The sequence below is a fragment of the Pantherophis guttatus genome, chromosome 5 (assembly GCF_059756535.1).
Source record: "Pantherophis guttatus breed Tessera chromosome 5, ASM5975653v1, whole genome shotgun sequence".
Lineage (NCBI taxonomy): Eukaryota > Metazoa > Chordata > Lepidosauria > Squamata > Colubridae > Pantherophis > Pantherophis guttatus.
The window spans coordinates 36644267-36716355 of NC_142067.1; the positions used below are offsets into that span (position 1 = coordinate 36644267).

The 72089-nt window shown below is 37.0% G+C and overlaps 2 long non-coding RNA genes across 4 annotated transcripts; one reads left to right on the top strand and one right to left on the bottom strand.

Annotated features, from left to right (window-relative positions):
* Positions 1 to 18585: 18585 nt before the first annotated feature.
* On the bottom strand, positions 18586 to 43092 carry LOC148113325 (uncharacterized). Its single transcript, XR_015734425.1, has 4 exons — positions 38012 to 43092; positions 21751 to 23637; positions 19483 to 19623; positions 18586 to 18817 (listed from the first exon to the last, which is right to left on the bottom strand). It is a non-coding gene; the product is annotated as an uncharacterized LOC148113325 (long non-coding RNA).
* LOC148113326 (uncharacterized) lies at positions 19919 to 50682 on the top strand. 3 transcript variants are annotated; one of them, XR_015734424.1, is made up of 5 exons: positions 19919 to 20119; positions 22300 to 22482; positions 44946 to 45169; positions 48545 to 48668; positions 50263 to 50682. It is a non-coding gene; the product is annotated as an uncharacterized LOC148113326 (long non-coding RNA). The 3 variants fall into 3 exon arrangements; XR_015734422.1 differs by lacking the exon at positions 22300 to 22482; XR_015734423.1 differs by lacking the exons at positions 22300 to 22482; positions 44946 to 45169 and having other exon boundaries at positions 19923 to 20119.
* Positions 50683 to 72089: the final 21407 nt, after the last annotated feature.

Below are 72089 nucleotides of genomic sequence, written 5' to 3' on the forward strand. Positions count from 1 at the left end.
TAATCTTGCCTATAGTCTGTTGATAATCTTCCAGGGTTCAGGTAGGAATGCTGTTAGAGTTTGCAGCAATTCAACCAGCACACAAGTAAAGAGTTCAGCAGGATTCATATTTACTGTATATAAGAAACTTCTTTATATACAGTACCATACAGCAGAAGCCAGAACCAGAACTCAGAATCCAGAAGTGCAGAATCAATAATCACAGAAGCTATAGAATCACAGAAGCACTCATATATATACAGATCAGTGAACCTAAGCCACACCTAGGATCCGAGCCGTCTGGGTTATCTAACAGTCCCCATTAGCTGACCTGTTACCATGTCTATTCAAATTCATGAACTCTCACACACTGACAAATGCCATTCAGTTAACAATTTATTAGATCAGTTTTTCTCAACCTTGAAGTCCATTTTGTGTGGACTTCATCTGGGACAACTAGGAATTCTGGAAGTTTAAGTCCACAAATATTTGAAACTTGCCAAGGTTGTGGAACACAGCACTAGTAATCAGTTTGAAATAATGTAAAGGACCATAACGTTGTTAATTGTTATTAAATATATTACATGTATCTGTAATTACATGTATATATTATATGTATATATTGATATGCTGGATGCTATTCTGTATGTTTTTACCATTTTTAATCAGTTTGAAGGAGAAGAAATGGTAAATTCAGTGATTTTTTTTTTCAAATAATTTTTATTAAGAATTATCAATGGAATGAATAAAAATAAATTTTTTATTTTTTACAAACTAAAAAGTAAAAATACAGAAAAGAAAAAAAGGCATGTGGAAAAAGAAAGGAAAAAGAGGAGGAAAAATTAATTCTGTGCATTTCTAATGAATGACATATGGGCTTCTTGGTTCTAAGCAAGTTCTAAGCAAGCGCGAAAGTTTTGCTTCTCATTCTTCAATCATTCCCCACTGCCTTGCAGCATCTGTGCTTTCCCACATTTCAATTAATTTTCAAAATAAGATGGATAAAGAAACTTGTCCTATTGGCCTTTTTAAATTTAGAAGCAGGCTCAGCCTGGCACGTAGTAATGGAAAGAGGTGGAGCAAAAACAACAGCAATAGCAAAGTTCTACACCATCATCAATAAAATAAATTGAAAAACAAGTGAGTAGAGCAGGTATTCTCTATCTGGAGAATAAAATGGAAAAACAGAAGCTTTGTTTTCAAAGAAATGAATTTGGGGTAGGCAATTTTGTTTTTGTTGTTGTTGTTCTGTGGTTTTTCTGCTTCAGGTGGCAAAATAACATGGCTAATCTTGGGCATTGGAGACCCTGATATTTTTTAGTGGGAGGGAGAGAGAGGTCAGAATATTATTTATTGTTCTGACACTAGAAGCAACATATGGCCCAACATATTCAATTCATGCGAGTAATGAAGCTTTTCATTTGGGAAATTCCTAATGTTTCTTGTTTCTAGGACATAAATAATTCCTTCCTTGTGAACAATTCCCGACAGTCTTTTCTTCAAGGTAAGTATATTCCACTACTCAGAAGTAAAATTACATTAGTAAATGTTCTATCTTCTTTTATTGCTAATTGGATGGTCTTTAAGGAAGCATCTCCAGATTTATTCTTGTCTAAAAGCAACAATTTTCTCACTTTTTTTTCTTACACAGAACATTCTGCACTCTTTTAGTAATCCCATCTTTACTTCATTGTCTTCTGAAGGCACTGTAAGACTGTGGTAGCCAAAAAAAATAAAGTCTGGTAGGAGCTTTAAAGGTTCATGAAAGCATATGTATTTTAATACAATGTGTTAGCCAGAAAAGGTACTATCAGACTCTTTCTGATTTTTGGAATGATATTCCAGAAGGCATTGAAAACTTGGTTATTCTCCCATTATTCTTAGTTACTCTTGGTGATGGTCCCCGGTAAGATTTGATTTTATTTGGTATGGGTTTTTTTTTTTTTTTTGTATGTACATCTCTTTGACCTTTTATTTTATTGTTCTAACTTTTTATAGTTTCAACTACAGTTTTTATACGAGGACAGGAAAGTTTTGCATTTTAAAAAATATTTACATAAATAAATAAAAATTTAAAAATGTTCTCTTTTGGGACCTTATTAGCAGGTCAATCTAAGTACATAAGGAATACATATATATATGAAATGTATACATATCAAAGATGGGACTGTGGATTTGAGCCGATAATTTTTCTATATAAAGAGAAAAAAATTCGGTATTTCTTGGGGTTCAATGTATCTGCATTATATAAGGGATGACACATGTTATTTTTGTTTATGTAATTTGGCAACTTGCTCAGAAAAGAAGATAAGGACCTTATTTTGTGTTCATGGCTTTTGGTTTAGGATCACCAGTAAGAATATGTGATCAAATTTGTCACACTTTCCCCCCTTTTACCTCTATAATAAAGTCAGTATGGACAGTGACAATTTGTTTTTATAAAGATAAGGTTGACAAAGTGGTAGTAAGTGATTTATTGATGACATGACCCACATACCCTTAATTAGATTCATTGCATGTATGCAAGTTTTATTTTTACCATTCCACCCCCCTCAAGTAAAAGCTGTAATCAATCATCTGCTCTTTAGTATGCTTTATTCTTAAAGTATAAAAGGTTTCTATGGTCTCATTATAATTTAGATTACTGTATGAAAGTATCTTAAATTTTGGACGCTTTGCTCTGATAAGGATATATTTCATTTATAAAAAATATTTTATAAAATTTTATTACATTTTTTCTAATTAATAATGTATACAATATAATTGCCTAACGTGACAGCTGCAGAATTGGTAGATTTGCAAGAGGGATCTGAATTTTAATAGGGATGACTTATCATATGTTGAAGTAAGTGAAATACAATGCACTGATAGTTAAAAGAGACATTTTACCTCAGTGAGATCAGAGTCTAAACGTTATCTATTTATTCTAGTGTCTCATTACTCAACTGACACAGTTATGCTTTAATCTCTTGCTGCCTCTACCTTTTCTCTTTGGTGTCTGTTCACTGTTCATAGTGTCTTATACTCTTATTTTTCTGCACGAAAATGTGAGATTAGAGCACAAATCAGCAGAGAATAAATGGCTAATGGAGTGAACATAAATTGATTATTAGGATTACTAGAAGATTCTACTATCCTTTATCATTAATTTTCTGTGATTCATAGAAATCAAGCTTTTACTTTTATGAATGTCATCCTTTTATTATTATTTATTTTATTACTTTTGCCTTTTGTTATTGTTGCAACAGACAGAAATTTCATTGAAATGAAATTCTGGGTGACTTCAAGCTGTTATAGGAGTATTGTTCCAAGATGACTATGACTCATCCTACATATAAAGAGTAAAGATAGGTGGCCTTTCAAGACTGGCTGATTGTGACAGTGAGACACTGTTCAGGACTCTGATTGGGTAATGAGAAAATGTTTGTGCCAATTTCTTGCTGCATTGGAAGAGTGCAAGGACAATAATCCATAGGAATATAGTAAGGATTTTATACTGAGTAAAAGTTTAGATGCACACATATTGTGGCAAATGATTGGCAGTCATTCTGCAGGGTTACACATAGTTTCACTCCCCCCCCATCAGTTATTTTTGAGGAAAGAGAAATTACTTCAGAAAGTGTTTCAAATGGAGTGTGATGTTCTTGTACTTACAGTATAAGGAGGCCACAGGCCATGTGAATTGCTGTTTCTCATTTTACACTCATCTCTTTAGGGGTCTGCTGCTGACATGACTATACAAGAACAGTCAGTGTAACAAAGCATTGTTTCTCACCATCCTTTTCAATCAGGCATCTCTCAGACAATGGGATTACAATTTCTATGATTCCCAACCAACACATTATGTTTTTGTGAAATTTGTATGATACAGTTCTGAAGGTGGCACTTCAGGAGACTGGGCTGAACTATACTTTGACATGCACACAGAGACTCTGGGAAATCATTTAAAAACTTATCATAATAATGGATGGCCAAAGCAGTACACTTTTTAGCAGAACAGTTTCTAAAATTGCTCAGTCATGCAGCTATCCAGATTGTGCTGCTGTCACTGCTTATTATAATAAATTGACCTATTCCCTGGCTGAGAGCTCCTTGTTCCCTCTCTTTAACAGTGGACTTGATCTTCAACTCCCGTCTTCCTCAACCTGATGCCCTCCAGCTAAGTTGCACTACATCTTCCAGAATCCTTGATGAGCATTAGCATTAGCAAAGCTGCGTTCCTCACATTTTAATCCAACACATCTGAAATGCATCAAATTAGGGAGCACTCATCTGTTTTATTCTAAAATGTTCAGTACAGATGCCACACTTAAGAGTGATCTGTGTTGTTATGTCCTTATAAGGACATCCGCCCTGATTGGCTGCCAACCATCGGGCGGGAGATTTGAATCCCTGTCAAGGGGCGGTGCGTCTGCCGGGAGCGAATATAAGGAGAGCTCCGGCAGCGCGCCAGCAGTCTTGACTCGTTACTTTGTAATGAATAAAAGTTGCTTTATGTATCGAGCTGGTCCAGTCTTCTTTTCCCTGCGCCGGATCTAACACTGGCGACGAAGGACTAGAGAGAAGAACCTTCACAAGACTCTTGGCACGATCGCCCACCGAACAAAATCACCACACCACAGCGATCTTCCAGAATGGCCACCCCGCAAGCCCCGATGACCGCGCTGAACCCGTTCGACCCATCCCGGGAGAAGTGGAGGTCATACATGGTCCGATTCCGGCAGTTCCTGCGAGGCAATGGATACCAGAACCTCGATGAGGAGAGAAAAAGAGCCCTCTTCCTGGCTCATTGCGGATCGGACGTTCTGGAGATGGCGATTGACCTCGTGGCACCCAGGGACATCGAGGAGATGTCCTGGAACGACCTGCAGGAAGTCCTACAGGAGCACTATGCACCTACAGGCACCCCCATCGCAAACAGGTTCACCTTCCAGCAAAGAAACCAGCGGGAAGGTGAATCCATCAAGGAATTCGTGGCAGCGCTTCGCCAAATCGCTGCCAACTGCGAGTTCGACAATGTGGACAATGCCATCCGGGACCGCATTGTGTTTGGAATGCGAGATGTGGGGCTGCAGAAGAAGTTCCTCAGCCGGAAGAAGATTCCGCTCAAAGATGTCCTCGACGAGGCAACGGCGGCTGAAACGTCTGAGCAAGCAGCCGCCGCGATGGTAAAAGCAAGGGGGATCCATAAGATCCACAAGTCGGGCCCGACCTCATCAGACGAGGCAACTACTCAATCCGAGTCTGATGAGGAAATGGCCGTCCACAAGGTGTCCCGCCCTCCCAGGCGGGAAAACCCACAGCATGGCGACCGGGGAGAGCGATGCGGCAGCTGCAGAGGCGACCACCCCAGGGCAAACTGCAGATGGAGGGACGCGACCTGCCGCCGATGCCTGAAGAGGGGCCACATCGCAGAGGCCTGCAGAGCCACAGATCCAGCCCCGGAACCACCCAGACCACGATTCAGGGAAAATCGAAAAGATAACCAGAGGACATCCAAACGGTCCTCAAACCAGTCCCGGCGCGGGGAGGAGGAATATCCCCGCAACAGAACAGTGCACCAGACCACCACCATTGCTCACACAAGCGACGAGGGAACCACCAAGTTCCACGTGACACTGCTAGCAGAGGGGTCTCCGTGCAAGATGGAGGTAGACTCCGGATCCGCCTACTCCATCATGGACTGGCAGCACCTACAGCAGCTGAACCCGGCATACAAAAGGACCCAGCTGAAAACCCCGAAGGCGAGACTTGTGGACTTCAACGGGAACCCCATTGAAATCCTAGGCAGAGCCACAATCCGGGTGAAGTACAACGACTTCAACGGAAAACTACCCATCACCATCGTGCAGCACAGCCGACCGAACCTGTTGGGTGTGGAGTGGTTCAAGCCGCTGGGACTTTCACTTCAGGGCATCCACGAGATCCGCAGGGACGAACTCGACTCCATCATCGAAGAGTTCAAAGAAGTCTTCGATGGTAAGCTGGGGAAATTTGTGGGGAGGCCAATCTCCTTTAATCTGGACAAGGGAATCACCCCAATCAGGCTCAAGCCCCGCCGAGTTCCATTTGCCCTGCGGCCTAAAGTAGATGAGCAGCTGGATAAGCTGATCGCCCAGGGCGTCCTGGAACCGATCGATCATGCCTCATGGGAGACCCCCATTGTGACCCCACTGAAGCATGATGGGTCTGTGCGCATCTGTGCTGACTACCGTTGTACCATCAACAAGGCGTTGGCACAGAGCGCATACCCAGTCCCAGTGGTGCAACATCTGCTGCATTCCCTGGGATCTGGATCAATTTTCGCGAAACTGGACCTGGCCCAGGCTTACCAGCAACTGCCAGTGGATGACAAAACGGCGGAGGCTCAAACAATTGTCACGCACAGAGGGGCATTTAAATGCAACCGCCTCCAATTTGGAGTCAGCGCTGCCCCTGGCATCTTCCAATCCATGATGGAACGCCTTCTCCAAGGCGTTCCAGGGGTGGTGCCTTACTTCGATGATGTGCTCATCTCCGGTGACTCAAGAACCCAACTCCTTGAAAGGCTCAGGCTTGTCCTGCAGCGGTTCAAGGCCAAGGGTTTGAGGGTCAGGCGGGACAAGTGCATCATAGGAGTACAGGAAGTCGAGTTCCTGGGCTTCCTCATTGATAGCACAGGCATCCACCCCACCAAATCAAAAGTGGAAGCAATCCATGAAGCTCCAAGCCCAAAAAACAAAACGGAGCTTCAGGCTTTCCTTGGGTTGCTCAACTTTTACGCCATTTTTTTAAAACAGAAAGCCACAGTTGCTGAGCCACTCCACCGCCTGCTGGGAAAATCGGCTTCCTGGAAGTGGGGCCAGGAAGAGGAAGCGGCATTCCGGGCCATCAAAGGACTATTGACGTCCAAAAGCGTACTCATTCAGTACAGCGAGACGCTTCCCATCAGACTGACCTGCGACGCGTCGCCTTACGGGGTGGGGGCAGTCCTCAGCCACGAACTGCCCAATGGCTCGGAAGCCCCAATCGCGTACTTCTCAAAGACTATGTCTGGCGCAGAACGGAACTATAGCCAGCTGGACAAAGAAGCCCTGGCCATCGTGGCTGGAGTGAAGCGCTTCCACGAATACCTCTACGGAAGAAGCTTCACCATAGTCACAGACCACAAGCCTCTCCTGGGACTCCTCGCAGGCGACCAACCAACCCCGACCTTCATGTCCCCGAGAATGACGAGATGGGCAATCTTCTTAGCGGGCTACTCCTATAGGCTCGTGCACCAGCCAGGCACAGCCATAGGAAACGCCGACGCCCTCAGCAGATGCCCGTCGAAGAAGCCGGTCGAAGACCCAGCCCCCACACTCCACCTACTGCACATTGATGACGACGCCAGCTGCCCGGTGTCATCCGCAGATGTGGCCGTCCACACCCAAAAGGACCCCACACTCCGCACAGTGAAATCCTGGATCCTCAGAGGGTGGCCGTCGGGAAAGCCAGAGGAAAGATTCAGCCCGTTCGCCAGGAAACAGGAGGAGCTGTCCACCATGAAGGGCTGTCTGCTATGGGGAGACAGGGTGCTGATTCCAAGCACTCTGCAACGGCGAACGTTGGAGACCTTGCACAAGGGGCACCCGGGCATCGTCCGCATGAAGGCACTGGCACGGAGTTATGTCTGGTGGCCCTCCATGGACAAAGACATTGAACAATGGGTCTCCAGATGTGACCCGTGCCAAGAAGTTCGCCCAGCGCCGCCGCAATCCGAGGTCGCGAAGTGGGAGACCCCCGGCAACCCCTGGTCGAGGGTCCACATTGACTTCGCGGGTCCGATGCAGGGGCGACACCTCCTCATCGTGGTAGATGCCTTCTCCAAATGGCTCGAGGTGGTGCCCATGGCATCTACCACAACGGATGCGACGATCCGAGCCCTGCGCCGTCTCTTCGCCACTCATGGTCTACCGGATGTGCTGGTCTCAGACAACGGCCCCCAGCTCACATCCTTGACCATGGAATCCTTCCTGGCGGGACTGGGCATCCGCCACGCCCTGTCCGCCCCTTACAGGCCGGCCGGAAACGGACAAGCGGAACGCATGGTCCGACTGACCAAAGAGGCCCTCACCAAGATGGGCCCGGGGGACTGGCAAGAGCGCATAGACAATTTCCTCCTCACCCAGCACATCACGCCACACGCCACCACCCACAAGAGCCCGGCCGAACTGTTGATGGGCAGAAGGTTGAGGTCACCCTTGGACCGGCTGCACCCCCAATACAGCCCGGAAGTGACCGCAACCGCCAGCCGCCCGCTTCGCGCCTTCAGCAACGGAGATTCAATTTTCGCGCTGAACTTCAGCGGCTCTCCTAAGTGGCTGAAGGGGAAGATTGCCAGCACAACCGGCCCCAAATCATACATCGTCGAGTTGGAAGATGGACAGTTCGCGAGACGTCACATCGACCAACTCCGAAAAAGGTGGGGGGGAGCGCATGAAAACCAGCCTGACGAGGGAGGCCTACAACACCCCGATGAGGTAGACCTCCAACACCCCAGCGAGGTAGGCCTACCACACCCAGACCCGGTAGGCCTACAACAACCCGGCGAGGTAGGCCTACGACACCCCGACGAGGTAGGCCTACCACACCCCTGCGAGGCAGAGCAGCACCACCCCGTCAAGGTCGGCCCAGCCCACTACCAGATGCTGTCACGCCGGCAGCCCAGCGAGGTAGACCGGGGCCAACCGCACGGAGGATGGCAACAACAACCCAGCCAGGTGGGCACCGGGCACAGCAAGGCCAGGGACCACCAACCCAGCCCGCAGGTAGACCGGGACCTGCCCAGAGGAGGAGCAACGCACCCCACCAGTGACAGCAGCCCATGCCAGCCCAGCCAGGGAGACTGCAGTTCAAGGCGAGTAGACCGGGACCCAGCCAAGACGGGCAACCCACGACCCACGGGCGAGGGTGGCACACTACTCACCGACGTGGGGGACCCCCGCCCATCACAAGAGACAGCCAAGAAACGACACCCCGACCAGGATGGCCCCAGGCACCAACCAACGGTAGACCAGGGACTAGGGGGAAGGGGAAGTCGACAACAACCCGGCCAGGGAGACCTGCACCACCCCGGCAGGGGAGACCTCCGCCGCCCCGCGGAGGTAGCACCGCAACAACACCCCGACCAGGTCGACCACCGCCAGCCAGACAAGGTAGACCGACGCCAGCCCAACCGAGGGGGCCAACGCCACCCCTGCGAGGTCGGACAGCACAACAACAACAACGAGAGCCAGCACCACCCGAACCGAGCGGAACCGCCACCCGAGCGGCAGCAAGCCGGACCGAGACCGCACCACAGCGCCCGGGAGACCAGGGAAGAGCAAGAAATGGACTTACCGAGACTCAGACGCTCTTCCCGGGTCGGAACCGAGCAGCCGAGGCGAGGCGAGAGATCCACAGGACAGGAGGAAGACCACCAGGACCAGCGATCCAAGGTCTGCGGTCCGGCCGGAGGCGCTGGGGGTGGCCCCGCTCACTCGACAGCCGAACCGAGCCCGGTTCCGGAGAGGGAACCAGGAGACGAAAGAGCCCCGTCCTTCCAGGCCGGAGACGGAGGAGAAGTGAGACTGCGCAGGTCAGCTAGGGTGCCGAGGCGTCCGGCGTACCTGCGCGACTACGTAACGTTTGTGAATGAGATTGACATTTCGGACTAAGGGGGGAGGAGTGTTATGTCCTTATAAGGACATCCGCCCTGATTGGCTGCCAACCATCGGGCGGGAGATTTGAATCCCTGTCAAGGGGCGGTGCGTCTGCCGGGAGCGAATATAAGGAGAGCTCCGGCAGCGCGCCAGCAGTCTTGACTCGTTACTTTGTAATGAATAAAAGTTGCTTTATGTATCGAGCTGGTCCAGTCTTCTTTTCCCTGCGCCGGATCTAACATGTGTGAAGCCAAGCTAGATGCAGTTCAAATATAGCAACTAGGATGAATTTAAAAATGCCAATGGATACATTGTAATTACCTTTTAATGCTTCTTTATTATTTTGGTGTTGAGAGTGAAAAATGATAGGAAATTCCCAATACGTATCCTAAAACTCAATATTCATCCACACACTAATGCTGTGCTTTGCTAATGGTCATAGGTGTCATTTAAATCTTGTTTTGATTGTTCATACTGCTTTTTTACATGAGAATATTTCCATTCCATGCTTTGTTTTTAAAACATATACCATGTTTCCCTGAAAATAAGATATGTCCGGATAATAAGCCCAATCGGGCTTTTCAGAGCATGCAATAATATAAGCCCCTCCCCCACAACTACTTGCAAGCATGCACAACTGGTCCCACCATTTCCTGTGGTTGCTTGCCACGCAACCAAAATGAGTTGAGGAGGCAAGACTGGAAGGGGGGAAGGGGGGGACATGCCCTCCCCTCCCTGTTCTTCGCGCCAGCTGAGCGGCCCAGCACATCCCACCCCACCCCAATGGCAACAGCAGCCTGGGTGCTTCCCTTTTCCACCGCCTCTTTATCGAGAGGGGTGGCAGGTGGGGCGGGGGAGAAACAAGACATGTGGAGCAAGATGTGGCTCTCCTTGCTGTCTTTTCTCCCCCCCCACCCATGCTGGGCATGGCAGGGCTCCTCCCCCCCACCCCCTTTAGGGATTGAAATTTGGGGGTGGCAGGTGGGGCAGGCAAGAAGCGGGACGCAGGTCTTACCTTTCGAGCTCCGTCGCTTTCCTCGCTGTTGTGTCCAGGAAAACACGCAGTAAAAGAAAACCTTCTCATGAGTTCGAGAAGTTTGATTGAACTTGCGAGATTTTCATTTACAATGTGTTTCCATGGACACAATGGCGAGGAACGCGATGGAGCTGGAAAGGTAAGATGCACGTCCCACTTCTCACTCGCTCTACCTGCTACCCCCAAATTGCATCACTAAAGGGGGTGGTGGCTAAGAGAGTGGCAAGAGCCCTGTCATGCCTGGCGAGAGGGCAAGAAGAGATGGCAAGGGGAGCCACGTCTCACTCCATGCGTTTCGCTTCTCCCCCACCCCACCTGCCACCCCTCTCGGTAAAGAGATAGCAGGTAAGGGAAGCAGCTGTTGCCATTGGGATGGGATGGGACATGTTGGGCCACTCAGCCGGCACAAAGAACAGGGAGGGGAGGCAAAGGCAGTGATGGGAAATCCAGTCCCACGCTCGCCACTTCACCACCTCCTGCACCCCAAAAATAATAAGAGCCCCGATAATAAGCCCTTTTGGGGGGGTTCAAAAGAAAATAAGTCCCTGTCTTATTTTTGGGGAAACACAGTACTTGCAGAAAAAATCTATGTTGGGAGAGGTTTTATACTTTGTGGCCAAAAGAATTCATGGAGAGTAGCATTCATAATAAACATAACATATAGGACAACTTACAACTACAATGGAGCCCAAAATTTTTGTTGCTAAGAGAGACATTTGTTAAATGAGTTTTGTCCCATTTTACAAGCTTTCTTGTCACTGTTATTAAGTGAGTTGCTGCAGTTGTTACATTAGTAACATGGTTATTAAGTGAATCTGGTTTCCCTATTGACTATGCTTGTTAGGAGATTGCAAAAGGTGATCACATGAGCCCAGGACACCACAACCATCAAAAATACAAGTCAGTTGTCAAGCATTTGAATTTTGATCATGTGACCATGGGATGCTGCAATGGTCATAAGTATGAAAAATGGTCTTAAGTCACTTTTTTCAGTGCCATTGTAACTTTGAACAGTGACTAAATGAACTGTTGTAAATCAAGGACTACATGTACTTTATTTTCAGTAGTTATAATATATGGCAGTATATGTCAAACTTGCGGCATCACGTTGTTGTCACGTGATGTTTCGTGACTTTTTCCCATTTGCAGAGTTGGGATGGGCGTGGCCTGTACATGACACATCTGGCCCGTGACCTGCCATTTTGACAGCCCTGGTATATGGTGAGATCTTACCAGGTGTTTCAATCTGTTACATCAAAATAAAAATTTAAACCCAAGTGCTGCAGCATCACATATCATGAACCGAACCAGATATGATACGTTACCTAATCCCATCTGGAAAGGCTGTTTGCCAGTCCTTGTTGATGATTAATAAAACCATCCACTTGATTTCTTTAACCTCTAGTAACATCAAGGCTTGACTGTGCTAAAAACCAATATTTTGAAGCAAATCCAATTGAAATTGGAGCAAATCCAATTGAAATGGCCACTTTTGAAATGATAGCCTAATAAAAATTTATTTTCGCTGCATTTTTAAAATCATCATCTTAAGTTTTTTAAGATGCAGTACTTTTCGTAAAGTTAGAAATACATGTTTTTGCAAAGATTAACTTGAAACACATAAGCATACAGGCATGTTATGTTACATTTAGGAGGAAAAATTATCAACAATACAGCCTGCTGTTAACACAAACTCATCCAAAAGCAATGAGCAAAATAAACCTGCCGAACAATGAGCCTTTCTGAAAGAACATACAGCTAGCAAAAAACAACAACAACCTTTAAACTTCTTTATGTAAAGGTTTAACTGAAGAGATGCAACTGAATACATACATACATTTATAGTAACTTTAGACATGTGAGCACGTCCTGCAAAGCATGGTCACTTAGGTGCCTAGTAACTGCTCTAGGTATGCATAAAGCATATTTTGCAAGGGTAAACATCAGCCTTTAGTAAAGGGGACATTGATTACATGTCCTAGCCAGAGGCCTTTTTTCAAGGACCATGGAAGCTGATTTATTTGATGTAAAATTGATCTCTGAGCCTACGAAGTGAAAGGTTAGGAGAGAATGCAGATAATGCAGTTCTACTCCCATATTACTGTAGGTTTTACAGATTAAAAAATAAATAAAGATTAAGAATTTCAGATTGGTTCAAAATTTAACATCCTGTTTTTATTTTATTTTTCATTATTTTTTAGAAACTGTGGGGGGTCTCAAGATGACAAAGATTCGGGAATCTTAAAAGTCCATTATTGCTTGATGCATTGTTTATGTGACCAAAAAAAAAAGTTAGCAGATATTCCTGCAACAGAACTAATTAAAAGTTTTTTTGTTGTAGAACTTCTGGATCACAAGACCCTTTGAACCCTTAGCATGGTAGCATTGGAAGTGATCTTACAGGTTTTCTAGGTCAACTCTCTGCCCAATGCAGAAATACTCAGGCCATCCTGGACCAACAACTGTCAACCTTTCTTTGAAAATCTCTGATGATGGAACAGCCATCATCATCAACAGTCCAGGGGAAAAGCTGTTCTTCTGCTTAATAGCACTCATGGATAGGAACTTCCTTCAAGTTTGAGTTTGTATTAATCTGTTTAAGGTTCTGCCCATTGGTTCTTGTCCTACTCTTAGGCACTACAGAGAATAAATCCATATCCTCTTCCCATACAGTCCTTTAAGTATTGGAAGACTCCTATTATGTCTACACCTTTAGCCTTCTCTTTATTAGATTATTTATTTATTTATTTATTTAGATTTAGCATATCTAGTTATTTTAATCATTCTTCAGAGAATCTAAGCTCTTTATCTTTATTACTCCTTTCTATACTCTCCCTCAGCATCCTTCTTGTATTGTGGCAAAAAGTAAGTACAGTAGGTCAACTCTGACCAATGGAGAATAGAGCAGAACTATCACTTCCCAAGATTTATTGATGCTGCCCAGGATCATAATAGCTCTTTTGGCAGCTGCACTATACTGCTGGATCATCTGCATCTGGCATGCAGAACTTTCTTACAAGTACTATTCAAAAGTACAATAAGCCAAGTACTACCCATCATCCACTTGTACATCTGATTTTTCCTATTCAGGTGCAGAAGCTTTCATTTTTCATCACTGAACAGCAATTACATTTCACATGAAGTACCTTTGTTGAAGCAGCAATCTTCATATGTTGCACTGAGGTGCACACTAATCCACTCTTGGTAATATTAAACTTTGAGGCCAAATTGCTTGTTAACTGGAAAAGGCCAACATGTCAAATGGTTACTATTACCAACCACAAGATGTTAACATTATTGCATTGAATTTCATAATAAAATATATTTGCATGTAAAACAAGATGTGTTTTGTTTTATTTTATTTTATTTTGCTAACCCTGTTAACTGGATTAAATAAATGTATACAATTTAATCAAGCAAAATAAGATATTATCCAAATTAGTCTTCCTGTGTCTGATTGGGTTTGAAAAGGACTTAAGAATTAAAGTCTGAAGCAATTAGTTTGTAACTTCAGCATGAGGTGTAAAGGCAGGAGGTTGACAATATATAGAGCAACTTAGAATATTTTACTGAATGGAGTGGTAAAACAACAGGTTGAAGCTTAGAACTTTATGTTGGCCTAGATTTTAAAAAATCTTCAGTTTCACCTCTTTACAATTGAAAACCAACTAAACTTGGATTTTGAATGAAAAAGCCATAGAGCCTTACTATCTTTAAGCAATGGCAATCAAAGACTAAGACGTATACCTATAAAATGATACAATCATAAATAATTTATACAGATAGCCTTTTCCATTGACACTGAGATGGTGATTTTATGCAGCAAATAGTATTAGGAATTAATTATCGTTCCAAATGTCACCAGGAAAATTATTATTATTATTTTTTGTTAACAAGTAGAATCTAAATCCAAACTTGGGTAATCGTATCAAAATACTGCTTTCTTTTTCAACATAGTAAGGCATAGTAAGTCACAAATATATTGAGAAGAAAGAAAACCTATGTACTTGCTTTCAATCCAGTTTACATTCTTAGTCTTTGAGAGTATTTTCTGGATATCGCCCCTCCCTCAAATTTGTTAGGAAATGTGACTACCAAGCCAAGTCCCCAGAGACATCCAGAAATAAACAGACAGGTGGTTCAAGTCAAGCAAACTAGAAAAGTAGGCTTTGACTGTAATAGTCAGACCCTTTGGTGTAAACAGGCAACCTCGGCCTCCTAACCCAAACGATCTGTCTTCCACAGCAAACCATGTGACCATCTCCCACTGAGCCTGGCTGTACTAGTGTTGCCATAAAATTGACAGACAAACTTAACAACAGGCCTCTCAATTTTGAAGGCATATAAATCCAAACGACATTTGAAAAATACAATTAATTGCTCAGACTTGTCTGTTTCAAAGCATATTGTACCATTTCAAAAGGGCTGTTGGGTAGTTTTTGAAAAATATGCTTTGAGGAAAGGCTAATAGCTATTCAAGTTAAGAAGAAAAATATAATGCGAGGAAGATCTTGCTAATCCAACTCTTTCAATAAGCTTATAAATGGAATTTGTTCCCAGCATTTATCCTGACTGAAGCACTTCTTTCAAAAAGGAATAGTAAAGAAGGACACTCATTTGATTCACTTAAATTTAAGTCCCACTGTATCCATGGTTTATTACAGTTTACAGGTCTACTTTAATGTTTCGTCACTATAGATAGATAGATAAATATTATTTATTTCAGTTATTAGCCAGATAAAAAAGAACATATATAAATTCTATAGTAGTCCTTTGGGTTAGAGGAAGACACACTATTGTATAATTCATCTGGGGATAGGGAGTGATTCTGCAATCCAAATCTCGGAATGCAGAATCTAGCATAATGAGGGCACTGGAAGTCCATTGCTGTATCAACTGTGGTTGTTATTCTGTGACACCACAGACAGTTTATATATCTCATTGGGCTTTGAAAATGAGGGACTCAATGCTGGTGGAATGTTGCTGCAGCCTGTGTAATGACATCTTTAAATTGTGTCCCCTTTTCAAAGCAGATCCTACAAGCGGTAAATTAACAGAGTTTTTCATTAAGTATATCTTGGAAACCTTGTACAATGGACATGGTCTGGATCTTGTAATCTGCTGATGTTGAATGATTTTCCAATAATCCTTGGTTATGATGTATAAAGGCTATGTTTAAGTTGGGGACTGACTGGACCAGAGGCTTCTGTAGTGCACTTCATCTTCATCTACAAGTCATCTGCAAATGTAAACGAACTACAGCAAAAATCATCTACTGTACATAATGATCAGAAATTCCTGACAATATATATATTGTGTCTCTAAGTTTTGCTTAGAACCAAATTTATATGCATTACATGTTACTTGTTGACATTGTAGGAAAAAGGGTGTCTACTGTCTTAGTCAATAGTAGCAAAAGAAAATTAGAAAGAACCTGATAACAATTTGGTACAAAATAGCATAAACTTTCAAGAACATCATTGGAGAGATGGAATGGCTAAGTTGGTTTAGAATTTAAGATGGGATGAAAACCTTGCAAAAATCAAATTCAGCAATGATCCATATTTCATATATTTAATAGAATGTTGAAAAGTGACACTACTGTCCTCTTAAAGTAAACTTTACAACAGGCATCTGTCAAATTAAGATGCTTGGAGTTGTTTGTAGTTGGACTCCTGTTATAGGTTCTTTAGGCTGATTTATCCATAAAAATAAAATAATATTTGGCAACAGTTCAGGCAGATTGCTTCCTAATTCACTGGATTATAAAAATAAGAGAAGGGTTAGGGTTTATAACTGGGTAGTTATAAACTTGCAAAATTCTATTGCTATAGCCATTCCCAATGAAACTATTTTTTAGCTTTCATATTTCTCGATCTGGTCTACCTAGTAGAACTGACATCACTTGAGACACAACTGGCTTGGTTGTCTGGGAAGAGTTTGAATTTGCTAGTCCAGAGGAAGTAAACAAGCCACTAAATTCTGTTAAGTGTGGGCCAGCTGTATATTGCAATAGCAATAGCATTTTGACTTATATACTGCTTCATAGTGCTTTACAGCCCTCTCTAAGTGGTTTACAGAGTCAGCATATTGCTCCTAACAATTTGGGTCCTCATTTTTGTCCTGTCTAAAGTTCTTAGGAACTTTAGAGCTTCTCAGCTCTGAGGAACTCAGAGCTTCTTAGCTTCTCAAAGCCCTATAATGTTGCCATTAGGGCTCTGAAGGAAATGGATTATCTGAATTCTTTTCAGTCAAGTTTCACACCAGGAATTATGTCTTCAGGAGGTACATACAGTATTGTTACTGCAGTGTTGAAAGTATTGTTACTACTCAATTCAGCTTCAGAAAATTATGTTTTGGTTTGTACATGTAATCCTAACTCACATAATTTTAATCTAAAATTCTAGTGAAACAAATGGAAGAACCTTTATTGTTTGAGTGTATACTTATTAATTACAAAACAACATACGGTATCAACATTTTCAGTATTTGGCAAGAACTTTAATTTTTATTATACTTTTTACTTTTTAAATAAAGAAGTATACCTTTTGCAGTAAGTAGTAGAATGATAATTAATGGGAAGCCAAGCACTCCCCCAAATTATACCATCTGGTATAATTAGTCAGCTTGAAGGATAGTTAATGAAGTATATTATGCACAATTAAATGTGTGCATATATATATTTACCTGTGAAATATATGCATAGATTGGTCTATAAGAAGCAATGTAATTTTTCTTTCTATTCCCTGTCCTTTCTCTTGAAACATTTTCATCCTCAGCTAGTTTTATGTTTGCTGACATCTTGGAAAACAAATGCACAGAAGAATGAGTTTTCTAAATGTCATGAAGGAGTTTGATAAGTGACATTAGGGAGCATTAAAAACAAGCCATATCAAGCTCCAACTGGATTTGAGGTCTTTCTATGCATGCAAAGCATATACTGGTGGAGGAAAACCCTTATTAAAATTCAGCTATTCAAGTCTATTTGAATGTGGAGGTTCTCAGCCATGCATCAACTATGACAGATGCCACCATTTCCTGAAATTCATTCTTTTACATACACTCATTAGGGGTGTCTGAAGAATTCATCTTAATCTGTTTGTCCACTGAGAGAAATGAACAGCTGTTAACTTTTCCTTGCAGACATTTTTGTAGCTTTCCTCTTAGCCAACTGTCAGGGAAAAAAAACCTTAACATCTAACATATGTAATTTTATAGAAGCTCTAGCTATCATTGCATCAGTATTATTTTGCAATTGTCCCAAAGGAGTTGACTGTTTACAAAGAAAACTTTGAATGCAGCACTCAGCAACCGATTGAAATGCATTTCACCTGGTATACCCCCACCCCCCACAATTTACATATGCTCTTTCAAAACTATTTATTTTAAGCATTTGTGAATTATACTGGCTCCTACTGGGACATCTCTAAACTACCTACTCATATTTTCACCAGACTCTCTTCCCAATTCCTGGGACGAGTCACTTCAGTTATACAGATGCCCTCTTCCACTCTTCCTTGGAGAAATTCTTTTTGTAATTTCTAAAAAAAAAAAAAAAAAGTGGCCATCACTTGTTCTTGACCAGATGCTCAAAATGAAGTTTGTGTTATGTACCTCAAAGTTAGAGAACTAGGAGAATATTGAAAGGCACAAAAGGAAAATCACAATAAAACAAAAGAAATGAATGCTTTCTGATTTCCAGATTTCTTTAATCTGGATTGATTCTTCTCACATAGGCTATAATGAGATTTCTGTGGGTGGCACTCTTCTTTTCTTACTTTGCTTTTGGTCATTTCTATGGGATAGATAAACAATGACAAAAAGCAAAAACAGTAAAACTTTCCCCTTTTTTCCTTAAAAGAAGACTATCATTAAGTGTTGTACCTTATGATTCTTGACAAATGTATCTTTTCTTTTATGTAAACTGAGAGCGTATTGCACCAAGACAAATTTCTTGTGTGTCCAATAACACTTGGCCAATAAAGAATTCTATTCTGTTCTTTAAAAAACTGTATCTGAGATGGGGACTTTCTTGCTCCTTTTTGATTTCTCAGAGTTTTACCCAGGTTTCCTTTCAGTGCGTGTATAGTACCTCTTTGAATGTGATTATGTCAGTGAATTTGTATGGCTTCTTTACTTTCTGGAAATTAAAAGAAAACACAAAAATATGATTGAATTATGCAGCAACTATGAAATTATTCTCTTAGAGTTGTAAAACATGCAACCATAAATTATGCTGTCCTAAAATGGGAAAGGCATTCTATTCCCACCAACATTTTTTCAAAACCAAAAATAGCCGCCAGTAAAATCGAGATAGCATTCCAATTCCTTTTCAAAAGTTAGCCTTCTCAAATGCTTCCTGAAATAACAAGAGGATCATGTGAGGCTGTTGTAATTTTTTCCTAGAATATATAACATACAAATAGAATGGTTCTAATCTCATGGTTGTGGAGCTTTACTGACCGGCAACTTGTCAGTAAACAAGTTTACTTCTCTATCCTGTTGCTTCCCCAGTTTTTTTTTTTCATAACCCAGTTAAAGGTAGTGTTAGACCTTCCAAAAAATTTGCTGTACTTGGAAACTGTCGGCGCACTTGCATATTAGATTTAACTTTTCTTTAGTCTTACTCCCATTCCCAGGAGTTAGTCTGCCTACCAAGGTCTTGATCTTACTCAAATCTTTGGACCCCTATAATGGTTTCCCACCTGACCAGGCTCTGCTCGCTTATCACTCAGGATGTTTTGTCACCCCTGGCAACACATTGACTTTTATAATTGGAGTCAGTTACAGCCACTTGCTGCTTACCTTGACTGCAAGGTATGTGCTGTTAGTCTCTGTTTCTCAGTACGGCCTAGTCACCAGGCAGCTGCTTCTTGACTCTGTCATGGCATATGCTGCTAGATTCTGCTGTTGGTGGTACTTGTCAGGGTGCTGATTAATCCCATCCTGCTTTGGGATAATCGCACCTTGATTAAGAGGAGTGGATCGAGACTTTTCCTTGCCAGCATACTTTAAGAAAACAAAACCCGAAGATATATCTTCTAATAAACTCATTTATTTGTTATAAAGAAAATAAACATCTAAGTGATCTAATTAGTTACATTTTGATAAAGTTCGTGCCGGCTGCTTCTCAACAGCCGGACCTTTCTTGGCAAGAGATGAAAGGAAAGATGTTTGTAGGAATGTGGGTGGATGACATGCGCAGTTTAGCTTACTGATAACAATTCTTGGCAAGCTACGGAAAGTCTGATAGTCCAGAAATGAGAGCTCAGCTGGTAAATAAAAGAACTCAGTGACAGTACTGTCTGTTAAAACTGTTCCTACTATCTGCTTTTGTTTTTCAAGTCTCCAAAATATCCAAGCTTCCAAATCTTCAAGCACAGGGAGAGTTCAGGAAGTCTTTGCAAAGGAGAGGAGAGCACTACGCTGGGCCAACAAGCAGGTAAATGGATCAAGCTGTGCTACAATTATAATTCATCTCGAATAGTATGAGTAGATCCCTCCACCACCTTGTTTATGTGCAAATATAATTGGTCTAGTGATTTTTCTATGGGTAAAAAAAGATTCTGTGGAAAAAAATATAATTCCAGACTAGAAGAAATTTTGCCAAAACAAAAGGTAAAACAATGAAGGCCTACATATTCCTTGTTGGAAAATTGCAGCTCCCCACCCTCTTTGGTGATTAATTCTAATATATCTAAAACTTTTCATATTAGACTAAAAATTCATAATGTCACTTCCATTAGAAACATTTCATTCTAAAGGCTCTGCAGAGACTAATCCTTTGCTTTAAAGCCCAATACTTTATAGCCTTTACCATTTATCACCAGTAAAACTACACTGCAATTTCTTTCTATTTGAAGTGAGCATATTCCATCACAGCATTTGCCATTTCATTTGGGAATACTATGGGGAAAAACTAGCTTCTCTTCAGGGGCATTCAAAATGGCTGTGACATTTCAAGCTTGTACAGAAGATATCTTACCAGTTCCAAATGAAGTGACTCTATGTTTAAAGACCAAAGGTTCTTAAGGGATGCTATCATTTTCATTCACCCATACTTGTTTCTGGCCTTAGCTTTTTCATTATATTGTGGCTTTAGATTAAAAAAAAGAATAGTGTTGGCATTTGTAGGAAATGTAAATGTTATTCTAATTAATTTGATTTCAACACAGAATTTAATACTCAGCTTGGTTTGTACAAGACAAACTTTCCTTTGGTATCTCTGTAGTTTAGCAAATAGTCATAAATAAGATTATTAAATTTAGTTGAAACAATATCCAACTACTGTTAAAATAGCTAATAAAATGTTTTTATCATATTTTTCAATTTATTTCCTTTCCTCTGTTGTAACTCTTTCAGGTATATTTGATATTGAAGATTAGTTTTGGATCAGTAGATACAGATGGAGTGAAACTCGATCCACTACTTCCTCCCATCAATTTTGTACATACAACACATTATAGCAAGCTTCTGTATACTCGGTAAAATTGTATCTCCAAAGCCAGAATGTTAATTATTTCCTCAAATAAAGCCATTAGTCCTGCCATCTCTAGTACATTACAACTGATTTGATGGCCAATCTCATTTTTTCAAACATTGCTCAATGACTGATTTTTCAACTCATAGCACACCGAGCTTACATTTATTTAATTTTTCTTAAATTACAGTAATTATTCTCTATACACATTGTCTTCCATTGCAATTAGAATTAGAATGTACCATTATATTTCTAATGATGTAACTAGAATCTCCACAGACCCCCCTCAATTATCTGGAATTCTAGCTTCAAGATTGACTTAACAGGAAGTACTATAAGAAATTGCTGAATTCCCTTTTACACAGAGTAGAAAGAAAATGAAAACAAATTATGTTATTTATTTGAGGGTGAATTATGTGAGATTTTGGTAAATTTTCACCAATGGGGATGAGCCCTCAAAGCACACTTAGCCATTGGTCAGCCAGAACAAGCAATCATTTACAACTATTTTGGAACTGTAACAAGAAAGACTATTAACTTTTAGTAACCACATACAGTAGATAGAGCTTTTTCCAGGATGATCTGGGTCTTACCTGATCCTTCAGGCTCTTCCACTGGTGGTCATGAATACAGCATCGTAAATAGCAGCATTGATATAGAAAAAAGTAAGGGAACTTGATTAGTGTTATTCAATGATTTAAACCTCTGTTATAAAAATGTTACAAGTGTTGAGAGATTGGTTAAGTTTTTGTTTCAGAGAAAGTTTGAAAATAGATTAAGAATAAGCATTTAAAAAAAAAACTGAAGCAGCACTCAAATCTGAGGATTAGCATTCTTTCATTTCTTCTATTTACTTTTGCTGACTATTTTGTGAGATATTTCATTTCTTGGGATAGAAGCTAGTACATTTTCTTCCTTTGTATTTCTGCTCACAAATATAATGCTTCTCTGTTGCAGAGTGTGTTCCATGTTACTCTGCTAACTTTCCCCTTTTAATTAAATAGTTTTTACAATAATAGCTTTCTCTGTGGATGTTCACATAGAAATAAATAAATTTAATCATTGCACAGGGTTGGCCCATGCATTCCAAGCCAGAGGCTTGCCGGTATTACCCTGTCATTATCTGCAGTTCTTTCTTTCAGAGCAGACATATTGGTGCAATATTTGATCAAGAATAGTGCTGGTCTCCCTGCTGAAAAGCTCTGACATTCCTCTCTCCCTGGATCTCAACAGACCAAGTAGTGCCTTTAATTGTGGACAAGTAAACATTTGTCTGATGGCTTGAGAATTTTGTAACTGAAATGAAACAGAAGCTGTCACCACAGGTGGGTTAACAGCTGCTGCCAAGTATCTCTTCATCTTTCAATCTTATAGAAATGCCACATAGGAAGGAGGATAATTTTCCAAGTCACAGATGCTGGTGAAACAGTGGGGAAAATAAAATGTTTTACATGAAACTAAATTACTAATAATATGCATTAAATGCAGTGGTAAAGTAGTATTTTCCCTCTAAAACACACTTATCTTCCCATCTGCCCCACTAATGGGTACCCACTGCTGCCTTTTCCTATTAAGGAAATGCTTATTAATTATAAAAAAAACACATCAACTTGTAAATCATCTATCTCCCCTCCAAACAAATGCAGATCTTTGCTTCTGCTATTCCATAGACTTGCTCAGACTGAAAGAAAAACAAACAAAAAACATCAGGAAAACAATTAGGAAATTGAGTAAATCTGCCAATGGTTGTTTTGCAGGCTTTGATGTTAGCTTTATTTTTTTTCCAATGCAGTTCATATTTATAGACATTTAAATTTTATTCTCATAATGAATGCATTTCAGTCCATTGCTCTATTTTGCTATTGGCTGTTTGCAAGCTTTTGAAACTGCCCTATGAAAAAACAAATGTAGTCCTTTTTCTGCAGCAATGTGTGCTTTTAATGGTCAGCAATTTTCAAATCAGTGGGAACATCATTACATATATCCCACTTATTTTTAACTAGTTACCAAGAAGTAAAACTTCACATAGGCCACAACTGAGTTATATTTTCCCATTTTAACTGTTACGTTCAAATTATTATCCTCCCATAAACTAATTAAAATGCAATGAAAGTGGACAAAGAGTTTAAATTCTCCTGAACAAGTTGCTGCAACATTGAACAGCTATACATGATAACCAGCTGTCTCAACATTTAATCATACAGTTCGGTTATTGCATTTATTCCTGTAAAGATTGGATATATCCAATTTTAAAAAGTTATTCTGCAAGGTTTTTTTTTCTTATCACACCTATCATTCTCTCAAATCCATGTACCAGGTAATTACTTTTCATGAAAAAGTATTTCTGCTTTATTTTAGTTAATCTCATTTTTAGCTTCTATTTTTACCTGACATGTTCCTCTTGTCTGACCATCTTTAATCTCTGACCCACAGATTCTGATAATTTATATTGATAATTGTGATATGTGCCCATGTATATTCTAGAAAATAGAATAATATTTGTAAATATTATGATTCAAAGAAAAGAAATGTAAAAACATACCCTATTAGGAAGCATGGAAGGGTGTTAAAATTCATTAATGCAAAGCATTCCGTATTCATAATATTCATTTCTTCTCACCCCAGTTGCCCCCCTTTTGCCTGTCTCTTTCAGTCAATCAATCAGCTCATCCCATTTGCCTCTGAAAGTGCTTAAACAGAACATTCCCTTCTTTAAAACATGGTCACCTAATTTTTTTGAGCAAAGGGATGGATATGCCTTTGGGGACAAGGGAACTAATTTGGCCACCAAAGAAAGTAACCTTATCCTGAGCCAAACATGCATGCTTCCAAAGCCTCTTAATCTCAATCATGAATACAATTTCCTTTAAAATCAATGCCAATAAATACCATATGTAACTTTTTGTGCAACCTGTGGTCTTACTGAAGACCAGTGCTTAGAGCATAAAACTGAGGAGCAACATGAAAAGCTTAGGGGGTCTACATGAAGCCCCTAGACTCGTGCCTCAAAAAGTTCTTATTTTTAGCATATTGATTGATTGATTATGTCCTGTTAAACCAATGTTCGCTATTAATGATCATATAGATATTGTCTATGATGATCTGTCCCTATCCTTTTGCTTCACATCTTCCAACAGTGCACCTATTACAGGTAATCCTCAATTTACAACCACAATTGAGCCCAAATTTTCCATTGTTAAGCAAAACAGGTGTTAAGTGAGTTTGGCCCATTTAACAATCTTTCTTGCCACAGTTGTTAAGTGAATCACTGCAGTTGTTAACTTAGTAACATGGTTGTAAAGTGAATCTGGCTTTCCCATTGACTTTCCTTATTAGAAGGTCTCAAAAGGTGAGGTCATAACCCAGAGACACTGCAACCATCATAAATATGAGCCAGTTGCCAAGCCCCTCAATTTCCATCCAGTGACCATGGAGATGCTGCAACAGCTGCTAAGTGTGAAAAACTGTCTTAAGCCACTTTTTCAGTACTCTTATAACTTCGAACAGTCTCTAAACAAAAGGTTGTAAATTGAGGGTTACCTGTATCACTTACTTCTTTTAAATTTAGCATATTCAAGGAGAAATGCTTACCTTCCCTCTTTTTTCCACTAGTTGGAAAATTGGTGTTTAGATAGACTTACTAGTCTGCTTTAAATACAGGAAAAATGACTTTAAAATGGAGTGACCAGAGAGTGAGCTTTACATTTTGTTTGAAATTTGACAGAAAGGAATGAAAAAGGTCAAAGTTGCAAGCCTTTATAATCACAACACCTTACTTTGTTGCTGAGTAGTTATCTAGTTGCTTTATTTTTTATGAATTTGTTTTAGAAAAAGTCATTTTATAGTGATTACATGATGCTGCTGTATTGCACAACCTCCTGAACAGGATAATATATACAGGTATACGCTACAAAAATCTAGTCAACAACTAGTTAGCAGCAAAGAGAAAAGCTCTAATGCCTTGATATTGTCTGATTTTTGAACCCCAGATATAATATTCCCACTTCTAAACAGTGTAAGATCACATGCTAATTATACCCAAAAGAAGGAAGATTGGATTCATGATCCCCATGGATACATAGGCTTTTAGTTAAAACTAAATAAAAGGAAATGAGGATTAGGAGCCACAGAAAATAATGACTTCATCATCATCCTATGACATTCTTCTCAGGATGTGAACACTCCTGATGAAAGAGTCAAAATACACACACAGAAACACCAGTAAACCTGTCCCTTTTTCAAGAGCAACGACTCTGGGAATCCTGGGTTAAAAACTTAGCTCAGCTTTAGATAATACAGTTTTTAAAGCAAAATTCTCTAAATAAAGCCAGCTGATCCAGACAAAGGAAGATTGCAGCTCAGTGACTTAAGAGGGTTATATGATATATTATCAAGGACTTAGATGAGAAAGGATTTTCTCTGATAATGGTGTGGCAGGATGAGCCCCTTTAATTAACATCTCTACTCTGTATGTGTCTGAACCAGTTCATATCCTAAGCTACTCCGAGACAAAAAAGCAAGTGGCAGCATAGTTACAAGGTGGTAGTAACAGTTAACTTGGTATATGTTGCCATTTTGTGGGACCAAGAAAGCATGTCTTCTCTGGCTCAGCCTCTATCCTCTGGACTAGCATTTTCCAGACATTCATATGTAGCCAGAATCTTGAGTCAGTGTTTGTAGCCCTATCAGTAAAATACATCAATTTAAAAGACATCATAAAAGACAATTATTGAATCTAGACAATGCTAGCTGAATTTTGAAACCAGTAGGATTAAATGCTCATGGGATTCACTGCTTTCAATGGTATCTAATTAGAAATAACTTAATCGAGATGCACTATATTATTAAACAGTTAGGAAAAATTTTGGACCTTGTAGATTAGCTTGAAAGTATCATTGAAATTTGACCCATTCCAGAATGAAAGAGACATCCTATTTTCATAGATTAGCAGATGCTTACTGCCCCTTTTTATATGCTACAAACTTGAGAGCGTAAGAGATAGAGATATGAATAACCAGTGGAAGGACTAGTCTCCAAGCTGATGCAACGTCCATGATTTTTTCCAGTATGCAGAAGGGAATCCTCCGAACCTCTAAGCATGAGTCCAATATACAGAATCCAACATATAGTTCATCTATTGAGAACAATATTATACATGACAACTTCGAAAACTAATAAAAAAAACAAGAGGGAAAAAATAGCCATCAGAAATAACAGATAAACTGGCAAAATGATGAGAAACTCTCTGGAATGAGAGAGATACATTTCTATGTTTTTCCTAGGTAATAAATCACAATCCTTCTATTTTGGCTCAGTCAGCTTGAAAACAAATGGCTTGTGGCAAATGCTTGTTCTCAGTGTATGATATTTACTATTTGTTATTTCAAAAAGTCACTGGAGAGGAAAGAACCAATCCTTTGATGACATTCTCTCCAGGCAATTGCCAGGATAAGTCTCAGCAGCCTCCTGTCACCACAAAAATGCTTGGCCTAGATCAAATGAAAGTTGGTGTTAAAGGAAGCCTGTTTACCAGACTTTATTAAGCCACAGGAACAGGCAAACTAATATGTCTATATTATAAGGCAGACAATGCCTTTCAGAATCCAAACAAAGACATTCCTATTAAGAACCCAGACTCAGCTGTTTGCTAGGGAACAGAAGGTCTTAGCTGAGAATTTCAGTGCCTGCAAGGAAACCTATGGTGCCCTTTAAATTTATATCCACCCCCCTCATCACATCATACTAAGTACATACCACCCTTCTTTCTCTCCATCCTCTTAAGGGCTACCACTGTTGGCCTGCTGTGATCCAAGACTGATAAAAACATAGACATGATAAAACTTATGAAAGAATGGGGCTTTTTGCCTCAACATTTAGCAAATCAGCATTTACTAAAAATAACTCTTGCCAACTGGGAAGGCTTCAAAATTGAATACATGAACCCAAGCTGGTGTCCTGGCTATGATTCAAACGTAAAAGGCTTTTTTAAAGCAGCATTATTCCCCGAAGGCCACATCACACACATATAGAGAAAATTCAGCCTTTCATCATTTTTAAAACATTTCATATATCCATAAGTTACAGCAATACAATAGGCCGAAGACCAACTATCCTGATTCTCATTTTGATGGCAGAAAAAAAAAATCGGTAAGATTTCAGAATAGATGAAGCAGAACACTTATTGTATCTGCTAAAAATTAATTGGCTCCTGGCTGACAGTGGGTTCAAATACACTACTATTCCAATGTGAATAACAACCAAAGTTTCTACGTGCATTGGCTTGAGCCAATGTATACATTATTTTATTTGTAAATTTTATTAGCTGTTCATCTTACGGTAATGTTGTGCGTCTTACAATATTGGAAGATAAAACTGTATAAAACCTGATAACATACCGTAAATACAATACTATAACAATCAACCTAGCTAAAAAGATGGGTAGGGAAGGAGTATGATGAGAAAGGGGAGGGGGGTTGTTAATTATAACTGTTTTCTCAGATCATTCATCTAAATCATTGATAAACAGATTGGATATCAAATGTCCATAATAGGCATAGGTTCTATGGCATTCCACTCAGTGGTAGGATTCTACCAGTTCGCACTGGTTCGGTAGAACCTGTTGTTAAGTAGTTAAGAAGTTTGGAGAACCAGTTGTTAGAAGAAATCTCCTTTTGTTTTTTTTCCCCCATTACAGGGTTAATCCTGTAAGGAATTACAACTTTCTGATGTTGTTTCCTAGCCTAATCTTTATTGCCCTGCTTATAGAAACTGCCACTCCATTAACCCTTATTACATTCTTGGCAGTACGCCTAGACTTACTGTCACTTCTGGTTCCGGAGCTTCTCGGAGGTTTATTTATTTATTTATTTTTACTTTCTTAAAGGGGAAGGGTTGTTTTAAGCTTTTTACACTGCTGTTGGGCGGAAATACTCCCCTGTTGGAGTTCTTCCAGCCAGGATGCAATGATCAGCACTTTGAAGAAATAATTGAATAACGAAGCAGAAGCTTTTAATGACAAGGAACCAAGATCAGTGACATTCAGCAAGGCTTATTGGCTAGCTAGAAAGATTGACATTCAAACGTGAGTTTACATACCCTTTCTGAATTTTGGTCTAAAACTGGGTTTTGGTGAAGTTTAATCCTGTGCTTGGTGATGTTTAATGATGAGATAATTTTCCCTATTCAGCTTTGTTTGGAAGGAAAAAAGTTAATCTCTGTTCCTGAAAAGAAGCAGCTTCGGAAATCTGACTAGTTCCTGTTTCTATTTGTTCTGGTAATTGGTTTAACAAGCAACAGATACTCTGTTTGCTCCTTGGCTTCATTCTGGAGAGCTTAAATGACCTTTCTGCTAAAGGGTTTCACTTGGCTGCTGATAGTTATCATTGCATTTTTTATTTATTTATTTATTTATTTATTTATTTATTTATTTATTTATTTATTTATTTATTTATTTATTATATTTCTATACTGCCTTTCTCCCGTAGGACTCAAGGCGGTGTACAGTCAAGAAAAATATAGACACACAAACATCATAAAATTGCTAATTAAAATTATTACTTAGTTTGATCAATTAAATAAAACCCAGAATTAGATAACATTTAAAAAATCATTCACATGTTCGTATGTTTAGCCCCGCCTTTTGGAGCATCAGGGTCTTGAGGGCACGGCGGAAAGCACGGAGATCAGGGATATTCCGTATCTCCGGGGGCAGTTCATTCTAAAGGGTTGGAGCCCCCACAGAGAAGGCCCTCCCCCTGGGAGTCGCCAGTCGACATAATTTGACTGACGGTACCCTGAGTAGTCCCTCCCTGTGAGAACGAACTGGTCGGTGGGAGGCTATTGGTGGCAAAAGACGGTCTCGTAGGTACCAGGTCCTAAGCCATGGAGCGCTTTAAAGGTGATAACTAACACCTTGAATTTTAACCATTTTAATTCCTCAAGATGCTCTGGCAACCTCCCTGATTTGTAATTCCACTTTGCAGGTATTTCTAATCTAATGATTGGTATTTAGGGCAGCTTTTTGCAAGCAAAGAAGCTTTTTGTATTTTTGTATAGGTAATCCTTGACTTACAATAGTTACAATGGCATTGAAAAAAGTGACTTATGACCATTTTTCACACTTATGATCGTTGCAGCAAACTCTCATTAGGGCAAAGAAGTAATGTCACATGACCACCTGGCCACGCCCACCCGGTCACATGAAGCACCACAGTTGTGAAGTGAGTGACACAGTTGTTAAGAATGCTGCAATGGGCATAAATGATGACCGGTCAAAAGTGCGAGGACCTGTCAGAAATGACTTTTTTCAGCCCTCTGAGTAGTCCCTATGCACATAGCCACAGCCACCCGATCACATGACCAGCTAGCCACGCCCACTCAGTCACATGACCACCAAGCCACAGCCCAAAATAAGCCATACCCACAGAACCGGTTGCTAAAAAATTTGAATCCCACCACTGATTCCACTCAATACTTTCTTTCAGACTGAAGTGGAATCATTAATACAAACTCTTTGAGCATAATCATTCAGCCATAATTCCATGTAAAACTAGTATCATCTTGGTCAGAATTTACCATTTTATTAAGGATTACAGCATAAGGCATTTTGTCAAAGGCTTGACTGACTTCTACAGCATTCCCCTGAACTACAAAGCTAATAGCTCTATCAAAGAGGGAAGCAAGGTTGGTCTGGCATGACCTATTTGGAATAAATGCATTCTGACTCCTGTTAATTTTAGCCTGACTATCCAAATGCTCATAAACATGCTACCTGATGATCTTATCCAGGAAAGATGTCAAGCAATAGTCAGCTGGCTAAAATTTCTGGGCAATCTCTGTTGTATCCAGAAACAAATGATCTTTCTAAATGATTTTTTAAATTTGGGGAAGAGAATCTGGATGCATAATTTTGCTCAATGTCTCCAGAGAAAGAAGAAATTGCTCTCCAACAATGTTTTATTAAGAGGGCATTAGCCCTCTTAGCAGTGAAAGCTTAACTAAAGTTTCCATTTTTATATCATCCTTAGATTTAAATCATGTAAACTACAAGGAAACTCCAGATTCAAGGAAACTACAGATTAATTTAAATTGATGATGGTACTGGTGCTGATGAAGATGATGATTATGCAATAAAAGACTGAATAGTTTCACATACCCGGTAGTCAAATTGTAATAAAGACAGGAAATGAGTTCAACTCATGAATATATTTCTCTACAATTCTTATCTGTCTTAAAAATATTTAAAGCAAATTGTATGTGAGACTAAATCAAAACTGCAGATTTCAAAGCCATATTTCAAAATTCTATCAAACTATCCATTGTTTTCCTATCACTTTGTGGTTAATGGCCCTTTTTCTGTTTTTTTTTTTTCAAAGTTTAAAAGAATATTGGCACATTGCCAAAGGGGATGAGCTTTCAAATTAGTTACACTAAGGCTAGAGTCCCTTACTCAGCACATTAACTGGATACTATTTTATTATACATGGTATAGATCTTAAATTGTTCTGGGACATCAATCATACAAGATTCATGTTTGGGATCATAAGCAAAGCTTATATTAAATCTTGAAAGATAGAAAAGTTTGGTTTATTTACTTCATGACACAACCTTATTATACATTTTTCCTTGAGTGAGGTTTCATGTACGTTCAGACAATGCTCAGGATGCTTACCTATCTGCCTGTCACTTCTCCATGATTATAATTTAACACCTGCAATGCTTTACGACATTGCATTCTATTTCTATACTATATGCATTTTATCTGGTCAATTTTAGCTGATATCCATAGTCACCACAAAACTGACATAACATTCATAATCAAATTAGAGATGCTAACACTCTGTTAATCTATATTTCATCTAAGTTCCCTCACTCCAACTCTTCAAAATTGAAAAAAAAAAGATGAATATTTCAGTACCATCCACTCTGGTGATATCACCGCATTGTCAGCCATGACCCTTGCAATTTAGAAATAGAAAAACCTATTTTTCAGAACTATACTTGACTATAAAAAGAATTTCCAGTACCACATTTCAATCTATGCAGTCACAGAATGACTTCTGTTTCAAAACAGAAGTCAAAGCTTATGCTGGATGAAAAATAAATATAAAGGGAAAATGCATTATATGAGTGCAATTTTTTAAATTACCAAAGCTTCACATAACCTAAAGATTAGCCAAATTATACACAAGAAAGATCCAAAGGAAATGAACTAGTAAATTGTTAACCAGAAACTGTTTTCTTTATGCCATAATAGAAAAATAGAGTTTATAAAAGAGATATCTGAGCAGAACTGAGCCATTAATCCAATGCTTTGCTTCACTGACTATTTCTATATAATCTAATTGGTGTTTTTATTTCCACTGAAAGGATGCTGCACTCAATTCTTAGCATGGCGAAGTTTTAGGGGTATCAGTTCTTACCCAATATTATTTTGGAATGAAGACAGAAGAAACTAATGCTTTGTATGGCACATTGTTTGCTTATATATCACTATATGAATATTTGAAGCAGTCCTAAAAGTGCCCCCAAATTCCACAGATCTGCCACTTCTATGGTAAATATCACTGTCATGTCTGTTTCAGCTGTTACCTATTCATGCATATACATGTGCATATACATATACTCATCATGTTATTAGCTTTCAAATAAGAATTGTTATGCAAAGTGCTTCTGAGCATCTTTTCTGTGCCATTAGCTGTGACTTCTTTTCCAACCTATGTAATCGTCTTTCATATATTTATTTTACGGTTATCACTTATTCCCTCTACATGACCAAACAAAATACTGCTTTATCATTTATTGGTACAAAATACTGTATTTGTAACATACATTCCCTTTTCTTATTCAATCCACTTTCATTCATTCATTTTTTTATCGAATTCTTTCTTGTATTATCAGATATTATTCTTGAATACTCCATTTCATTTCAATCAATGACTTTCACAATTTAGCATTTCTCCATTTGTACCAAGGTACAAAAATTCATCTATTTGATCTAATTTTTTGCCACTAATAAATATGTAACTACCCAGAAAGGGTAGAAAAAGGGAAGAAAGAAATGCAATCCTACAATATAATGATTTAATCATTAAAAAGAAGCGCTCATTCACCCTTCTCACTAATGTTAATACCAATATTCTTTATAAATTTATTATAAACACATTAAACCTTCTTTAGACATATCTGCTCAGCGTTGAACCATTTTCTAAGCATTGTATTTATTTTTTATTCATGCTGTGTTTTTATTATGTTCCATTGTATTAGGAACCACTTTCTATTCCTACAAAACATTTCATAATTCAGAATTAATCACTTTATTTTTACTTTCTATAAATCAAACAAGCAGAATAAAATTTCTTTATTTCATTTATACAATTCTTAAAGGCTTGCCACTTTAATGTCTTTCAGCCAGAATTCTGTCAAATACTTAACAAATTAATTCCCGGGGGTGGGGGGGGGGGAGGAAAAAAGGAAAGGAAAAAAAAACAACAACACATTTTTTAAAAGCTCAGTTTTTACAGCCATCATTAAACCTTGGCAACATGGAATGATATTGATCAGTTCTTGAATCATCAATGAAGAGTCAGTTCATAAGCAGAGAGTGAACAACATGTCATCAACTGAGGACTGTAAATCCAGGGTAGCCTTGTTTTTTTGTCTTAAAATATAAAGACTTTGCTTTGCCCTCTGCTCAATAAATCCATTATTTTTCATGTGAAAATAAATCATATTTTTGGGTATATATATAATTCAAAATCTTATCCCAACCCTTAAATCATAATACTCTTCCCAAAACCACATTAACAAGCTATGGATAATATACCAAAACAAGTTATTATGGATCAAAACCAAGTCACATGTACAGGTAATTCTTGACTTACAACAGTTCATTTAGCGACCGTTCAAAGTTACAACAGCACTGAAAAAAGTGACTTATGACTACACTTATGACCGTTGTAGCATCCCCATGGTCATGTGACCAAAATTAAGACACTTGGCATATTTAAGACAGTTGCTTTTGTCCCAGAGTCACATGATCCCCTTTTGTAACCTTCTGACAAGCAAAGTCAATGGGGAACTAAGATTAAGTTAACAACAGTTTGACTAATTTAACTACTACAGTGATTCACTTAACAACTGTGGCAAGAAAAGTCATAAAATGGGGCAAACTCACTTAACAAATGTTTCAATTAGCAACAGAAATTTTCGGCTCAATTGTGGTCATAGGTCAAGGACTACCTGTATAAGAACCATATTATTTAAAAATGATTATCTTCCTCGGTAATAAAAATGCTGATTTTATTATACCAGAATCATATCTTTTGTCTGATTAACTTGAATAGTAAAACTGTTTCTTTGTTTATTATTTATTTAATTTTTATGCTACCTAACTTTTTATGCTACCTATAAGTTGACTGTGGGTTTTAAGATAGATAGAAAATAATTAAAATAGTAAAACTATATGGATTAAGATTTTAAAAACTATACTATATATTTATTAAAAAATATAACATTGTTGTTTCTTTTAATGAGAGGACATTAATTTACTAAGTATCTTTCCTTTGCAATTCAGTGTACTGTATATTGTGTCTCTTTTCTTGTGTATACAGAAAATTAAGTATTTATTTATTAAAGCTTTTTAGTCCAGGGGTCCCCAACCCCCGGTCTGTGGCATGCCAGAAACCGAGCTGTGCAAACAATCAAAGCCCCTATCCGTGGGATTCAAACAGCACATTAAAACACACCTCCTCAGGTCCACAGAAAAACTTCTCTCCATGGAACTGGTGCCTGGTGCCCAAAAGGTTGGGGTGTTCTAGTCCCATGTAGTTATCTTTCATGGATACTCAAAAGTTCTTTAATTTTCCAAATGTTCTTTAGAGGTTTTTTTTTTTTTTTCATATTTTCATATAATTTTATAACCTTGAATCTTTAATAATGATATATTGAAACACTAGGGTTTTTTTCTTATAGCAATTGATAGCATTACTACATGACCAGATATTTCAATAGCACCTGTAAGGATCTATATTACATTAATTTATTTGATCAGCTGGAGATCAAGATACTAAAATATAATAAAGTTGAGGAAAAAGTCAGATGTAGAGGTGAATAAAAACTTCAGTCATACAGAGAAGGAAATAAATGTCATCGTATAAACTCCATTGTAAAAATTGTTCATATGCAGGAAATAAATTTAAATGCTGTAATATTACAATCTAGGAAAGGACATAAAACCTGATTAAAATATCTGTCTTAATTATATCATTCACAACTAAACTAAAATATATTCAAGACACCTGTGTAAAACATTCCTTAGTTGGCCTGTGCTAATTAATAAAAACTAAAAAAAGTTTCAAAAATATTAATTATTGTTATTAGAAATATCTTTCAGCATCACTTATTTTTTGTTCCACTTGTTTTGAAGATTAGCTGCAATGTCAGCAAATTTTGTGAGTTCTAGTCCTGTTTTAGGAATAAAAGCTGGCTGGGTGCTAGCTTGCTCAGTAATTCTTACAAATTTACCTTCATATTACCAAAAGCAGTAATTATAGTCTAATTATGCCTTTTCTTTATATTTAATGTTACAAAACTCACATGCTGATGCTCCAGTAAATACTTACATTCTGTTTTAAATTCAGTTTTTTTCTATGAAAATAGTTTGCATTCTCATTAAATGTGGTATTTCCTATTAAATTTGTTTATATCTTAGAACAACTTTATTATTTATGCCTTGTTCCAAGTTACTAAAACTGCATATTTTATTTGAGACGTCAATAATCACTCATCTGTGTCTTAACAGAAAGACAATTTTGTACTGTAACTTCAAAATAATTTAAACCATCAAGCAAATTCATGCATATCTAATACTTTCTCATTTGGTTCATTTGATGAAGCTGGCTCAGGAATTATCCAGTTATTAGATAATCTCAAGTGTTATGTTGCTATTTTTAAAAATAACATTTTCATATGTGAAGCTGCCCTACACATGCAGTGTCGCCAAATAGATGTTCATCGAAGTGTATTGCCTTTTTAATTCCTCTTTTTGTTCACTGTGCATTTTCAGAATAGCTTTTTGAAAGCAAAGTGACTTCACAAAATTATGCAGGACAAGGCTATGCCTTGTCAGAGTTGTCATTTTGTTTGTTGCTTAGACATTTTTAAGACACTTGATTAGCTTTTCATACTATAACAAAAGAAAAGAAAAGAAAAGAAAAAAGAAAAGAACAAGTTTTCCTAAAGCTTGCAGCCAAGTTAAAAAAACTCCAAATGTTGACTCCTTTGTCGACTCATACAACAAAGGCCATAAGGGCAAAACATTTGTTGTATAGTAACACAACAAGAAATGAATAAAATGCAAATACCCTATGCTTAAATTCTATCCTTGTATACTCTGTAGATTGAATTCTTCAGTGAGTCATATATTTTAATTTGAGATAAGTCAACAGCCAACAGCCAACATTACACTAATGTGAGGGACTGTTCTCCTATAGTACTGAAGTGAAATAATCCAAGCCTTAGAGTAATGTTGGAAAACCATTCAATAACAAAGGATTACGAAGTATTTCTTCAAGTAATATTTTTGGAATTTTCATACTTGTTCTAGACATATTAAGATAATTAATAAATGAGATTCCAATCTGCCTCACCAGTTCTTATTATGATAAAAAGGCTGGATAAAATAATAATAACCAGGTATCCTCTCCGCTGCCTATTCCTCCTAAAGAACAAAGCCCTCTAACTCAATGATTTTTTAAATATGTGTAAATACTTTGGCTTAAAAACAAAGAAGAGTGCTGCAAATTCTCCAATGAAAAACAAATTCAAATGAACATTCTCCCCATTCATAGGTAAAATTAATCTTTTTCCTGATGGATTACCTTCAATTTGTATTGGTTTTCACCTATACTGTACAATATTGATTCATATAGAAATATTGTTTCATAGGGAAATCCTAAAAGTGGATGCTTTTTTATATTTCTCTACAAGATTGCATATTTCAATTAATTAATTGGAAAAGTATTTGCCAAGTATATTCTTCAGTTTTGTTGACACTGACATTACAAATAACATCAACATTTCGTCAGTGGAAAATTCTGTTAGGCATTTTGTTTTAAAACACAACCAAGTTTTTACTAGACAGTGATAGCATTAAATTAATTAAAAAAACCAATATGATAATCTTTATTATCTGCTCTTATTCCAGATTTTTGTATGTTTATTTGTGTGCGTATTACCTCTATTCCCATATTTATTTCTCTGAGCAATCTGATTTTCGGTTAATCCAAGATGATGAATAACATCAATATTAAGTGAATGAATACATTTCTAGATAGTCTGGGTTTGTGTTGAGAGTTTATTTTTCAAAAATGTACATGGATTGCATTTTTAACGTTTTCTACCAACTTAATTTCACTATAAAAATGATGCATGACTAATAAGCAAATGGCAGCAATCTCAAATATACCCTGTAATTTCATGGTGTGATACAGTGTTTTGCATAAATCACTTCAAACTATCATACTTATTCATGTTATTTATACTGTATATCACACATATTTTGCTATCTTATACCCAATATCTTTTCTCTGGGTAAATCTCAGTCACTAACACTTGGTTAAAAGTAAGAAATAAAGCACATTATTCAAAATAGAGAAACAATAAAAAGAATGAGGTTACTGTATTGAAGTTTTGGGCTTTCTTTGTTTTCCCCACCATGGTATTTGGAGGTTTTTTAAAAAAGTTATAATCATCATTGCCAAATCTTAATCTATACATGTAGATTGGAACGTAGACATTTTCCACGCACTATTGTTTAAACATAACATCTTCTTTGATGATTGTATTTCTCTTTTCTAGCTATTTATTTTCTTTGAAACTGTTTGTCAGGGAATTCTGAAATGCGGTCTCTGTTGATGATAATTATCTTATTACTTCCTAGGCATGAACACATCTCAATCTAAGCTAGCAGCTCAGATAGCAAATAAATGGTCAGTTAAATCCTTCAGGGAGAAGTGAATTGTCCTCTTTGAAATTCTTAGTAAGCATTTCCAGAAAACAACATCTTGCCCTTCCCCAGCAAATGAACCATCTAAATGAAGCTATATACCCAAAAGTGGCAAGATCTTGTTGCTCAGCAGTGCATACTCATTCCAACAAAAATGTCAGTAAAAATATATTGTTCACTTGATTGGAAGTGCAACACATATGGTACTCCTTGGAGCAACACACACAGATATGCAACCTGAATTAGTAGGCTTAATAATGAGTTATTAAAATTAAATAATGGGGGAGACAGAATTTAAAAATGGGGGGGGGACACAGACTTACTCTGATTGACAAAAACTTAAATATTAGTAAAAAGGGACTCTGAACTCTTTTGATTTCCAAAATTATGCACCTAAGGTGAGTTGCAATCATTATGCAGTTGTAATACACAATTTTGAGAATTGAAAGAGAGACATGTAAAAGAAATAAAGATTGGCTGTTACTTGCTTGTCAACACCACAGCTTAACATTTGGAACATTTTCCCTAGTGCATGATGGCTAACTTTCTGGGCTCAGTGTGTCAAAAATTTGGAAAATGTCTAACTTGACTGCTGGCATGTCAACCAGTGATGGGTTTCCACCCAGATGTCATCATGGACACTCTGCGCATGTTCAGAAGGTTCTGCGCATGCGCAGAAGCGCCACACTCACTCACAGTTCCAAACTGGTAGTGAAGATAAGTGGAACCTAGTACTGATGTCAACCCCTCCCTCTTAACAAAAAATCAATCCTTTATAAATTCATTTGTTTTTTTAAAAAAAGAGCCGAATCATGTGTAGGCCCTAGTATCTGCCATGTGCCACTTACCTTCAAACAGTGTTCTCTTTCTATTGACAGGTCCTATGGCCTACCCAAGAAAGATCCAGGTTGCATGAGGTCTTTGTTCTTGAAGCGGCTTTAGAAAATGTTTTTCCATGTTGTCTGCGGTATCTGAAAACATATCTGAAAACAAGCATATCTCATTCTTGTGCAATTTTCAAAGGCTTCTGAGCCCTCTCACATAACTTCCTGAGGCTCTATAGGCCACACAACAACACATCCAATTCTCATGTGATTTTCACAGCCTCTAAATATCAGTCAAGAATAGGGTATGCTTTTGAAAATAGTTGTTCGGTGTTGGTGAACACCGTGTCACCCAAAATATTGTAGTATGTCTTTTTTGACATGTGTGTCTTAAGTTTGCCATGACTACCCTAGTATCTAAGCTACCAGTGGGATTCATATCACTTCTGATTGTAGGGGCATATTTCTGCATAGATTTGCAAACAATATGATGAACATCATTTATTGTGTTATTTACTGATTATTATTGTCATCAGAGCATCAATTGATTTTGTTATAGGCTAGCTTAGGGGTGGGCAAATGTGGCTCTTTTACAACCTGTGGACTTCAACTCCCAGAATTCCTGAGACAGCCACCTCTTGGCTAGCTAATCATCCCTGCTTTCACTTTGATAATATATATTTGCTGTCATGAAGAAAGTTTATAAAGGAAGGAAGATTTTTAATGTTTAATCTGTTTAAAGAAACTTTATTTTAAATTAGAAAATGTCTTTCCACGGCAAAGAAGGTGGATTCAATCAGAATTCCTTATATCCATATGAAATAAAAAGTTGGTATATAATCCCTTTGATCATTTCAACTTCTAAATGAGTTTCTCAGCCAATGCAATTGCCCAGTTCTCTAGCTATCCAATTTTACCTTATGAAGAGATATTTAACTTCCTTTTTTTTCAAAAGATAAATCCAGAAGGAACATTATAAATACTCCATTTCACCGAGACATGTTCTAACTTTCAAAGTAGGAAAGTAGGAAAGTAAAAGCAAAATTCCATGGCAGGTAATATATTGTCCTAACACACACACACAAACACACACACACACACACACACACACACACACACACACACACACATGCAAGTAGAATTTTTTGTAATCCATACAGAAATAATCTTGGATGTTTAATCTACAGTCAAGTCCAGAATTAATTTTAATACTTAAGGGCTTTTCTAAATAATTTTAAAACCAATACTGGTATAGTATTTTATTACAAATTATCAGTGGATAAATTTGTGAAACCAGCAGTGTCTGCAGTGGATGGGGAAAACAAGAAAAAAATAGTCTGAGAAACACAATCTCGTGGCATGCAATGCACTCCACACACGTACACGCTATAAATGAGCAGAGCTTGAAGTATAATGGTGAGACATTATTTATGTCTGTTGGATGGTAAATCCATCTGGTTCAGTTCCAAACTGGGAGGAAGATGCTGGAAACAAAATGGAGGCTAGAAGCTGATTGGAAAGAAAGGTTTATTGATGAAGCAAAACCACCACCACATGTGATTCAGGACAAAATGGAGTTGAGAGTGGGTGGATTTTATACCTTCTTTGGGCTTTGTATTTGAGCTTTGTTTCTGTGCAAGAACATGTCCTTTAATATTATATTGGCTGTTGACAGATTTCTATGGGGTCATGTAGGGATTATATAGGGGTCATAGCTGACTCTATAGGCAAAAGAGGAAATGCAAATCCTAGGTGCTTGTCTGAATTAATCTGGTCAGCTTCTGGTTTATTGTTTATCTGAGCTACCAGGTTTCTGTGACTTTGAAGTTTAGACTGCTCTGGAGCGGCTTGTGTTCTGAGAGGGTATTGGACAATTCCTATGGCTAATGGCTTTCGTCCTGTGTTGGATCTTGGGTGAGAGGCTGCTTTCTAATCCTACCATTCTGCCAAGGAGTTTCAAAATATTCTGTCTTGAATGGATTTCTGCCTGCAGTATTTGCTTTGCTTATGAATAGAGCTATCTAGACACTTGTCTTTCTCTTTCAATAAGCTCTTTATCTTTTAAGTGCTGGCATCTGCTATGGGATATTAAGAAAGACTTGAGGGCTGCTTTCTGTCTTTAAGAGCATGTTTCTCCATTTCTCCCTTAGGGAAATATAATATTATGCCTTTTTAATATTTCCCAAAATATTTCATTTTTCTAGGAGGCGAGAGTTCCCACATTTCATTTTAATGAAAGCATTTTATGGCTGTTGCTGAAACTTGCTTGTGGTGGATCTTTTCTCAGGTGAATTATAACTGCTTAAAGAGAGTAACAGTCCTAGACTTAGATGATTCTCCTTATGTATTAATATTTGAACAATCTTGTGTTCAATTCCTTCTTCTAACTGAAATTATGAGGCTTAATTGGGTCTAAAAATGTAGCTAAGCCATTCTTATTGAGGAAAATTTCTTCAACTTATTAACTAACTAAACTAATTAACTTAGCCAATGCCCTCCTCTTTCCCAACCTTAGTTTGCAAGAGGTATCCCAATCATGAAATGAGATGAACAAATAAATAAGGAATGATTAAGGTACCAGAGATTTCCTCCAATGTTTTCCAAGTAACAAATATTTCTTATAAAGGGATATGGAATAGAATCAGCAGAAGATCCAAAGACAAGACAAGGCAAAGATGAAGCAATCTCTTTCAATTACTAGTATAACTTGATTATTGCACACAAAGGTGGTTACCCCATTCCCAAAATGAAAAAGAATTTAAAATATAAATTCAGAAAAAACATTCCTAAATGATAAGGAAATTCTCAAAACGTAAGAAAACAACCTTGCTAATGCAGGTGATTTAAAACAATCTTGTTTTTTCCTTTTCTTATAACAAACATATGCAATATATCTTGCTATTTCATATCCTCAGAGAATACTGAATATAATGGAATTATTGGGAATATAAATAAGAATACAAGCCATACCATATTTATAGAAACTAATCCATCACAGAAATGTGTAACATTTTCCCTTTCTGTAACAGCTGCTTTTGACAAAATGAAATCCTGTAAAGACATATGTTGGAAAATTATTAAGCAGTGGAAGTTTTCACTAGAGGTTTTCAAATAAAAATTGGATAGCCATTTGTCTTGAATCATTTGAGGATTCCTGCCCTGGACAGAGGTTTTGATTGGAAGATCTCTAATCTGCTTTCCAACCCATGATTCTATGATATATGCAGCATTTTTTCTGGACATGAGTGGTTTTCCACTTATGGGAATTTTCCTCTCATCCTGTCTCTCATCTCCTGACTCTTCCTTTCTCTCACAAGACGGCAAGGTATCTTGACACCCAAAGCTGGTTCTTTAGAAGTAATCAGAGGAACAATTTTTGCCAATTCATTGACTTTTTTTTTCCTGTGGAAGAAAAATTAGAATGGGAAGCAAGTTCCCCAGTTGTTCCATTCCCTTATTGAAGGGTATTTCAAGCTTCTGTCTTTATCATCCACCCAAGCCATAGACAGCAGCAATGAAGACACTTAAGAGATGGTACTGCAGCATACTGTAAATCAAATAAGAGGATATATTCTTATTTATATTTCTTGCTAAAAGCAGGAATCTTTATTGCAGGCTTTATACAAATGTGTACTGAGATACAGTAATAAAAACAATGTATGGTTGTTGGAATTGGATAACACAGAATTAAGATTGGTAGTTAGCAAGTTAGGTATAGATAGATAAAAGTCTAATGCTTTTTTATATATCTGAACATATACTCTATTATCCATCATTATATGTTCATTCTGTAGTTCCTCATTTTTTAAAGAATTGCTAGTTTATCTCTCTGTTTTAAACATTTAGTCTTCCTGTAAATAAAGCTTTTAACACTGCTTTCATTATATCCCAAATTGGATTGAGAAATACCTTTGAAGAATTTGTGTTTTTCTACCTCCCTCTCTCCCTCTCTCCCTCTCTCCCTCTCTCTCTCTCTCTCTCTCTCTCTCTCTCTGTGTGTGTGTGTGTGTGTGTGCTTGCCTTGGTTTTAGCTTTCAAATGATGGTATATTCATCAACAAAAACATTTTAAAAGTAAATATCATTGCAACATGTTTTGAAGATATTATGTGAACTATTTTAAATTCTTTCCTAATGAATCTGAAACAAATCAACAATCATTATTTGAATATATAAGTGATTTTTTTTCTAGTAGTAGAAAGTAGTATCCATTCATCTAGAACGTCTGAATTCTAATATACTATTGAATTGTACATTTACTTTTGGCATGTTGGATTTGTATCTAAATTCCTACCGAGAATGTGAAAATGGCTATTAAATCCCTTTGCTTTACAAATCAATTCATATTGTTGGATGCAGATTAATCATTCATATATCTTTAGATAGATATAGCCCTATAAAGATGCATGATAAGTGTAAAAAGTAATTTTATTTTATTCTGCCATCTTTTCAAATTGATAGAGATTTTATTGTTAGATTTGTTGCAAGGTATTTTGTTTTGTTTTTGTTTTCCAATGTTGTATTCAAAATTTATATCATTTTATTATGGGGCAGCTCTTAGGTAGATTAATGAAAATTATTATTTTCATGTGACTATTACTTGGAATGCCTGCATAAAATCTCACTAACATCAGTGGGCTTGTTCTGGATACCACCCATCAAATTCTACAAATAGCTGGTTCAGAAAGGCTATTATATAAATGCATCAATACAGTATATTTGAGTCATGTATTGTCCATATTCTCTTACAGTAACATTATTATAATACTATGTTAAAATGCTCACTGTTTTGGTAAATTAACACAAAAGAGATATCAACATCTTATCAACTAACCAACTATGTTCCACCAGATGCTTCAGGAAAACCAAGTCATTGGGCATGTCTAAGCAGTATAATTCGTGTGCTACTGAATTGTATTAATCTACTTAGCAATCTACCATAGCATTCATTTTGTTGTTAGCCTATAAATTTTAATCTCTTGATATCATAAAAAGAATGGAGTGGAGTGGAGTGGAGTGGAGTGGAGTGGAGTGGAGTGGAATGGAATGGAATGGAATGGAATGAAATGGAATGGAATGGAATGGAATGGAATAGAATAGAATAGAATAGAATAGAATAGAATAGAATAGAATAGAATAGAATAGAATAGAATAGAATAGAATAGAATAGAATAGAATAGAATAGAATAGAATAACAAAGTTGGAAGGTTTCCTTTTAGTTTTAATTAAAAACTAAATCATGGCTTAAATATATATTTACAAGTAGATGCTTTATCTATATATTTATATAACAGATATGGCCATCCATTTCACAACAGTGACCTGGGTGCCATACAAAGAAGCCAACAGTTACAAACTATAACCCATAAAACCCATGGTAAACAATACATCCCAATCATAAAGCCACATGAACCTGAGACCTTGCCTAACTTCCTACGCTTGCAGAAACAGTCAGGTTTTCAGAGCCTTACAAAAACTAAAACAGGACCTCAATCTCAGTCAAGAGGTGGGGAGGGGAGGGAATACTATTCTAAAGGCAAGAGCTGTCACTTGATTTCAATGAAAAAGTGCCTAGCTCTATTAATGATTACCTATTATTTACACTGCATTGGTATGTGCTAATGCAAAGGTTCTGATATAAGCTCCTAGTGCATGGCCAAATGTCTTATTTCAGAAGAGTCCAATGTCATCCAGAAAATGAGATTCTGAAACTCAGAAGACCCTACAATGAAAAACTGCATAAGAGAGTGGAAAAATAATCTTGAACAGATTTCTGGTGGGAAGTGACATCAGACTGATTGTATACATTGCTAAAACTTATATATATTTAGAACATTATTTTAGGAAATCAAAAGAAAAGCAAAGAATACCCAAGACTGTTAATTAGCTTTTAATCCATCTTTCCATCTTTCTGTTCCAAACTTTATGGAACAACTGTGCTTTCTCAATCTGGGGATTGAATGATGTATCCATTAGATCATTTCAGGGACATATTTTTGGAATAATAAAAAGAAAACTTGATGGATCTGAGTATTTTTCAATACCGAGTTCTTCTTTCAAGATAAAAGCATTGGTAGACCGAAGATAAATAGGCAGAAAACTTCTGAAACTAGAATAATTTTATTTGCTTAAATTGCATAGGAACACATATACTTTTAGCTGACAATTCAGTCATAATGAATAAATCTGGAAATTCTTAGATACAAATATTCAATGAATCTGTTTTTACTTTTGTAACCAAAAACAGATCTTCAAAAGCACTTAAATATATCATGGCCTGGATCTATGTACTGCTAATATTCTCCTTTCCCCATACATGAACACATTGATTACAAATTCCATGGGGAAAAAGAACACTTTTTAAATGTTTTTAATTGTTTGTTATTGTTTTTAATCATGGAGCCAAATTTATATATATCTTTTTAATTGTATTTTAATGTTTGTAGTTTATGCTTTTACTTGGCTGTTCACTGCCCTGAGTCCTCAGGGAGAAGGGCGGTATACAAATTTAAAAATAAATAAATAAACACCTGTTAAAGAAACAGAAACTCACTGAAACTCACTTACACCCAAATTTGGAATCACCCTGAATTGGTTCTAACATGGGAAGCTACATAAAAGTTTTAAATCAATCAATCAATCAAGGCTGTAGTTCCTTCTACATTCCCTTAGATAAGAGTATATCTCATTTAATTCAATGGTGTTCTTAGGAGAGATACTGTAGAAAATATTATACAATACTTAGATTATCTTCCATAAAAAATAACACAATAACCTTCTATGTAGCTATTAAACTAGTATATAAATATATAAAATATATGTATTTGAAGAAATACCTTTAACACACTTGATCCAGTAATAACATCTTCAAACTAACATAAATACTATTCAAGTTCAGTTACAACTCTCTCCTAGAAAGATTTCTTTCCTTTTTACAACCTATAATTCCATTTTTTGAGGTCAAGTCGGGGCAACTGAATGGAGTTGAATATTTACTGGCTGGATGCCCTCCCTGATACCTATGCGGAGTTCGCAGCAGATATTTTTGTGCCCGTATAGAGAAGCATTTGTTGCTACCTAGGGTTGAACTCTCAACCTTCCAAGGGCAAGCCAAGCACCTTCGCCTCTAGATCACTACGCCACTCCTAGCAAGTCTTACATCTGAAAAACTTCTCTATGCAAGGTTGGATTTGATAATTGAAATATGATTTGTTCATAGAAACATATACTTTTATTTTTAATCTTAGTGCTACCTTATTTCTTCGTACCAGAAAAAAATCTATCAGGACACTAAGAGTCAAAAATAGTACATAGTTATCTACCATGTTATTTCTATCTGGACTTTTCTTTTACAGGTATGTGTCAAATCATGGCTAAAAGCAATTTATTCTAATCCTTGGTTTAATACCTGTTTGAACTTAGAAATATGTACTTTGAGAATTTTTTAGAATTGCGATTCAAATTGAATTTCCAGAAGGGTTGTGTGGGTTTGTGTTGCCATAAAAACAAACGAAGAGTCTTGGGGCCCTTTAAAAATCATTATAAAGTTTTCTATTTTCATTTAATTGCCTGTATCTTATCAAGCCTGACTGCTGATCAATTTGTTTCTGAAATGTGACAACAGAAATGATGGGGAGGAATATTTTAACCTTCCCCTGATTTAGAGTAGCTACTTTTAAATAAAGAAATTTCCAAATATGTAATTTTCAATTTAACAATAGAATCAACATTATTGCTGTAATTTGAATGCTTCAGTAGAGAATGTGTACCCCGAAAAATACACTCCAGCTATATGCATATATGGCTTGGGTTTGACTATAAAAAAACATGGTTTATGTTTTGTGTTACAAGTAAATAAAATGATTATTTATTATTTATTATTTATTAATCCATTAATCCATTTTTATGCTGCCCAATTCCCCCTAAGCTTTGTAATAGGGCTTCTTCAATAAACCACAGTTAAGGGAAACTGTTCTCAAAGTGATGCGTTACGCAGACTGTTTACCTTAATTACTGATGCAATAATGACTATATGACTAGCCTTAATCTTTCCAAACAGATATTGAAAAACTTCAAATAAACAAATAAACAAAAATCAGGAGCCTGATCTCATACAGTTCACATAGAAATGTGTGAATAATTGCATAATTGCAGTGGATTGTGCCAGTTAATTAAATCATGCCCTAAATTACATTGAAAATACTTGAGATTCTGACATAAGGCTGTGAGAAAATCCACATCTTATAAAGCAGGGTTACAAAGTCAGATAAATATAGTGCCAAAGGCTGCTTTTTCAGCATTTTTAACACTCTGAGTAATAGCTAAAGAAAATCTTTTGACATCTACGTTTATGTACTGTAAAAAAAGTACAAGTCGATATAAAATGAACAGCAAGCACTGTAGACATTAATTGGTTTTCCAAGATGAAAACTGTAGACTTGAAAACCTGTGAATACTCTTGGCTGGTTGAACAAGAGTCTAGACATCATTTAATAAAAATCCACCGAAATCAAAGGCTAAAACATTTTTACAACATTTTTACCCACTTCTCCATATTGGAATGTTATAGAACATTTAACTACCTTGGTAATAATTCCAAATATTCTGAATGATACTACTTTCAGAAATACATTGGAAAAACATATTTAAAAAATAATAAGCAGCTTCTAATGTTTACTACATGCCAGGATCTCAGAATGCCCACATCATCTATTATTGTAGTTTGCAAAGTGGATTTGTGCTAGCATCCACAAATCAGGGCTGGGAGAACTGGCAATAACTTTAGATCAGTCTTCTTCAACCTTCAGATAGAGAATCAGATTATTTAGTGCTTCAAGTATTACTACACTGACACCAACTTGTAAGGCTGGGACTGGTTTAAATAAGCTGTTTGCCTTCGCATGATAGCAGTCATTCAGGGATTTCCCACCCTCAACAAATTAATCTCTATTAGCTGCTAGCAAGGGGCAGAACCACTGAGATGACAGGGAGTAAAATATCTTGTTAACAGTTGGAAAGAGGTGAATTGTGTTATGTCAGGATTAAAAACAATCTTTAAAAGGATACATAATAACTGTAAACATAAAACATTCCCTTTATGAACAATGGTTCTTAAAATATATACATTTACACAGCCTAAAAGGATTAGAAAAGCAATAGCCTTGCATTTGCATCAATTCATAATGCTATGCAGGTAGTCCTTGACTCACAACCATAGCTCACATTCTTGTAACCCCTATGTTAGACTATTGTAACAGGCTCTGCAGGGGGCTACCCTTGAAGACCATAGAGAAACTTCAGCTGGTGCCAAATGTAGCCACGCATGTAGTAAATGGTGCCAGATACACATCACACATAACACCACTTCTGTGTGAGGTGCATTGGTTACCGGGGTGTTTCTGGACCCAGTTCAAAATCACCTTGAAAGCCCTACATGGCTTAGGACCAGGGTACCTGAGAGGTTGCCGTTTTCCAAGAGTCTCTACCTGTCCAACTAGATCAAGAAGAATGGGTATGCTGCAGATCCTGTCAGCCAAAGTGTGTCAGCTGGTGGGGACCAAAATATAAGCTTTTTCTGCAGTAGCCCTTGCTTTATGGAGCATCCTCCCTTCGAAGATTAGAATGGCCACCACTCTGTTAGCATTTCCTAAAGCCCTAAAAACAGGGCAATGGGATGCTGGCATGCTTATTGTGTCAAGGACCCCATTTCCTGTCTGTATTGCTAACTGGTCAAGTATCTTGGTCCCATGTATATTTAATCTGGGTGTTTTCAATGTTTAGTGTTTTTAATGTTTTAAAATGTTTTTTTATATTTTTAATTGTAATATATATTTGAATTTTAAACAGCCCAGAGTCATTGGCTGAGATGGGTGGCAAAGAAAGAAAGAAAGAAAGAAAGAAAGAAAGAAAGAAAGAAAGAAAGAAAGAAAGAAAGAAAGAAAGAAAGAAAGAAAGAAAGAAAGAAAGAAAGAAAGAAAGAAAGAAAGGACCATGCATAATATGGTCATAATTTGTGATGATGTAAAACAAGTCATCATGTGACTGACTCAATATTATATTTTTTTGTTAAGCGAAAACCATAGTCATAAAAGAGTTGCAGTGTTTGTTAAGCAGAAGTGCAGTCATGCTATGGTTGTTAAGTGAACCTATTGTTCATTATGGGCTGTTTTTGCTGAAAACTGGAAGTAAACATCAGAGTTTTTTTCCCCAAAATTTTTTGTAAATCTTGGTCATGTGACCAGAAGATGCTGTATCAGACTGTAAATGAGAGCTGGTTGCTAAGCACCCAAAATCCAATCATGTGACTCAGGGTGGGGGTGACAAAGTTTAAACTCTGGAACTGGATCATAAATTCCTTTTGGAGGGTTCCATCATACATTTGAAAAATCACTAAGTGATCAGTTATAAATCAAGGATTACTGTAGAGCAGTTTTCTGATTGCTGAACTGATGAAATAAGGGATTCTGTAAATTCTGAATGATACCCAGAAGTAATAATCTCAATTGTTTTCTAACCTAATAATAATGTTGAAAGCCTGATATAATTATTGTTGCTTCAGGGAAGAAGAGAAGCTCAACATTTCACCATTTCACCATTGTGAAAGCAGGAAAGAAAACTGATTGGAAGGAAAATTCACAGACACTATCACTAGATGCCAGCTCTAAAGATGCTCATCCTTCCAGGTGAAAAAGTATTTTACCAAAGTGAATGAGGAGAAAAAGAAGAGCAGGGATTGTGTTTGTGGCAATGTCATAACTTTTATTTTATCCGCTTTTAGTGGTCTTCTCAGTTTTCCTTCTGTTTTACAATAGCTACAACCACCTGCACCAAATAACGTAATGTAAAAAGCAAGTGCCTTTGTGCTGGCTAGAAACCACATAATTTAGCACTAAACTATCTACTAGTTTGGAAGGAAAATCACTCTAATCAAAAAAATATTCCTGGATCCAGAATTTCTTGCCAGAATTTTTTTTTTTTTTAATTTGATTTATATGCCGCCCTTCTCCGGAGACTCAGGGCGGCTTACAATGCGCTAAGCAATAGCCTTCATACTTTTGTATATTTATACAAAGTCAGCTTATTGCCCCCACAAACTGGGTCCTCAATTTACCTACCTTAGAAAGGATGGAAGGCTGAGTCAGCTTTGAGCCTGGTGAGATTTGAACTTACAGTAATTGCAGACAGCTGGTGTTAATCACAATGCTTTTTTAGTCTGCTGAGCCACCAGGCCCATTTTGAATACATAATATAAGTAGCAGAAGAACTGGAATGGAGTGCTTTCTCAGTTTACATTTTGACCATATTATTGTTGGTTTTCTACAATTATTATTATTATTATTATTATTATTATTATTATTATTATTATTATTATTATTATTATTATTATTATTATTATCTCTTTTATTCATTAAACATGAAATGTTTAAAAATGTGTTACAAATACAATTGACTGGTACTAATGGTTGATGTGGGTTGTTGTTGTTGTTGTTATCATCATCATCATCATCATCATCATCATCATCATCATCATCATTATCTACCTTTATCATTTTTACAAATAACTCAAGGCAGTGAATATATCCAACATACCTTCCTCCTCCTATTTTCCTTACAACAATAATCTTATGAAGTGAGTTGGGCTGTGACCGAGTGATTGGCCCAAGGTAGCCCAGCTGATTTTCATGGCTAAGGGAGGAGTAGAACTCACGGTCTCCCAATTTCTAGCTTGGTGCTTTAACCACTAGACCAAATTGGCTCTCATTCCAAGCAAGCTTTTTAATGTTGAATTAATTGAAATTATTGTATACAATGCATATCTAGCATGGCAAGAAAACGAGGAATACTGTTCTTGCAAATTAGAATTGTGTGTAGGATGTGGCAAAAAGATTTATTAAGCCTGATAATACTGCTATTAGCAATTCTTGCAGTAATAGATATCTTAATTTGAGCACTATGTAAAATGAATTATGGATGAAAAGAACCAGATAAACAGATTGTATCCGAAGAGAAACTTCTCTATTGTAGAAACTTCTACATGTGAAATGGCCCCATATTTCAGCACAGACATCTCACCCAGATTAGAATCCCTTGCCTATTTTTCTGCATCACCAGGCCTCTTGGTTTCTTTATCTTATCTTCCCTGCCTCATCAAATCTTCTTCTTTGTGTAATGAAAATGTCAATATAGTATAATGGACATAGAAGAAGAGAAAAACAGAAGACAGGTATAAAACGGTGTCTGAACTTCATCTAATTTTTCTCTCTTTCTCTTTTTTAGCCCACATTCACTTTTATTTTGACCACATCTGCCTTGGGCATCTGCTCTTCTGAAAGATGAATTTAAGTGCTTACGAATATTTCCTACACCTGATTGGAAAACATAAGAACCTGCTATTTGACCTGTTCAATCTAAAGCACATGTGTTAAACTCGTGGCATCATGTTGCTGTCATGTGATGTTTTTTCCCTTCATGGAGCTGGTGATGTGGGTGTGGCCTGTGTGGAACGCATCTGGCCCGGGGGACGCCAGTTTGACACCCCTGATCTAAAGTGTTCATTATTCAATGTCATTAATAATGCAATTTGTTGGCAAAAAGTAAAAACATCTACTATGGAAGACCTTCAGACATTTCATCTAGAAGGTTTTTTTGCATGTACTGTATGTGCAATTATTGAGATATTGAAATTTATTTTTCCCATTTTGTGATTTGAGCATGAATATCCTGCTGATTTTCAGTGAAAAACAAATAAATAAAACAAGCATTGTAACAGAAGAGAAGGGAAAAAAAAACCTGGGCTCCAAATCTCAACCTTGTCTCATTGGAGACAATATTACACTAGTGCCCGCTTGCGATATCCCTTGTTTATTGAAAGGAAATCCAATTCTTTTGTAAGACATAGGGAGAAGTTTTGGACTAGCTTGTAAATAATTAAATATGTACAGCCAAGCTTGAAGGAAGTGAGGCAGGGACAGCAACAAAGCACCATATTGACCATAATGATATGTGCCATTCACAAAACACTCTCTAGAATTGGAATGGGAAGGATCTATTCCCAAAGCTAATTCTTGTGATCTTGCAACAATGTGATTTTTAGTAGGTACAAGATCTCTGTATTGCAAAAATAGATGACTATCTAATAGTTGAGTTTTGCAGCTCAGATATGTTATATCTAATGTTCAGAGCAGAGTATACAACCAGATACTCTACTATGCTAAAGTTTAAGTGATTTTGTAAAATTTAAGATATATCAATATAATTACACTCAAAGATTTACCACTTTATACATAATTAAAGGTAACAATTTGGCAAACAAACAAACAAATATTAGCAAAATTCCATTGCTTATCTCTTCTGATTTAGATAGACTAAAATCAGAGTGATGCCGAATATATAAAATTGTTTCTGGAAGCATCATTTCTGCATGCAGACAAAAGGAGAGAGAGGACAGCAATCAAGGGATAGGAAAATGCAAAGACAGAAATTGAACTTTTCCAGTACTGAGATCAGGCACACTTTATGTCAGAGCTGCCACAGTGTTATACCAGAAGCTCTAAGCGATGCCAAGAGAATACAATAGTGTTAAACTCTCAAAGTATACAATGATGCCTTCAAAGCTTAGCATCTTCTTCTACAAGCCATATGCTGATTTGAGGACACCTTTGAAGTATTAAGGTGATTGACAGTGAAATACTAGACTGCAAAATAAGTCAATTTAAACGGCAGAGATCACCATTTATGTTTTGCACTATGCATTTAATGAACAAAGACATACACAACTGTAGTCTGCATGCATTTATCTGGGAATAGTTCCCAGGTCTAATAGTAATATTGTACTGACTTCAGAATAAATAATAAAGCTACACAGGGCTTGAGAAGAGTGCTTTGAAGGGTCAGGAGATGGTCACATAGAAACCATTTGCCTCTCCTTAAAGTGGCTTCATCTTTTTCTGGGATTGTGTAGCTGCTCCCTGTAGCTGCAGCATGTTCCAGGGTGGGAGGTTATATTTTAGGAGCTCCCGACAGATGTTATATGTTGCTATGCCTTTATTTATTTATTGAATGTATATGCCACCCACCTCCCAATAGAGCATCAAAGCATCATTTTTTTTCAAATCAGAAGTGCTGCATAGCCTTAGTAAGAACTTATTGAATTGTGTTGCAAAGAAAACTTTCTTTGAAAAACGGAATATATTTAAAACATTGTTGTGGTTAGAATACCAAGCAAGTATCTAAAGTTTATGGATGTGTTTGCTACAATATTGTTCATAAGAAGTCACACAGAGATTTCACTGGAACTCTCTTCCAGCTTGCTGAAAGAAATATCTTAGAATAGCCACCTAGCATCTTTTATTAGGGATGCCTTAGAACTAATTAAGACGTGCAACATATTATCATCCCTTGAACTCTTGGCATTTAATTTGATGTTTTATTGGCTGATAGATTGCATGTATAAATACTTTCCACTAAGAATGATTATGTTTTGACTGGCACTGGAAAGGAGCCAGCATCATATAATGATGAAGTTATTGGGCGAGGAGTGGGGGAATGTTTTACTCCACTTTCAACCATGGATATTCACGAGGCTTTGGGCCAGTCATTATCTATCAGGTCAACCTAAATTGTAGGTTGATGATTCTGAAGAAAGATCTTGTACCATATTTAGATGTAATGTAAATGTTAAAAAATTACTCCCTGTACACTCCTTGTCAATCCTTACATTCAGAGTAGAATAAGCATTAGCCACCCATTTCAGCTAGTCTGTATAAATCTTCATTTATTTATTTAAGTTCAGAAAGCTTCAAAATAATTAACTGGCAAAAAAAATAGATAAAACCAAGCAAAAGCAGGAAAAGAGAAAGGAGGAGAGGACGAAGGGAGAGAGAGAGAGAGAGAGAGAGAGAGAGAGAGAGAGAGAGGGAGGGAGGGAGAGAGAGAGGGGGAGGGAGAGAGAGAGAGGGAGGGAGAGGGAGAGAGGAACAACAGGTAAGTTTTTACATTATCACTATATTTCTATGAAAAGAACACAGAATTTTCTGGAACCACTAAAAACCATATTGGGGTATATCTATCTGTCTATCATCTATCTATCTATCTATCTATCTATCTATCTATCTATCTATCTCCTATCATCTATCATTTCTCTCTCTTTCTCTACCTATCATCCATCCATCCATCCATCCATCCACCCATCTATCTATCTATCTATCTATCTATCTATCTATCTATCTATCTATCTATCTATCATCTATCTATCTATCTATCATCCATACCAGGTAATCTCTACTTTATTCTGCCCAATGAAGAAATAATTTGGTGCACAGAGATGATGTATCTCAGGGGCGTCAAACTCAAGGACTGCAGGGTGCTTAGATCTGGCCCGTGGGGCCACTCTGGAAACAGTGAATGACTGGCCTCTGCCTCTGCCAGTGAAAACTGGCGGAGAGTTGAAGCAAGGGCTGCGGGGTGCTTAGATCTGTCATGTAGGGCCACCCTGAAAACAGCGAAGGACAGGCAGTGCCTCTGCCAGCAAAAGACAGAGCTCAGAGTCCATTTTCACTGGCAGAGCACTCAGGCCACCACAGGTGCCCCTAACACGAGTGACATCAAGCTGGCCATACCTACCCTGGCCACGCTCCCCCTTCCCCCCCAAGGTCAAACACAACCCTAATGCTCCATGAAATCGAGTTTTACACCCCTGATGTATCCAATAATACCAACATACTAAATAAAATATTATATATTATATGTTAGCTGTTCATATACATTCTAATAACTGGTGAAGTCAACAAATTTTAAAGATGCAATCATAAAATAGTTTATCAACCATGAATATCAGTTCACCTTGTTTAATACTTCATCTACTATGTCAAAATATAAACACTAAAGTTTTGGGGTTCCATATATATTATGGAATACCTCCTAACCTATATCTCACTATTGCCTGATTAAACCGAAGAACTGAAGAACAAGAATTAGAAAACGAATTTTCAAGAAGTAAAAATAAAAAAATTGGGGAAGAATTGAGACAATTAAAAGATAAGCAGGTAATTGAAGATATTGAAGTTGTTAAAAAGAATTTAATGTATTTGAAAAGAGAATTTTTTGAATTTGGTAATAAGAACTCTAAATTATTGGCAAGGATGGCTAAAGATAAGAAATGTAGAATAGAAATTGGAATATTAATAGATGAAAAAGGTAAAAGATGTAATAAGAAAAAAGATAAATGTGAGATTGTTAGAATTTTTTTTCAAAAACTTTACTCTAAAAAGGAAATAGATAGTAAGAAATTGAAGGACTTTTTGAAAAAATATGAACATAGAAAAATAGAAATGGAATATAAGGAAAAAATGGAGGGAAGTATAACCCAGCAAGAAATTATAGAAATTAAAATTGGGGAAGGCACCAGGTGAGGATGGGTTGCCGGCAGAATTTTATAAGGAATTTAAAGGCATAATAGTGCCAAAATTAGAAAAATTGTATAACAAAATTTTGCATGGTGCGGATATTCCAGCGTCTTGGAATAGATCACTGATTTCTTTGATTCCAAAACCAGGAAAAGATTTAGAATTGGTAGAATTTTATAGACCTATTTCCCTAATAAATCAGGATGCAAAAATATTTACAGCTATTTTAGCGAATAGATTAAATAGCTTTATAGACAAATATATAAATGGTAGTTAAGTAGGTTTTGTGAAAGGTAGATATATGTCAGACATAGTTAGGAGAGTTTTGAATATTATAAATAGTGCAGAATATAATAGGGATAGAATAGTAATATTAGCGTTGGATATATTTAAAGCATTTGATTCAATTCAATGGGAAAAAATTATAGAATTGATTAAGGCTTATGGATTTGGAGATAAATTTACTCAAGTTATTTCAAAATTATATCAAAAGGGAGTTGCCAGAGTAAAAGTGAATGGGATTTTAACAAAAGAGATAATTCTGGAAGTGGGTACAAGACAAGGGTGTCCTTTATCCCCAGTATTGTTTTTACTAGCTATGGAGATCTTAGCAGTAAAAATAGAAGAAGACGAAGATATTATTGGATATAAAGGTGTTAAAATTAATTTGTATGCCAATGACACCCTGATTGTAATAAAAAATCCAGAAAAAGATATTGAAAAGATTAAAATGCATTTAGAGGAATTTGAAGAGCTTACTGGATTATCTATAAATTGAGCTAAATCAGAAATGTTATTAAATTGGGATATAAAAAAAAGGAAAAGAGAAATTTAAAAATCAATTCGGAATAAAAATTAAAGAAATATAAGATATTTAGGAATAATATTATCAACAAAGATAAATGAAATGAAAAAGTTGAATTATGACAAACTGATAAGAGAAATTGATGAGAAAATCAGGAAGTATAAGAAATTAAATTTCTCTTGGTTTGGGAGAGTGGCATTAAGTAAAATGATGTTATTACCGAAATTCAATTTCCTATTTGAAATGCTCCCAATATATATCTCTGAAAAGGATATGGAATTATATCAAAAGAAAATCGACAAATTTTGTAATGGTGATAAAAGGTCTAGGATAGTTAAAAAATTATGGTATCAAAAGCAAAAGGAAGGAGGTCTTGGGATACCTAAATTGATTAATTATTATAGATTCTTTCAAGTGAGGACTGTAGTTAAAATAATTGTTGATCGAAACGAATTATGGGGAAAATTGGAGTTGGGAGAAATTGAAAAATGGGGAAGAATATATTTTATGGAGAATATAGCGGAAAAAATTAAAGTTAGAAATGATTTTTTAAATAGTTTGTTGAAAACTTGGAGTAAATTTGACAGAAAATTGATTCCAGACAGATTACAATTGGGGAATTTGGAAGATGGGGATTTTCCCATAAATTTAAATAGGGAGAGGAAACAGGTGTTAAAAGAGGAAAATCTGGAAGGAATAAAAGAATGGATAAACGTGGTAAGAGATGATTTTAAAAAAGAGGAAATATATGAAAAGTGGAAATTGAATTGGTGGGAGAAGATACAGGTTAATAATTGGAATAAGAAATATAAGGATAAAACGAGGGCAGAAAGGTTAAAAACGGAATTTGAAGAAATAGTATCCCAATTAGGAATGGAAGAAATTGGAATTAAGGGATTGGTTAGTAAGGTATACAAAATTATTAATTTGTATAGTAATTTACAAATGGTGATGGAAGATAATTGGGTAAAAGATTTAGAAACAGATATTACAGAACAGGAATGGATCTTGAATTGGAATAGTAGAATAATGAGGACCTTATCAATAAGAATAAAGGAGCATAGTTATAAAGTTATCTGGAAATATTGGGAAACCTGTTCCCAATAAGATTATATAAAATGAATAAAAGTGCTAGCAAGTTATGTTGGAGATGTAAAGTGGAGAATGGGACATATGAACACATGTGGTATGGATGTCGTAAAGTGAAGAATTTTTGGTTACGAATAGAAGAAGAATCTAGTAAAATAATTAAAAAGAAGGTAAAGTTGGGAGTAGATACCATCCTCATATTAAAGTTGAATGACAAGGTGTTAACAATTGATGAAAGAGAGCTTGTAAGGATATTGGTCATTATGGGACGAATTGTGATTGCAAGATATTGGAAATTGAATATTTCCAATAAAATAAATGAATGGTTCAGAGAAGTTTGGAAAATTGCTCTTAATGATAAGTTAACGTGTGATATAAAATTCAAAAAAGGACTATTGAAAGAAAATATATTTTGGAGGATATGGCAACCATTTGTAGACTACGCAATCGGGAACTTAGAAGAAATAATGCCAGTGCCAGTGCAAAGAGAATTTTGGAAGACCTGAAGATGAAGAAAAAATTCCTCCGCTTCTCCCTATTTTGTATTATACACTGGGTGTGGTTTTGTGTTTTGTGTTTTGTGTTTAATTAAAAACTTAATAAAAAAAATTTTTTTTAAAAAAAAGAAATCTTGTGGAACAGTAGAAAGAAAAGAGAAAAAAATGGAAGAAACAAAAAGGATGAATACCACTATTTCTCAACCTTGGCAACTTTAAAATATGTGCATTTCAACTCCCAGAAATCTGGGAGTTACACATCTTAAAGTTGCCAAGGTTAAGAAACACTGATGTGTATGTATGTATGTATGTATATATATGTGTGTGTGTGTGTGTGTGTGTGTGTACACACACATACACACACAATATTTATTGTTTTGCACACTTTTATGAAAAATGTAGTAGAGCCACTGTTCTCTCTCCATTGAATTTAAGAACCAACATGGCAGACATGTTGAAGATTGTTCTATTCATTCTTATTTTGTTGATACGGTTGTTTTTAAAACATAAGGTGGTTGAACTAAATATAAAATGACAGCTAATTTCAATGTATAAATTTAAGTCAGAGTTTTTTATGTATAAAATATAGCATGCTTGCCCTTCCTGGAACTTGACTGTCTAAACCATTCTTAAAAGTATCTGTATTCTGGTCTAACACAAAGTACTCTTCTGTGCATCATGTTGACAGCTATACTGGGAATGCTTCCCTAGGCACAGAACCTTATGCTATTACCGTAAAGCATAAATATTTCAGTGTTTGGCAAACTATCAAGCCTTATGTGGATTTTAATCTAGCCTCCAAAGTAACATTTTAAGCAGAATTACCAGTCTTGTCACATGCCTGTATTATAAAGTTGATATGTGCAGAGGAGCAAAATTAAAATTCCATCTGAATTATGATGCTGGGATCACAATTTTCACAATTCAAATCAGTTCATTATGTAGTTCATAGTATCACTTTTGCTGAATTCACTAATATGGATTATGCCACGAAAGGGATATTTATCTGGCTTTCAAGAAATCTGATTCAATGTCCTACTTAACATTTAGGGTGTTGTGAACCTTCAGACTCAGGCTGACAAAGCTTGGTTCATAGCTTTGAGCAGGTTCATGAATTAAAGCAATAAATTGGATGGGTAGTTCCCAAACATTTCAGACCCTACTAAAAGCACTTGTGTGATTTGATTGTCCTTTTCCTTTTGGATTCTTACAGACAAACTATGGACTTCAACTATGGAGAATGCTAAGGTTGAGTGGTATCATAGGGCGTCTGATATGATTAGCTGCCCAATGACTTTCATCACCTCAAAAGTGTGCCTGTCAGAGTCATTGGGGAAATGGAACATTATTTTGTTTTTCTGTTTCTCCCTACCTTGTATTTTTCACTCACCCTGCTTAATTGGCTTATTTAACCCATGGGCAGAATTCATTTGCCCTTGCTTAAGTGTGTGTAATCCTAGATGCTTCTTTAGACAAATTAAATATCCATTTTCACTTTGTTGCATGTTGCTATTTTTAAAATAGCAACAATCAAACACTTTGAATTTGTTTAGCACAAATCTTCCAAATCTGGACTATACCTTCTGTTTTCAATCTGGGGGCATTATCACCAATTCTTATATTCATTAACTCTAGATTTCATGGTGTAACTTAGGCTTCATCAAACAATTTTACAGCTCTCACGTTCATTAATGGTTGAAAGTCTGAATCCTGCCATGTTCACTCATTCTGGAAATAGAACTTTCCAGAATGGGGAGACTTTTACTTGGTATATACTGTAATTTGAGCTATGTTCCATGCTACTTTTATCCTTCACCTTAATAGAAGCTCAAGAATTACAGGTAGAGAAGAATTATTTTAGTTTGACTGGGACAGATATAACATTCTCAGCACTGAAGGATTCTCCTGGCTCCAAGTTGATTTTGTTGGTCTTATTAAGGTGCATGGACTGCAAATGGTTCTTAATTATTAATGATAATTATTTTTCTTTTAAGTAGTGCTTTATGCCAGCTTGTCTTCACATGCTTGTCTTTGTGAACCCAGAGATAAACACATGGGTGGGCTGTTGACTTCACTGGACCAGTAGCGGTTTCCACTTACCTTTGTTACTGGTTCGGAACTCTGAGCTCGCACACGGCACTTCTGCACATGTGCAGAACCTTCTGCGCATGTGCAGAACCTTCTGCGCATGTGCAGAGCATCCGTGATGACGTCTGGGCAGGTGGGCCTCCCGCCACCGCCACTACTGGTTTGCCCAAACCAGGGCAAATCAGTAGAAACGCACCACTGCAGTGGACAAATAAATGTGTGCAGGTATCATTTCCACTCCAAAATACCAGCCTGACAAGTCTGCTACTTGTCTTAGTCTGAGCCACCTGGATGCATTATTTCAGTTTCAATAGGTTATCACTACTCTGCTTCTCCTTTCCAGCCTGCCCCTGCTGGTCTGCCTTTCTCTGTGTTCACAGTGCCTCAATGACTCAGGTGGGCTATCGACTGCAACAGTTTATAAATGCATCCATGTGTCACTTTCTGGTCCTAAAATGCCAAGTGGCCAAGCTTGGTGCTGCCAAAAACTCTTGCCAAACCTGTTCCACCAGAAGACATAATTTCAGCCCCAATAAATTGGCACTTCTTTTCTCTGTGAATCAGAATCCTGGCTTAAGCTTGATAAAAGCTTCCAAGATGCTCAACATGATACAAGTAGGAAAAAATAAGTCTATATTGTAGTAGGATGAAGCCACTTTAAACAATAGATTTCTCTGTGTTAACATGAACTAGAGACCCGTCTGACATCTGTGGTGGTTATTTTCTTTTCCCACCTTACCTACTCTTTAATGCCTTGTACTTTCACGCCTGGGGTAAGACAAGAAGCTGTTGGTTATTAATATAACTGGCATTTCTGCCCTGCCCTAGCTTCTCTATTGTGCCATACTACTCACTATTAGAAGATCTGTCTCTATTTACATTTACCGGAAGGCTGAGGTGTCTTGATAGGCAAGCTTTCAAATCACATAGACTATTGTCAGCAAGCGACAGCTTTTGCAATACTAAGTCATACAATTGGTATCCTTCAGGGTATTCCCAGAAGCATGCTTACATGCCTAATGTGGCACCAAGGGAAGTAAAGAGACAGAGAATGCAAATATGGATTTCTATTATTTTTAAAATCTTACCGTACTTTGGAAACCCCAGGAGTTGCATATTCCCAAGGAACTGCAGAAAACTCCCTGTCTTAATGTTCTGATAGTAGGACACTAACCCAAGATTTATCACAGGATTTATCTGTGGGAAGCTTAAAGTGCAAACCATCAAAGAAAAGCAGAGAGAGGGAGCAATCAGGCAAGCCAAATGAATAGTGGAACTTGAGCTGTGAATGGGTGGGTATCTCTCTATGTGGGAATTGCTTTGTGTCGATTGCTTAGCCTACTTTTATTGATCAGTGGCTGAAGAGTATCATAGCTTTTGGCTTTATTCACTTTCTCATATCCCAATTTATTGAATATGGTTACAACATCTGATTTTCCTTTTTCTTGGACTACTACAGTTATATTCTTGTTTCATCAACTGAAGTGAGAGTTTATCTTGCATATCAGTACCTGCATATGCTCTTAGGCCTGACCAATCCAATAATATGTTATTTCAAGGCAAATCTGAGGATTGGGAATCTTAAAGTCTCTCTACGTTACAGAAACTGAATGTATGCCAAGCTAATACAAAAAGACATACTGCTTTTAAGAAAGATGGGGAGACATGATATCAATTGTTCTGCTGTAGTTTCTTTCTCTGTGGCTCCTGTACATATTATTATATTTCACTTTGCTGATCTATCACTCCATAATTAACTATTATTGAATAATCTTGGTGGCAAACTGCAAAATTGATATAAATAAGTCTGACTGTGTTGAGGAGTCTTTCCCCATAAGGACCAATTTTGTCATGCCAATATGCCAATATCTTCTGGCAATTTAAACAGGTCAGAAATAACAAAGCTATATCACCTCACAAAAGCAAGTTAGGGGATCACACTTCCAAGTCCTGTCCTAAAGACTTTGTCAATATATCCTGCCCAGAAGACATCCTGTGAGGTCAGGGATGATCAGCTTATTTCTAAAAATACCTCCTTTTCTACAAGTTTCTTTTAAGGTTATTAAAAAAGCCTTTTAAAAAACTTGAATGCCTTCATTACAAGCTCTTTGCTAATCTTTGGATAATGTAAAAACAGTTGTCGTACCCATTTCTCAACCCTGCTCTTTCTTTCATAGAGACATGAATATCGTAGATATATGATGGAACTATTTCCAAAAAGTATTGCAGTGAAACCCTTGAAAGCATTTAGTTGAAATTAGTGTGCTAAATGGGTTCTAATTTATCATCCCTGCAATTTTCATTCCATTTTGTTAATAATTAAGCCGTTTCAGGTGTTTTGAAATTTTCCTATAATACACAATGGACAGTTTTCCCTCCCAGTCAAATGACCTGAATTGGATTGTTCTTGCATCTTCTGACATCAACTTGAAACAAATCACTCCTTCTTTGGGTCTCTAACTCAAATATATTTATTTCATTAAGGTCTATTAATGACCTTAATAGACTCTGAATAGACCTTAATAGACTATTTACTCTGAAGCAGAGGCCCTTAATGTGACAGTAATGTGCTTTTGTAGTATGGTCTTGAGTTCATATAGCACCTTGTCCATAAAAAAAACCCCAAATGGTGCATTTTTAGAAAAGTATATTTCATTTGGCTTTGGGGCCTCTAGGAATTCAAATAGATTTTTTAAAGAATGCATATTGATAAAAACAGCAGTACTCAGAGGGTCTTGTTGCTTCCATCAAAATGAAAAAGCAGCAAGATCCTACAGGCAGATGTACAAAACGCCTGTTTTATACATGGCATGGCACATGGACAAAAGTCTTCAATGTGCTTCAGTGCTGCTTCCATCTGCCTGCCACCTCCCCTTTTCCTCACTGAAGAAACCAGTAGATAAAATAACAATTTATGTTCTTCCACAAGGGAAGGAGGGAGGGAGGCAGGGCGGGGAAAAGAGCGTGAGAGAATCAGAATGGAAGAATCAAGTCTATTCTAGTACAAAAGAATATTCTTTAGAAGGATTCTGATCTGGAAGACAGGAATGGCAATTTAAATTGGGCTGCCTTTTTAAAGATAATAAAGGTTTTGCACACAAAATAAAAGGTAAGGGCGGCCTTAGGTTCCTTTCTTCCTTTCTCTTCAAGCAACAGGTAAATAAAAACAGATAAATTGTTCCCCTATTTCTGCTGACATATTATATGATTTTCTCTTCCCAGAATGCTACTTAACAGGAGAAAATTTAAGTGGCAAATGTCTAACCCAATTTACTGTTTTATCTATCAATATATTACGACAAAACAATAAACAAGGTGTTGGGAGAGACTGATGTACTTAATAAATGTGGCTATTTGACATAATGAGGCAATAAGCAGATTGTTTTACAGTAGTGTATGTTTAGTCTGGTAAAATATAATAGAAACTGTAGTTTCTTTAGAGAATTCTTAGAGAGCAGACAGCTCTTTTAAATCATCTCATATTAAAAACACTCACAGGACCTACCAAGAGGAATTATAAGAGGATTGCAATAGGTCTGGAGAACATTGGAGAATAGGAATTCCCTTTACCGTTAATTCATATTATTCAGAAAGTTAAGATGCATTCTTCATTCTCTTGACAAGTATTCCTCCATGCACTCCATGCAAAGGACCAAATATTTTGGTGACTCTTACAATTGAATGATCCTTGATCTTTCAGTTGACAATGAGAAGGAAAAGAAAATCACCATCCTTGCATCTTGACAGAAAGACTCTACAGCTGACAAAAATAAAAGTTATTGATAATAAAATGCAAAAGAAGATCGTCATCCGTATGCCATGTTATGAAACTATATAGTCAGTCTATGTTTAATAATATAAGTAATTTCTTTTTGATATTTTTTTTCACACAAGAATTTGTGCTAATAAAACTTTGCTATTTTCACGTGTAATGATGTGAGATATTCAGAAAAGCCTCCATTGAATGTACGTATAACACTCTACTGTTTAATGGGATACCAACCAAAGAGAACAGTAGTGATTGTTTATGTTACTGAGAAAACTGAATTTATTTGGATACAAAATTTGAAATTTGTTGTTGCAATTTTAGTTCATCCTGAGTGATGACTGGGCCCTTGTCTTGTGAGGTGACTGGGGTTCATTCTGTGAGTTTTGAACAAATGGATAGGTATCTGCAGTGTCAGCCACCACTTCTCAGATGGATCCCTGACTCTTATAGATGGTTAAGGCCTCCTAGGAGATGGCAAGAGGTTGGATTCAGGGATAAATGGTGCTATATTTAGTTATCTTCACTCACCTTTAGATATGTCTCTGGACTTCTCTCTTTAGGAAAGGTTATGGTAAATGTGGGAAAATAATAGCTCTGCAGATAATTAAGACCTAAAGAGACTATTTGGACCCTTGGTTGCCAGATTTCAGATCAGTATACACATGGAAACTGCATTGGTGGCTCTTGTGAATAACTAAGAGAAAAATGGATCAGAGGAGTGAAAGCCTCTTGGTTTTCTTTGATCTCTTAGTGGTTTTTGATATCATTCAATAGGATGTGGCACCAGCCAACATCCCAGGGAAATCATCACTAAGAATTCTGTTTGTTTTTAGGTGCTCTGCTGCACAAGATGTCAATTGTGAAACCCTGTTTTTTAAGATAGGCTTGAGGGATCAGTTGCAATTAGTTGAGATGGCCACCATATCAACTTCCCTGCTGTATAGCAACCTCCCTTCCTAAATTGCTGGAGGTCATTTTAGAGTTGGTTGTGGAATTCCCCAGGCTTACAATCTTGGGGGACTCAATCTGCAGACCTTGGAAGCAGCTTAAGAGTTATTGCCACCATGGTGGCCATGGATCTATTCCAGGTCATTCATGGCCCAATTCAAAACAGCAGCCATACACCAGACATGGGATGCTTGTCAGAACAGTGGCAATGTGATCTGAGGAAGGATTTATCTCTGTCCTCTTTGTGGTGGTCAGATCACGCCCTAGTGACTTTGAGATTCTCTTATGCTGCCTCCCCTCATCAGAGAGATAGACCCATTCAAATGGTCTGCACTGGTGCCTGATGAACATTGCAGGGTTCCTAAGGGAACTGGGGGTTCTACCTGAGGTTCTGCTACACACTCTTGCTAAAGTGTTTGTTTATTTATTAATTAATTAGATTTTTATGTTGCTATATCATTGCCTATACTATGATTCTGGATGGCTTACATTATGATAAAAAGTAAAACAGTAGTACAAGACAATTAAATAGAAAACTAAAATCAAAACGATAAGCATCTTGGGGGTTGAAATCTTCTCTATCTTGTCAGCTATCCCGAGTGTAGCAGGCCCATGCCAAGGCTCCAAGCCAAGCAGTAGAGTCAGATTTTCAACCTCTTCTGGAAGGCTAGGAGTGTAGGGACGGATCTCACCTCCAACAGGAAAATATTCCAGAGGCTAGAGGGTACAGCAAAAACGCTGTCCTCTTGGTCTCCACCAACTGAAATTATTTGGCGGATGGGATCTGAAGTAGACCCTTTCAACTGGAGTGAATAGGGTGGGCTAGTCCCATGGGAGGAGGGGGGAGATAACTCCTCAGATATCATGCACCTATGCCATGGAGAGCTTGAATTGGATCCAAAAGTAAAAATTGTTGACTTCTCCCTGGAATAGGGAGATAGCTAAGGCCTTGGATAGATTGCACCCATGATCTCTCTTGGCTCATTGTTCCTGGCAATCTTCATGGTTTATAGAGGAGCTGACAGTGCTGAATGGGATTTTTACCTAATAGGCCCTTGAAAACTGCCATTTTCATTAGCTGTCAAACTGTTTGCATTACCACCTCACCCACTAGAGATCTAGCAGCTTTGCCCCTTTTTGGCTTCAGTAAAACATTAAAGATTTTTTTCTTCATGCCACAGGAAAAGATTCTGTTATAAATGAAATAATGGACCATGGATACATGACATTTGTATTTTTTAATTTCTTATGTTTTTGCTTATGTTATTTGCATATATTCTTCGAATTTTGAAGTGTTGTTTATTGTTTTCATTGTTAAATGCCCTGACACTTTTTGGGAATGGATAGCATCCAAACAAATTAAACAAACAAATGATTTTGTGAATTTTCAACTATGCTCCATAAGTGTATTTTAACACAGAGCGAAAAACATCCCTTTATTGAAATGGAATTAATGATAATTAAAATTTGTGTGTTTTTTAGTTATTTAAATATTTGTTTTTTATTCATTTATTTTTCGCATTCTCAAGCAGATATACTTCAATGAGGAATATGTTTTAAAAACACTAGTAAACAAAGGGGAATTGTCTGTGTTCGTGACACAACCAAGAAATAAAAATACGCAATCAGTAAATTGCAGACATCAAAGCACAGCTTGGGCGCAAAGTGTAAGCAGCAACCTTGTTTTAATGAACTTCAATTGAGAAGCTGCAACCTTGAATAAAACAGGGGCCAGCTTGATGAAGTGGTTTTTTCCCCCTTCCAAATTGCTACAATTATGAAAGGAAGGTCATCTTCTCCACCCTTTAAATTACACAATAAAATGACCAAGGGCTTTCTTTTTAATCTTTTTGTAATTACTTAATTAATCCTAGTAGCAATTAAGCCTGAATTATAAATACATGGCTTTCAAAATAGCTTCCTTTTTTTTTCCAGAAGAAGAATGCATATGAGTAAGGTAATGTACCAGTTGCAACTCCACTTTTAAAACTATCAAATAAATAAATAAAATAATAAAAGGTGAAGACTATGATAAGTTTGCAACTCAAACGGATGACAAGTACAAAAATCAGGGCAGATAGGTTGTGTAAAGTTCCTGTGGGAAACAGAGCAAAGACAGATGGTCCAGTGATTGAAACTGGGATTTTTTTGATGGGAAAAAAAGTGTTTGCTATACTTTCCATTTCAATAGAGCTACTCCTGGCATCCTGACAAACTTCCTCTGTTTCAACCTTACTCCCCTCCTCCCCATCAAAAAACCACCCCCCTTGCAGTGCCTTTGACTCTGCATGATCTACCACTGAGTAATCAGAGCTGATGTATCTGCCATTGCAATTACTACAGTTCATTGTGTTTTGCCTCAAGGATGAAAAATCTGCTACTGAACATCAAGGTATTTTGATAACTTATTCCTTTTTTTTTTCTTCAGCCAGAGATATTTGACTAGAAGTTTCCAGATGAACAGCTCCTAATCCTTTCAATTAAAAAGGCATTGTGTGGCCATCCATCCATCCGTCTTTAATGGTTTTTCTGCAGAAATAACAATAACAACTTAGTGAGAAGACACAGAAGGAAAATGACATCATATATGCTCCCATACAATTCCTTGAAACAATAAGATAAGGTTGTTAAAAAACAACAACAACAACAACAACAACAACAACAACAACAACACTCTAGCCCTTAAGCAATCTCAATCTAGTTGCTGATGTTTGGCTATCCATTTAATTGCAATGTTTTATGGTGACTCTGTTTTGACCATAGCAGAATATAAGTGATCATCCTTACTCACAATGAAGTATTTTGTAGATAAGTTGGGTAGACAGCTCTTGCAGACATTCTGAAATTTCTTTTAAATGGGTTATTTTTTTAAAAAAAAGACTTTATAACACACAATTTTAAAATTACAATGATTTTGTTTTATGTCACTTTATACAGAATGTTTATTCTTTTCAAAGTTAAATTAGAATCTTCTATATACCCTGTTTCCCCCCCAAAATAAGACATTCCCTGATAATAAGTCCAATCGGACTTTTGAGCGCACGGCAATAAGGCCAAGCACTTATTTCAGGGTTCAAAAAATATAAGACAGGGTCTTATTTTCAGGGAAACACGGTATCGCAATTGTGTTACAAAATGTTACATAAACATTAATGAAAAAAATTCAACTGTTCGTAGACAATGATTATTTATTTTAGTATGACTTAAGTAAGACACAAATGACCAATTTCTTGTATCATCGCTGCCATGATACATAATTCCATGGATTTTATGGCCATGGATTTGTTGTCACCAAGGAGACAAAATCTGTCAGGGTAGAGCTCTGTGTACTCATCCAGACTGTCTCCTCGTACCAATGGATGTTGATAAACATTTCAAGGGGACATATTGTAAAGTTGTAATGAAATTTTAATTGTGCATCTGACAATTAAATACACATGGATAAAAATAAGATTTATAGAGTGTTTAGGCAGAAGGAAAAAAAGCTGTTTTCATTACTTTAAATATTCAAATGTGTGGATCTTTCTGGTTTCATGGATAATGGGATTGCATTTTCAAGCCTGCAGATTAAGAAACAACGTTAAAAATCACATTGCTGAAATAATTCAAGAAGGCAGAAAGGGACATTTGCTGTACTTTTGTGTAGCCAAATACTTTAAGATGATTAAGGGGTCCCTGCCTTTCCCAATTTTTATTTATTCTTATCTATACAATTATTCAATATTACATGTCCAAGACAGACTTGTGAACATCAAGAAAAACATTGGTCTAATAATTGGTTACATTACTTCATTATCTATTGCTATGTACCTTTAGTGTGTGTGTGTGTGTGTGTGTGTGTGTGTGTGTGTGCTTTCACAGATTATCACGTTCCCAAGTGATATTGGTTACTTTAATTTATGAATTCTCGTATCTATATGTATTTAAGTTATAGTTATATAAATAAGGAACTTGCCAGATTCATGAAGTTTCATGAGCAAGGAAAGTAATAAATGCCTCCTTTGAATACAGAATATATTCCTACATGCTAAAAAAAAAAGACAAAGGTAAGACCTGTATTTAATATGTCCTATCCTGGTTAATTTATAGGTCATTCTCAATTATTCCATTCCACTGATCTACAAATTTTGGGAAATTATAGACCTCCGAGATAAAATGTGTTAATTTTACATATTTTGATTAGATTAATTAGAAAATAGGAGATAAAGGTGCTGGTTGGCTAAAGTTTTCAAGAAATTTCATAATCAAGATTTATACACAGGTGAGTATATTTGCCTGCAAGGGAGGGAGGTATCTAATGATGATGCTTCGTAACTTCTTGACAAAGCACGGTAGAACAATGAAAATGGTACCACATGGAAGTGTATAAATTTATCTTCACTTTGAGAACAGGAAGGTAGATGACTATGAAAAACACAAGGAAAATTTCCTTAGGTCCTATGAAGCAAACATGTAACTGAAAATTCACTTCTTACACTCACATTTAAACTATTTCCCTTTGAACTGTGGGGCAGAGAGTGATAAGCATGGGAAGAGATTCCATGAGGATATCGCAGGCATGGAGGAAAGATACCAAGGGAAATGGAGTCCATCCATGCTTGCCAATTACTGCTAGAATTTTCCCAGGGATGATCCTATTGCAGCTCACATTTAAACATCATTTAATTTGATGTTAGAGTTGTCAGTTTTTCATGCAAAACGCATGAAAATGTTGCATTAAAATCCAATAAATGAATGGAAAGTTATGTTACTGGTGTCAATAAAAAGTTAAATTTATAATGGTTGGCATGGCACCATTCTCATTGCTATATCACAGTTTGCAGAAAAGCTATGGAGCATAATCGCATATCCCCCCTTGTAATTTTGAATTATTTTGATGCAATTTTGACCTGAAGCTGTATCTTGGAAACTGGAGCCAATTAATAATCAGGACTTAATTTTTCTTTATGAGATAAATTTATTAAATATATATCTTATACACTTCCATGTGGTACCATTTTCATTGTTCTATTCTATTCTATTCTATTCTATTCTATTCTATTCTATTCTATTCTATTCTATTCTATTATGTTAGTGACCCAATTCTGGTAAAATTAAGCTACTTTCATTTCCAAGACTTTCTCCTTGTAGACCAGTGTTCTTGGAGAACACGTTTGAAAAAGTTGTAACCTCATACCAATAGGTGCATCTCATTTATTTGTTTTTTATTTATTAATCACATTTACAAAGCTGCCATGTCATCCAATTTTGTGGTCCTGTCTCCACTGGGGTTTCATCTGCTACTGAGACTGATTTGGTCATATTGATACAGTCTATTCTGAAAATTGGACTAAGAGAGTTAAACCTTCTTAGATTTCATGATAACTTTTGATGCTACAGGTAGTCCTAATTTATTAACAGTTCATTTAGTGACCATTCAGAGTTACAACAGCACTGAAAAAAGTGATTTAGGACCATTTTTCATACAACTCTTGCAGCATCCCCATGGTCACACAATCAAAATTTAGATGTTTGGCAACTGGTTCATATTTATGATGATTGCAGTGTCCTGGGATCATGTGATAAGCTTTTGTGACCTTCTGACAATAAAAGTCAATAAGAAATCCAGATTCATTTACAACCATTTTACTAACTTAATAAATGCAATCATTCACTTAAGTGTGGCAAGAAAAGTCATAAAATGGGGCACACTTACTTAACAAATGTTTCACTTAGCAACATAATTTTTTGGCTCAATTTTGAGCCCAAACTCCAGGACTACCTATACTTGTCATGATATCTTTCTAGATCATTTTCCACTTCTGCAGAACTCAAAATTAAATTAAACATCAATCAATACATTTAATTTATCTTTTTATAATAATCCTCAATCCTAGATTTCAAAGAATCAATGAAGTGTTTTATGAGTAAACTGAGATAATTTAATCTGATAGGAAAACAAAAACTTTTCTGAAGGCGTCCTTTGAATGGAATAAGATAGGAAAAACATGTAGCAATTTAGGTAACAATCTAATTATGTTATATAAGTCATGAATTAACAAGATAATGAAAACATGGTGGAATGAAGTCAATAGCCACTTTCCTTCACATTGAACAAGTCAAAGTCTTAATTTACAATTTGAGAAGATTTTTGTGTCCTTCTTTTCCTACTTTCCTAAAGGATTTTTAAAAAATCACTAAATTGAAAAAAAGTTAATCTTACAATAAATCAGTCAAGGATTCTTCCTAAAGTTAAGCTCCTGAAAAGCAGCACATAGAGGCAAGAATCATGTGAGCTAGTAACCTAGTCAGTATAACAAAACACATCTATCCACTGCACACTGCTCAAATGGCCGATAATCCCTTAATCTTTCATACAGATTATGCTGAAAATTCATGACAATGTAATTGACAGTTAAATCTATAAGAATGTGTCACAAAAATAATTTTCAACCCAATGGAATTTGTTTTCTTAGCATTGTGCTTAACCCTACCTCTGACGCTCTTTTAAGAAAGAAATTGAACCTCATTTAGTCAGGTATTTTTGGTTTAAATTACTTTATTACAGGTAGCTTTTTGACTTACGAGCCAAAATATTGTTGTTAAGTGAGACATTTGTTAAGTGAGTTTTAGCCCATTTTATAACCTTTCTTGCCATAGTTGTTAAGTGAATCATTGCAGTTGATAAATTAGCAACCTGGTTGTTAAGTGAATATGGCTTCCCCATTTACTTGTCAAAAGGTTGCCAAAGGTGACCTCGGGACATGACCTCGGGACACAGCAATGATCATAAGTATGCCAAGCATCTGAATTTTGATCGCATGATCATGGGGATGCTACAAAGATCGTTACTGTGAAAAATGGTCATAAGTCATTTTTTCAGTGCTGTTGTAACTTTCAATGGTCAGTAAATGAACTGTTGTAAATCGAGGTCTACCTGTATAATTTTAGATGTTTTCATTGTATCAGAAGTGTTCGCGTTTTATTTTGTATTGGGCTTACCTGTCTTTGTGTCATGCTCTTGTAGATAAGAAGATGACTAAAAACCAGGGGTGAAATGCTCCCGGTTCGGACCGGATCACCTGATCCAGTAGCGATGGAGGTGGGTGGTTCGGAGAACCAGTAGCAAAAATCCTTGCCCCCGCCCCATGCCCAGCTGAGCCGCACAATCATCAGAGGCTTTTTTTTTTTACTTTTAAAAGCATTTTTTCTACAACCTCTTCAGCCGAAAAAATACTTTTAAAAGTTAAAAAAAAGAGCCTCTAATGATCGCGCGGGTCAGCTGGGATCGTCAAAGGCTTTTAAAAGAAAAAAAGGTTTTTTCTTTTAAATGCCTCTGATGATCCAAGCTGAGTTGCCTGATCGGCAGAGGCATTTAAAAGAAAAAAAAGCCTCTGCCGATCAGGCAAATCAGCTGGGATCATCAGAGCCCTTTGAAAGCATTTTTTACAACCTCTTCGCCGAAGAGGTTGTAGAAAAAATGGTTTTAAAAGTAAAAAAAAAAAAAACTTGGCCATGCCCACCCAGTCACATTACCCTCCCACCAAGCCACATCCACAGAACTGATAGTAACAAATTTTAGATTTCACCACTGCTAAAAACCGTATCTTTATTGTATTCCAGAACAGGGGAGCCACTATCATTTCTGAACACATGCACAAAACATACATATATATATTTCAGGATCCCAGATCCTTCACACTGTATTGCAGTACTATCTCTCAGAAGAGAAGGGTTGAATTATGTCTTATCTCTAGCTTTTATAGTGTTCATTGAGGTTGCATACTTGTTTACATTCTGTGTATTTCTTCTTATCTATTCAGCAAAATCCACCATGTTGGGTAGACTCTTCCTGCCATTATCTGAACTTGGATGCTGGTTGTCCTATCAGAATAAAGAAAGAATACATAGTGAAATAGGGCAATAGAAGATTCCTATAAGCATAAAAATGAGAACAAGCATGGGTGAGACAGACAAATGTTTTACAGAAGAACCAACACTTTCTGGAAAAAGAAACTCTTCTCATGCCTCACCCTTGCTTTTTAAAGCAATCTCTGTAGATAAAGCCTCCTTCTGGCATCTTAGAGGAACATTCAGGAGGAGATGGCCTCCAGTCCTAAATCTTAGGAGACATTTATGTTCCAAAGCTGAGAATCAAAGTATCCAGTGTGTTTTTGCATTAACCCTCCTTGGAAGTCGTTAAGAACTTTAGAGATTCAGTTTCACTGCTTGACCTCCAAGCAAAAATACTACGATTAAACTCTGGCAATTTTTTTTTTTTTTAAAAAAGCTAGTGCCACATTGAAACATTAGCTCTTTTTATTCTCTTAATGTACTGGAAGGTCAAATAGATACAAATTAAAGGGAAGTTTTTAAAAAAAAGAATGAGGAGAAAAGGTTTCTTTTCAGCTGAGCTATTGCACACCTGCAGCTTATTTTCATGATCAAGGGAGAAAAAAAACCCTTTGAAATTCTAGGGTAGTAATGGAAATGCTGACTGATTTACAACAAAAGGTGCCAGTGGG